Source organism: Panthera onca, chromosome D2 (assembly GCF_046562875.1).
Source record: "Panthera onca isolate mPanOnc1 chromosome D2, mPanOnc1 haplotype 2, whole genome shotgun sequence".
NCBI lineage: Eukaryota > Metazoa > Chordata > Mammalia > Carnivora > Felidae > Panthera > Panthera onca.
The window spans coordinates 4517500-4589398 of NC_138349.1; the positions used below are offsets into that span (position 1 = coordinate 4517500).

General features: G+C 50.2%; 1 long non-coding RNA gene across 1 annotated transcript; it reads left to right on the top strand.

Moving 5' to 3' along the window:
* The first annotated feature begins 4191 nt into the window (after positions 1-4191).
* LOC132684755 (uncharacterized) lies at positions 4192-21316 on the top strand. Its single transcript, XR_009612777.3, has 2 exons — positions 4192-4277; positions 20881-21316. It is a non-coding gene; the product is annotated as an uncharacterized LOC132684755 (long non-coding RNA).
* The last annotated feature ends 50583 nt before the right edge of the window (positions 21317-71899 follow it).

The following is a 71899-nucleotide window of genomic DNA, read 5'->3' on the forward strand; positions in this document are numbered from 1 at the left end:
GTGAAGCTCAGGGTTTCGGCTTTTGGTTTCGGGTCAGGCCATGATCTCATGGTTCGTGGGATCGAGCCTTGCACTGGTCTCTGAGGTGACCTCGCACAGCCTGATTGGGATTCTCTCTCTCCCTCTCTCTGTGCTCCTCCCCTGCTCGCATGCTCGCTCGCTCTCTCTCTCTCTCTCTCAAAATAAATAAATAAACTTGAAATATACAGTCCCTGTTTTCAATTCCTTGGTGCATATACCTAGGAGTGGAATTACCTAAAGCAATTCTATGACTAACTTTTTGAGGAGTCGATGGGAATTTTGAGAAAATGCTGCTCATGGAGCAGGGCCACCGTGGACAGGTGCCACGGGCAGTGAGGAGGGGGAACTTTCCTGCCGCTCATGTGCCATTGAAAGGTCTACAGGTGATTCTCTCGTGCAATGAAGGATGGTTTGCTCCACACTTCTATCCCCACATAAACATGTGGCCTCCAACTGCATAATCCCCTTGTGGCTTTGTTTTAGTAAAGCTGGGGAAAAGAGGAGAGACATTCATGTAATTCCTCTGGCTTAGGATACATGATATTAACAGCTTACAATACACACTGCTCACCTGACATGTAAGAACTTCGCAGTAGGTCTTACTCAGCCCTCAGCTCTCTCCCTTCTAGAACACCGCAAACGTCCCACCCCGCACTAGGCTTGACCTCGCACAGGTCCCTAATCGCCTTTTCTCTGACCTGTGGCCTTTGCACATGTCAGTGCCTCTTCCAAAAATGCTTTTCTCTTCTGTGCTCCAAACTCATACCTTAAAAACTCTTACTCATCCTACAAGACCCAACTCGGGTGTTTCCTTCTCCGTGAAGCCTTCCTTGGCTCTCCGGGCAGTTATCTTCTCCTCTGTGTCCAGAACCTTCACTCCCGTATCTACCGTGCCCCTGGTTCCTGCATGAGAACAGCAGAGAATCACATGGAGTACGTCTTCACTCTGCTTTGTTGTTTCATTTCTGTGGCTGCAAAATGCATAATAATGCAAACCTCAGACCAACTACTCGCTTGGAGAAGACTGTTATGAGCATTTAGTGAAAAAAGAAAATAAAAAATGTGAAGCTTCTGGCATAGCGTTTGGAACATGGGCACGATAAACGGGGACGGAGTTCAATGTAACATTTGCCGCACGGTCTTTTCATTTCTTTCCTAATCGTGGCCGTTTTCCTTAGTTGACCATGAGCGTCCTGAACGAAGACTCTGCCTTTGCCTTGTCTCTGTTTCACAAGTGCACAGCACACGAAAGATGCTCAGGTAAATGTATTTGTGGAACAAATTAACGAGTTAATTAATTTTTAAAAGTGCTTAATGTGAATATACCCATCCCACAGACGACAGTTGTCACTCCCTTGTACTGCTGTGGCTTCTACAGTAAAGTACCAGCCTAGTTCTTACAGACGTGACAGAATAGCATTACTCTCGACATCAGTCCCCGAAGCCACAAACCAGCGTCACTGCTTCCGGTGTCCCCACGTCTGTGCCTCAGAACAAAGCAGGGGAGAAGGCAGGACAACGCCCGCAGGAGGGACCCTTGGAGCCTCTCACTCATGAGAGAGAAGGGGAAATACCAGGATCACTCTAGACAGACGAGTAGAAGAGGGTTGACCTTTCAAGGTACAAATGAGTCAATGAGGTGGAAGGTAGTAGTCTGAGCAGTGACGATGGACAGACAGGAAGAGTCCAGGACCAGGCAGAGGAAGCCAGTTTGGGTAAAACTCAGTTCTCTACTTGCAGCATCGGGGTGAATGTCCTCTCCTCTCCACCATGACAGGACATCTAATGCACCACCCCATCCTCATTTCTGCCTCCGCCCCCTTGGCCATCTGCACTCAAGTACCTTCTCCAAGTTCTCCATCTTCCAAATATCACCTTCTTTAAAAAAAAAAATTGTTTTTAAGTGTATTTATTTTGAGAGAGAGACAGAGAGAGAGAGAGGGAGAGAGAGAATACAAGAAGAGGAGGGGCAGAGGGAGAAACAGAGAAAGAGGGGTGGGAGGTGGGGGGAGAATCCCAAGCAGGCTCCGCACTGTCAGAGCAGAGCTCAATGTGGTGCTCTAACTCGCAAACCGTGAGATCGTGACCTGAGCCGAAATCAAGAGTCGGATGTTTAACCGACCGAGCCACCTAGGTGCCCCCCAAATATCACCTTCTTACAATACCCACCTAAGGTCCAAGGCCATCCATTAAACCTCCGTGACAGGCCCAGACCACTGTCCTTCCCTCTCTGTAGCCTCCCTTAGGTGGCCTGAATCACCAGGAAACGATTGGCATGTCCTGCCTTCCCAAGGAGAGTTTAACCTCTTTGAGGGCAGATGCCATGTTTCAGACGCTGGGTCCTCCCACAGCACAGGAAGTAACATCTCATCTATTGTCAATGCCCCCCAAAATCATCTCCATAGATTATGAAGAAGAGATAATGAACAAACATTATACAACGGAGAGTCATGGAGCGGAAGACCTTGACCAGGACCTCAAAGCCAATGTATTTCCAGCTCCTGACCGTGGGCCCACAGCCTCCCAGCAGGACAGGGGCAGAGCTGGAGGAGTCCAGGGTCCCCCACCCAATGCTCTTTGCATAGATAAAGCTCTGGCAAAGAGCCGCACTAATGAAATCAGTTCAAATGTATTTGACTTGTGCCTCCCAAAGAGATTGCATTATGGCCCAGTCCTCCACGTCCCTGCAAAACGCCCTCTAATATCTTGTAGAAATAACGTTCTGCAAACACAATTAAGGCGATGCTACTTAAACGTTATCTATAATAACATAGAACAAAGTAGAAGAACCAGGAGGTAAAAATTACACAGTTTGACAAGAATGCATTTGGGCCAGATATCAATTCTTCGTTGGTCAACTGAAGTTGATTATAAAACCAGTAGGGAGACTCCAGGCACGGGAGCGCATGAAGTCCTTGAAGGTTAAAAAGTTTTCATTGGATCAGAAACAGGGCTAAGGGAGTCCAGGCCAGGATCCCAATCATCAGACCGAAGCTTTTGTGAATTAAACTGTTCAGAGTGAGGGTCTGGTTCAGAGTAAAGTCACGAACCACAAAACCGGGATGGGGGTGGGGGGGGTGGACATTCAGACCCACACCCACGTAGTGGGAAAGCAGGTGGATGACCCAGGCAGACTCAGAGCAGGTGGCTTTCGGAGCCATGAAGAGCCTGTAGATGATTCCACGTAACCCCTTTGTTTTTGCAGATGAGGCACTGACAGTCAGGGCACAGATCTGTCGCCGGTGCCCCAGGGAGCTAGATTAGAGCTGTAAGGGCACACCCCCCAGTTCTCAGTTCTTTCTATTCCAGTAACCACAGCAGGGGCACGTGCTGGTGATCTCAGACGACTGGCCAGAGTCCGGGGTGCAGGGCGCCAGAGGTCGGAGTGGCCAGATAAGGACACAGGGAGAGGCTCAGCAGCCGGGCCGGGCTGGAGCCCGAGAGGCAGGTCACGGGGAAGGAAGTGCCACCGCGACCCCATGGCTCTGCCCCACCTAGGACTCTGCCTGCCTCCCAGCCTGGACACCGGGTTATGAAGACAACATCTACACCTCTGTCCAAGCCAGTAGCACAGACCTTTGCAAAAGCCGATCGATGAGTGATGACCGGAAGAGTGGGCTGCACCTTCCTGAGCAAGGTGCAATTGAGATTCTGAGCAGAAAGGAGAGCTGACGCGATCAGACCCGGTGTCCATCCACTGCGGTCCTCCTCTGGCCAACCTGTTGGTCTACTCATACCCCCGGAGTCCTCACTGTACACCCTGTCCTTCCAGATCCTTCCATCTGACAGAGCCCGCTCCATACACCCCACCAGAACCCTCCAGCGCGTCTCCAGCCAAGTTAAAATACTCCGGCAAAAGGAAGCTGTGCCCAGGTGGACACGACTTAAAGGGCTCTCACAGCTGCAGCTTACAGGGCGGTCCTGCTCTTGACCACGGCGTTGGTCAGGGCGCGGTTCGCGCAGCAAGAGCCACACAGGCTGGTCCACGAGGGTCCTCCGTTTCCGCTAATTCACCCTACCTGGGTCTTCAAGACACAGCTACCGTGCCAGGGGACGGCGATCCGGAGGCCGGGCCTTCCCGACGGGAGCAGCGTGATTCGACACCGGAGTGATCAGTGAGGCGCCGTTTGTCAAGTCTGAGCACACACCGGAGTCGAAAGAGGGCAGAGTACCAGCCATCCGTCTCCACACGCAGCCTGGCCAGTGACACCCTGCAGGGGCCACGATCAGCCCACCGCCCAGCGAGGCCCAGACAGGTGAGCCAAGATGTGTGCAGGGTCCCCCCGGCTAACGAGTGGCCGAACCAGAGGCACGGGATTGTGAAGGCCAGCTCACTCCCCGGACCTGCGGTCTTCCTGCTGTCTTCCCAGGGCGCGGGGCCGGAGCTTCCGCGTAGGTTCATTTCGGGGCCTGCCTGTCTCCGCACAGACGCGTAGACGTGTGTGCGTGCGCGTGCGCGCACCAGCCTATGCGCGTGGGTACACAGATAAGCTCCAAGGAAAGTACTTCTGGCCACACACTAGGAATTCCGGCACTTCCTCGTCTGTTCTAGTTTACGTTTATTATGCGACCCGCAGTTTGGAGCATGATTGGATCCTCATGCGCCTTTTCCGGATGGTGGAACTGAGGTCCGGAGAGCTCACCTGCTGCATCACCCATTCTCCATAGGCTGGCTGGTGTGGAGTCTCCAGCATGCTGGCCTTTCACGCTCCCCGTGGGGGGGGGGGAGGGGCAGGGGGGGCTTTGCACCCCCAACCCCAGCCCCACCCCCACCCCCACCCCGCCCCGGTGGCCGGGGGAGGCCCTGATTCTCCCCGCCCCTGCTGCACACCCCCAATCCCTTCGCTCTGGTTCTCGGGTCACACAGTTGCCCCAAGGGGCCAATGCGACCTCGTTGTCTGCGCAGTGCACCCAGCGCCCTAATCGTGGCCACCTTCTCCCTGTCCCGAGAGCCGCACGGGGCCACCGAACGGCCTCCCACAGAAGGGGTGAGGGTGTGCTGAGGGTCCCCGCCGCCTGCGGGGGACTCGAGCTTCTCCAGCCGCCCGGAGGCCTCAGTGTGAGGGAATCTGCGGGCTGGGCAAGTGCATCAGACCGCGGCCTGAGGACAGGGCGCGGCCCATTGTCCTGGCGGAGTTTTGTGCGTCGGAGCAGACCCCTCTCCCGGCTTCTGCCGGTTCAGGAGACAAAGCCTGAGCTCCCGGCTGCGGGGGCCCAGCCCGGGAGCACTCGGGCAACTCCCGGCTTGGAAAGCGGCGGCTCGGCGGGGCTCTGGGAGCCCTGACCGCCCAGGGGGACAGCGGGGCCCCCCGCCGTGGGCGCCAGGAAACGTCCAGGAGGCCTGCAGCTCTCCTCCCCTCTTCCTGCCTCCCTGCAAGCCTCTCCGGAGGAGGCGGCTGGCGAAGGGCGGAATGTCACATTTACGCTCCGAGCACCAGAGTCCTTGGAAAGCTTAAGAGTGCCATCTTGTGGCCGAGAGGGGCAGCCGCAGGGCGCCGCTCTCCCCGCGGCGGGGCAGGAGGAGCGGCCCTCCATCCCTCTCCTTTCTTCTTCCTTTCCGGGGCCCAGCCACCTTCCCGGCCTCGGCCGGACCCGCCGCGGCGGCCCGAGGCGGGGGAGGGGGGCACCGCGACGCCCTGGCCACACCTGCACCCCCGCGCACCCCACCTCGGGCCCTCCCGGCGCAAGCCAGCACCCCCTCCCCCACGCACCCCTCCCGTGGGGCTCGGCTTCCTGTCCAGCCCGCCCGCGCCCGGGGCTGTGAACTCTCGGCGGCGGCGGCGAACCACAAATCAGAACGTCAGCTAGAGGCAAAGCTAGCCCGGGAGATGGCAGAGGAAAGAAAGGGAAGGAAAGAAGGAGAGCAAGGGGGGAGGGGGCTGCAAAGGGTCCGGGTGAGAACAAAGCCGGGGGAAAGGGCAGAAGAGTCTGCACTTGGCTTTCGGCTGCTTTCAGCGGTAACTTCTGCTTCCAGAAAGTCTGCTGCGTGTTCAGAGTGTTGGAATTATAGGTTCGGGGGACGTGGTCACTTTCAGGACTGACACAAATAAAGGAACGCCCTGGAAAATGCCCAAGCTCCACGCCTGGCTTGCCTTGGGTCCACGCTTGTCCTGGGGTGGGGGTGGGGGTGGGGGGGAGGCGGTGTTCAGCTTCTCCATCTGTAACACCAGGCGACTCCGAGGCTCTTCGAATTCTAGTTCGGTGACCCCCTGCCACTGCTCTCAACCTCCTGCCCGCCCAGCCCAGGACTCAGCCCACATCCTGGCAGAGATGCCTGCTTTGAATTTCCGCTCTCTCCCTCTCTGAGTTTTAGATTAAAATGTTTCCAAGTAACAGAACAACACAAAATGGCAGGAAGGAAGAAAGTAAAGGAACAGTGAGGGTCCAAACGGTCGCGCCCCCTGGACAGCCAGACTGGGCCCAGCATCGCTGGCTTTGAAATAAGGCTGCTGGGGAAGCGGCCGGTACTCCGCGGGGACTGTCCACGTCCCGCTTGCGCTGACACTTGACCCACAGGGCCGTCCAGCGCCCCAGCCCAGCCGTGGTCCTAGGGGGTGGAACAGAACATCGCGCTCAGTTGTGGCGATGTACGGGGACCGTCACACCGCACCCCAGAGCCTCGATGTCTGGCTAATACTGGCCGCTCGTATTATCCGTGCACACATTCTCTGAAGGGACTCTTCGGTCGTGTTGTTACCACCTTTCCTGCTCTGATGAAAAACAGCCGGGAACACACCAAGACGGGAAGGGCCACACTAAGGAGAGAACAGAGGCTGGAGTCCTGGCTTTGACCTTTGCCCTCCTCTCCTGGCTTTTAAAGCTGCTCCGTGTAAAAGGGAGGAAGAAAGAGCCCCTTTTACCGTGAAATACAATATCCTAACACACCGTGCAGGTAGTTTCAAAGGCGCAGGCCCGGCCCAGGCAGGGATATTTAACAATGCCTTTTGCTACTTCCCTAATTTAAACTAAATTTCTATGGGGGGGGGGGGGGGGTGGAGGGGGAAAGAGTCCTGAGGTCTTACAAAACAGTACACGTGAAGTCGCCCTTTTCCGCAGATTGGTTAAATGGGTGTTTTTAATGCAAATTAGTTCAAATTGCTATCAAGAGTAATTATTGTAAAAGACAGGCGGCATTTCCATCATCCCTCCCTCATTTCGTTCTTCTAGAGTCTCTTTTAAATAACTTAGCCATAAAATTTCAATTGACCACTGGAAAAAAACAGAGCCATCGGCGGTGGGGAGAGAGGCAGGAGGAGGGCGCCAGTGGGCCGATGAGGGTCCCGCGCGCGCCCCCGCGCCCCAGGACGCGCGAGCCGGCGGCCGGGGGAGGGGAAGGGGTGCCTGCCCGCGGGGTAGGGGAGAGGCAAGGGGGCGGGGAAGGGCCGGGCGCCCCCACCTGCGGCCCAGGAGCGCGCCCCACTTCCCGGCGCCACGCGGCCGCCTTTTGAACCAATACATTATAATAATATTAGGTAAAAGCGGGCGAGCATATGAGGTAGAAAATTGCATCTCATTTGTTCTAAATTTGCCAAAGTCTAAATCTTCGGGGAGATATTTTGACTTTACATATTTGTTAATGGGGTCTGTTTCTTATTGCCCCAAAATGCTTAATATACAAAAGGAATCAGATTCTCCTGCTGGCCTTAATTCATCATAACAAACAGAAATAGAAACTTGATTTCGAGTCTCTTGCACTGCCTCGCCTCTCCAATTCATATGCGCGGCATCTCGATCATTAATAGCTGCTGCAGGAGCCCTTTTATTTACCTATTATGGCATCATTTGTAACATAAAACTGTTGTGTTCTCTTTTCATTAACAGATTCAGTTGCAAATGCTGGGGAAAAAAATTACAAAGAGCCCCTTTTTAAAATGTGCACATTTATTGGGATTATTAAATCACAGCGGCTAAGAGTGGTTGTCACCAACTTAATTTAAAAAGCTGATTATTACTCAAGCCCTCTGTACTCCAGGCCTGATACTGTATAATTAGCGGTTGTGATTATTTAGTTAATTTGCAGATTAGGAACAAGTGCCTGTTTTGAAAAATGTGCCCACTCGACCTTCAGCTGCAGAGAGGAGTGAGCCAGGCCCCCGGCCGGAGCACAAAAGGGTCCTGTGAAATGAATGCATTTTGATGCAGGTCACCAGGAGAAAAGGGACGCCTTTCAGACCATCCGCCTGGATCCTTGCAGCCAAAAGTCCGGCGTGAAAGCCACTCCAGGCGTGTTTCAATTAGCTCCTTCCCTGGCGGGGCCAAATCGAATCAAATGGCGCACTTGGAGACTAAACAAGTTAAAAGATGGTCCTTGTGGGTGCCAGCCGCTAAAGCGATGGTAACTAGACAAAAAGGTCCTAGTGACCCAAAGCTCGATAAAGGTCTAGCCGTCAAGACTGGTCTGGGGCGGAGAGCCGTTTGGAGTTGGGAACAGACCCCATCTCATATGCATTATTGCTATGGCTGGGTTTGTCATCAGTCATAGGATGGTAATAAAATTTGTAACTGTTTCCCTTATACTCTGGTGCGATTTACCTCGTCTAATAGACAATGCAAATGCTGAAAGGCACATATACATCTTCATTATATAAGCTGGTGCCTGAGCCATTCTCCTCCAGAGACAGTTTTATTCATTTTTATACAATTTGCCTACTGCACGGTACAGATGGTTTCTATTAAGTAAAATATCTGTTTTCTTCCAAATTTTTAGTTTTCGTGATTAAATTACTTTAAAATGATGGTACATTGTATTATATTCTTTCATGACTTAATTTAGCTCGGATACTCGGAGCGTCAACTATAAGCCGAGTTTCATCCGCTCAGAAAATCGGCCACATACTGTGATTTCTCTTCTTTATCAATTGCTTTCACCCCGAGTCTTAACGACAGGGATTATTTTCCAGAGATAAATTTGAATATGAATATATACGGAAACTTCGGACTCCTATTAAAACCAGATTTCTCTCCCAAAGTGCTTGGAATTTGAGATGTCGCCTGTTAATAGGCAAGGGGTTTTTTTTTGTTTTTTTTTGTTTTGTTTTTGTTGTTGTTGTTGTTTTCTGCCCGTGTCTCTCTGTCTCGGCTACAATGTGGCTTGTAGTTGGAAACGTTCAAAGCTGCTGCCGCCACGTGGCGGGCCCTGGGAGCCGCTCTCCTTCCAGCCTCCGCGGCTGCACTCGCTGGGCTCCGGCTGAGGGCAGGGGCCCCTGCGGGCCCAGGGAGGGCGGGCAGCGGGGGCCGGGAGGCCCACCTCCCTCGGCTGGGAGAGCCCGCCCGCCGGGTCTCGCCTCCTTCAGATGCCGAGACTCATTTCTGATGCTTGGCCATCATCCTGACGTCTCCCCTTATTAGCGTGACACCAGCCAAACGCGGCCCCAGGATCTCTCCTGGCTCACAGTCTGCATGCATATTTCATTTTCGCTTCGTGCCCCCAACTCTTGCCACTGGAGTGCCTGCTGACCAGCCCGGCGTTGTCCCCTTCACCCCTGCTAGCTCAGCAGCCCCGGACCCTGACCCTGACGGCAAAGCCTCCTGAGCAGCCAGAGCAGAAACACCGTGCCCTTTCCAGGAGGGAAGAGAAAGGGGGCGTGGGGGCGCAGGGGGTAGGTGACAGCGAGGAAAGGGACAGGCAGAGGAGGGGACAGAGGCTCCTTCCCCTCACAGCCTGAGCCTCCAGGACCCGCCATGAAGTCCCTGCCACCCACTTTGCAGAAACCTCCCCAGGCAGCCAAGGCTGTGACTTGGGGTGACGCTCCAGAAATGAGGGCCCTCGCCCCGGAGCTCCATGGGAACCCTGGGCTGACTGCGGGGTACGGTCTTCCCAGCTTGCACTAATGCTGCCTCGCTCTTGGTGAGTCCCCAGACTGCATGGCGGTGACCCAGTCCTCCCAGAGCTGAGTCCAGGGGCAGGCAGTGGGGAGACGCTATTCTAGTTCCAGTCCCACTTGTGACCCCAGGGAGGTCAATTAACCTCTCTGGGACTTGATGTCTGGCCGGCGTTATGGAGATCACATAAAATAATAGGCCTAAAAAGGGCTTTGAAACAGTTCAAAGTGCTTGACGGACATAAGGAATGATTTTTACCCCGGCGCTCACTTTGGACATGTCCCGAGAGCAAGACCGAGAATAACGTGGGCAGCCCTACGCCGTGAGCAAGGAGGCCACACCAGACAACTCCTTCTGGAGGGAGGTTCCTGAGCAGGAGCGCACAGTTCCTAAGGATAAAGTGTCAGGTGGAGTCTGGGACGTGTCTCTTGGCACCGGCAACAGCTTCTTTGTAAAGGGGATGACCGCCCGGAGGCCCCCCTTATGCCCCGTGTGGTACTCTCCGTGGGACGTGACCCCACTTTCTGTCCGCACCGAGCTGGGCTAACAGGGCATGAATAGATCGGAGGGAAGGAGGCAGAGGGAAGTGAGAATAAATTTCCTTCTCTCCCGCAGGAAATGGGACTCAGGAGAAATCACTCCCACGGGGCCGCCCTAGAGGCCCGTCCCTGCCTGATGCTCACGGTGGGTCAAGCGGACAGCCTCATTCCAGAAAGGCCCTCAGGACCCACCAGGCACGTCTGTGTCGGTGGGAGAGATGCCAGTGCCCACACAGAGGCAGTTAATTCTACCACCAGGATGTATCAGGCTCTAGACTGGGAAGAAGATTAAGGCGACCCGTCTTAATTCTCCCTGACACGCAGCTGGTGTCCAGCTCATGCTTCCAAAGGCCTCTGATGCTTTCCCACCAGGAGCAGGGGAGCCTCGTCCCACTGAGGGTCACCCAGCCATCCACAGCACTGAGATGTGGCTCGTTCCAAAGGAAGGGAGACCTGAGAACGGTCAAGTCTGGAAAGACCCAAGCTCAGGCTGACCCACCTGAGAGCCCCCATGAGAATAAGAGACCTGGAGGGTACGTTGCCCCTCAGCCAAGCCAATGGCTCTTCCTCCTGCTGCCCCATGCCTCCAGAAATGCCCACGCGAACCCTGGGAAAGTCCTGCCGCCCCACACCACAGGCAGATAGATGTAGACACCCCCCTCTAGGGAAACCCAGATACTCAAAGGCAAGTGCACAGACTCTGCTCTGGGGAGGGGCCACAATCAGGGGGGATTGGTGGGGGGGGGGGGAGCCAACAAGGGTTGTGGTCCATGCCTCCCTACGTCCCTTGGGAAAATGATCAGGAAACTTCCAGGAGCTTAGAGAGTTTCCTCTTTGCTTGTGCAGGATGGAGAGATCTTGGCAACATTGGAACATCATATTATTCTGTTCCAAGGAAAGATTTAATGGTTCCAAAATCAATTTCAGAATGTAAGAATGACAGTAGGTAATACAATAAAGTCACTCAAAGATCAGGGGGCAGTTAAACAATATACTGGAAGACTGCATTATGCAGCCATAATGTGCTTTAGAAGAGTGAATTCTTCCTTGCTGAAGAAAGGGCATGAGACTGATAAAGCTAAAAGTATGTATGGTGTGCTCACTGGGCACTGGGCACAGGTCTGCTCCTGGGAGACAGGTGTACTTCCGACTCTGGGGTCCGAACACGAGTGGGTCCGGCTCTGACTTGCTGACTAGCCACGTGGCCCAGAGCACCCATTTCAGTTCTTGGCTTCCTCCCAGGCAAAACGGGGGAATAGTAGGAGCTCTCTCCAGAGTTGCGGGAGGGTTCATGAGATCCAGGTGGTAGGGGCGACGTCCGATGCCCAGAAGATGCTCCAGAAGTGGTGCCCTTCGTTGGCTACAGTCCATGCACAGAACAGCCATTAGCCCCTGACAGCCTTACAACCCATGAGGCTGGAAGAGGGGATTGGGGGATGGGAGCAAACCAATTTACATCCGGAGGAAAATGGAAACCCCACCAAAGAAGCTCATGAGTCACAAGAAATGAGCAAGTCCGACCTCAGGTCTATGGGGATTTGAAGAGGGAGAGGTGTTATCCAAACAGGTAGTTGAGAAAGCTCACAGAAGGAGGTGGGCTTTAAAGCATCTGGCTCTCCAAAGACATGAGGAAGCTAATCCAACCTGGAGTCAAATACCCAGTGCCTGAAGACTCGATCTACATCTTCGAGAGAATGTAAGTTGAGGGAAGAATTCAAAGCGAGGGGAAACTAACACAGGAGTGTTCCAGTATGGGGGCTGGTGCCGTGTTATCCATAACCATTGGGTGAGATTGGCCCAGTTCCCCGCATCGAGTGCTACCCATCGGGAGGTTTCCTTCAAGATGCTAAAGTAACAATAGATGTGCATGTCTGTAAGACAGCACAGGCAATTTGGTGAGAAAAAGATCTCACAGGTCAGTCATGGTGTCACAAAGACAAAATAATTGCTCATGGACCCTCCTTTTCACTTTGTAATTTTGTCCCACGATTTTAGGAAGCCAAATGTAGACACTGTCAATGTGGATATATAGTATTAAAAGGCAAGGTCGGCCTTCCCCAATTGTACGTGATACACAGCTGGTGCCTATGGACCCAAAAATCAATTCCAAGAGTGAGTCTATCTCAAGATACCATCAAACAGAATTACATTCTGATATCCCTTCCACGTCTTGTACTTAGAAACTTACAAGATCAAGCAATTAATTTCCCAATTGGATTACTTAGACAATCATATATGAAAGTCTATGGATATTAAAAACTATTAAGAGCATTTTAAAGGCAGCATATGCTAATCTTTTCACAGAAAGGATAAAAATCCGAATCCATTTGCTTCATAACCTTTCTGCCCATAAACAAGGAAGAATATGGAAATTTCCAAATTTGCATGCAAAGAGAAAATATTTTAACTCCTGGGGGTTTATACAAACTCCTTTCCACAGTGCTCTCTGGGGAATATTTTTCACCAAATCGTATTTTGAAGCTACATTGATGATCTGGCTCATGGCCCAGGCTGTCTTTAAATTTCATCAAAGTTTTGCTAGCTTCGCAGACACTGTGTAGAAGTTGGGAGCTTTATTAAATAGACAATATCTGAGCTGACTTCTATAGTCAATGACAGGAATGACATTTGGTGGCCATGGGATGAACATGATAGGTGACTGAAAGGTCTGTGCGACAAACAGGGTAGGAAAGGAGAAACTATCTCAAAAATAGAATTAACTGTGACTTAGTGTTAATGCCATGTGGGATCCCGGATTGGATGCTAGAACAGAAAAAGGACATTTGCAGGGAAACAGAGTGGGGAAACCCCAACGAAGTCTGTAGTTCAATTAACAGAACTGTGACACAGTGATCCTCGTAGAGGTAACCAATGTGCCCCGGGTTATACACGATGTTAACACGAAGGCAAGCTGGCTGGAGAAGGGCAGACAGGAACTGCCTGTGCTAACTTGGCAATTTCCCTGTAAATCTGAAACTATTACAAAATAAAAAGTTTATTTAAAAAATGTGACTCAGGAAAAGAAACCCAGTTGCGGAGCTGGGAATTTTCATCAAGAACAAAACCCAGTCATTTGGGGGGAAAATTGTGCCGTGAATTCTGATAAATGTATCACGAGAAAGGCAATGGCTGAAGACCGTCACAAAACACAGTGCGGCTGCCCGGACCCCTGGCTTGTCTTTGACCAGTGCCCTCTGGCATGTCCCCCCAAAGCTGGAGAATCCAGCTTTCAGGCCTGACAAGTTTTGAGCAGAGTAAGGCAAAATCACAATATGGTAAAGCGGGAATAGACTTGCCCCACAGACTCAGGATTTAAATCCAACTCCAAGCGTCTCTCTTATGAGGCCAGCAGGAATCTATCTCAACCGTTGCATGGGAGTTCCTGTCCCTCCTTCAGTCCACTTAGGGGCGTGGAGGGTTCTGGGGTGTCCAGAAGATGGGCAAAGGCCTTGTATCCCCGGCACATCCCCAAAGCATCACAGGCTTCATGGCTCTCCATATCATTTGAACCCAAGGGTTCCCTTGGAGGCAGGCTTGGGGACAGGAAAGTCAGTGTGGTGGGCAGCCCCATCCCCAGGGACCCGTCTTCCTGAGTGCACCATGGACAGCTCCACCTCTGAGGAGTTCCAAGAAGCTTCCTACCTCCCCGGTATAAACTCTTCAGGAGCTCAGGTTTTGGAAAACAAAAGCCAAGATAGGTCAAGTCAGCAGCCAACATTTCCCTTGGGCAGAATGAAACAGCTTCTAGGGCATATGAGAGTAAAAGTAGCTGTGAGTCATTTAGGAGACTTCTGGGGGAAAAAAAAAAGTAATGCAAATGATGAAAGCACTGATTATCTCATCTAACAAGATCCTAGAGGAACTCTGAATGCTCCTTTGGTGACTCAATAGTGTATGAAGTTTCCTTTAATACTTCCTCTGTAGGCATTTGGGTGGCTCAGTTGGTTAAGCATCCGACTTCAGCTCAGGTCATGATCTCATTGTTCGTGTGTTCAAGCCCCATGTCAAGCCCCATGTCAGCCCCATGTCCTGACAGCTCAGTGCCTGGAGCTTGCTTCAGATTCTATGTCTCCCTCTCTCTCTGTCCCTCCCCTGCTCATTCTCTCTCTCTCTCTCTCTCTCTCTCTCTCTCTCTCTCTCTCTCAAATAAATAAACTTAAAAAAATATTTTAAAAAAATACTTCCTCTGTCATCTTCAAGGAGCTGTCCATGTATCCCCTCATGTTGGCGAAATGGCTGCTGTGGTGCCAAATATCACACCTTATACCACAGGGTCCCAAGCAGGAGGACTTTCTCCTGGTTCTTCTGTCTCTTATTAACAAATGAAAACTTTCCCAGAAGTCCCCCGAAGACTCTCCATATGTTTTATTGGCCAGAACTAGATCACATGGTAACTTAAACACCAATCACTAGCAAAGGCAAACAAAATTGCCAGGAATGACTTACACAGATCATGTTCACCCTCTGGAACCGGGCCTCCAAAATTCAGGGTTCTGTTCGCAAGCAAGAAGTCTAGCTGTTAGGTCCCCGACACGGTCTGGGACACCCTGACCGTGGCAGGAGACACAAGCGAGTGTGAGAAACAGAACAAGGGTGTCGGGTAGGGCTGTCGTTACTGTGACAGAACAGTGAGCGAAGAGGAGAAAATCCAGACCTACTCCTTCTTCCTGGACTTCACTCTACAAGACTCTCCTGGGAAGGCTGTCGGGGTGGCGTGCCGGTGACACGGTCTGCAGTCCCCAGAGCCCGCCAAGGACACCTCCACCTGTCTTCCAATGGGTCTGCCTTGCCCAAGGAAACAGCTTGCACGATGGCCCCTGGGGTTCCACAAGGCAGCAACCCTCACTCCTCCCTTGGAGACCCACAAGGTACCTTCTTCAGAGTTTGGTTCATTAGAAAGGAGCCCAGTCCCTCCCACAGCCCACCTCCCCTCACGTGTAGTTGAGGGGGCTGGTGGGAGTGAGCCCGTGCTCTGCCCACCTGTGCCCCGCCCTCCGCCACCCTCCCACGTGAGGTGAGTCTGCTCACCTTCCAGCATTTACTAGATAGTTTCCCCTAAGTTGGCTTTTATCGTCAAAAATCTGTTTTATCCTCATCTGTGAAATCCTGGTTGTGATGAGCTAGTTTTACTTATAAAAAATAAAACAACGTCTTCAAAATTTTTTTTTTAATTTTAATGTTTATTTTTGAGAGAAAGAGAGAGAGAGACAGAGTGCGAGCGGGGAAAGGGCAGAGAGAGAGGGAGACACAGAATCTGAAGGAGGCTCCAGACTCCGAGCTGTCAGCACAGAGCCCGACGCGGGACTCGAATCCAGACTGTGGACTACGAGATCATGACCTGAGCCGAAGTTGGCTGCTTAACCTACTGAGCCACCCAGGCGCCCCATAAAAAATATAACACATTTCTAAATATTAATTTTTAAATGGACGTCTCCATACCGTCAGAAAGCACATTCCAGCCACCGACAGAACGCATGCCGCATTTGGAGAACAGTCCTCTGATGCCGATATTCAGGGACTGGGGTGGGCGACAAATCTGGGTAGATTTTCTGTTTGTAGCTGAGGACGTGGGCCAGCGGTGAGCCCACGAAATAAAAACTTACAGAATATGCATCAAAATAAGGAGAATGGGGATAAAAGTAACAAAGAGGCAGACAAAAGAGATGAGACAGAGGTGGGGGCCGGGGGGTGGGGTGGGTGTAAGGGTGCGGCGGGGAGGTGAGTCCCATGCTCAAGGGGAGCCCTGGAGAAGCCAGAGCCCCCCCTCCCCCGACAGGAAACAGGACGAAAAAAGAAGGTGACCCACCAGGAGGAGGGGCCATCCTGTCAACAAATGGGGAGAGGACCTTGCTTCTGGGGAAGCCACCAGGTGCAAAGCCAGAGGGGTCCCACCCCCACGTCCTGGGGCAGCTGAGATTTGAATCCTCCGAGGGGAAAAGAATCACCTGAAAAGTTTCAGGTTATGAGGTTTGAGAAAGAAGAAAGACGGCTTGAAGCTGTGTTCCCCAAAAGTGCTGCAAACCGGGTGAGGAGAGGGAGCCTGTGAAGCATTGAAAAGCCGAATTATTTTTGCTGAGGTCCCTCTAGCTATGACACTATTTAATAGACCATTTAATAGACAATTACAAATCCGGTTGTTTTCATTATAGTAAACAGACAAATGCCCACACAATGGGTAATTTTGTGGATCAAACGGTGGAGGACGAAAAGGTGAAATCCTGGAAGCCGGGGATATCGTCCTCACTCCCAGTGGAAGGAAGCACACAGCAGGGGCAGAAGCAGGGGCAGAGAGAAAATTCCAGAGGCCAAGTCTCCCATCCCGCACAGGATGTCTCAGAACTTCTTCCGAAGTGGTAAATTCCTCCTAATCCAATTCCAGTTAAGACACCCCACCAGAGGCCTGGATGGATGTCCTGAAATCTGTTCCAGAGCATTCCCACCCAGCCTTCCTGCTCTGCCTGGTGTTCGGTTCACGCCGAATCTAGAGGGTCAGCTGGGCCCCTTCCACAGGCCGCCGGCTCTGCCTTTTTTTGTCACTTACAGGGACGAGCAAATAAGACGGGATGAAGGCAGCCTGGTGGTCACAGACCCCAGCGGCCACATTTATTTATAGCCCCACAGTCCCCTGATCAGAGGTCACGCGCTGACCTTCCCTGGCCACCTTGCCAGCCTTGGCTCCAACCTGTTTGCCTGAATCTCCCAGAATAGAGAAGACTTCAAATGCCTGAGATTCAGGGGTCTTTTGTAAAGCAAAAAGCCCGAAGAGTCATATTATTAACGCCACACACGGGTGCAGGTCACGATCAGGCATCTGACTTGTGAAACTACCCTGGAGTAAAATGTAAAGAAGGATGAGATAAATCTCATCCGGCGATCCCAACCGGGTAGTGGCGGTCCAGAGTGGAGCCCGACGGAACCAGCCTCTGTGACGACCCTTCATCACCGTTCCCGGACCCCCCGAACCCAGCCTCGCCCCTAAAGTGCAGTTTGGGACAGCTTGCTCTGCGCAGCTGCACCCATTCGGGGACTGCGGGGGGAAGAGACTTAGTGAGAGTTGCCTAAGCCCTGGCTTCATCCCCTACGAGCCAGAAGTCTGTGTTCTTGATTAGGAAACAGTTTTCTGGGTGCCTGGGAGGCTCAGTCACCTAAGCACCCAGCTCTTGATATCGGCTCAGGTCATGATGTCCCGGCTCGTGGGACCGAGCCCCACATCAGACTCTGCGATGACAGCATGGAGCCTGCTTGGGATTCTCTCTCTCCCTCTCTTTCTGCCCCTCTGCTGCTCACTCGCGCTCTCTCGCTCTCTATCAAAAAAAAAAAAAAAAATTAAACTTTAAAAAAAAATCTAGAAAGGGGCCGCCTGGGTGGGCTCAGTCAGTTAAGCATCAGACTCTTGGTTTCGGCTCATGTCATGATCTCGTAGTTCGTGATTTTGAGCCCCGAGTCAGGCTCTGCCCTCACAGTGTGGAGCCTGCTGAGCATTCCCTCTCTCTCCCTCTCTCTCTCTGCCCCTCCCCTGCTCGGGCACTGGCTCTCTCTCTGTCTCTCTTTCTCTCTTAAAATAAATAAATAAACTTCAGAAAAATGAAAAAAAAAAAAAAAAAAGGAAACAGTTTTCCTCCACAAAAGGAATTGTCCTGTGATGTTAAATGTGGATAATGGGACCACAGGGACGGGACTGAGGCATGGCAAGGGGTGAAGCCTGTAAACCAGCCCAAACTGTGCTTACTAGAAGCAGCCGTGGGGGCCGAACCCACCCCCAACCTCCGTGACCTGCCGGATCAATAGCCAAGGAACAGATTATTGATCTCATTTTGATCGGGAGTCTAATCGATCATAGTTTTCATTCACAACAGAACCGCAATCCTGTGGATCCGCAGCCAGGAAAAAAATTCAAGTCCCCTGTGGTAATTGCTTATGTTATGAAGATAGCAACCAAGTGGGAGGGACAGAACGGTCTGAGGCGTGACTCCAAAATCACGAGGTTTTGTGGATGCTTTTTTTTTTTTAATTTATTTACTAAAGCTTACACATCTAAATAAGTGTTTTCCCTTTAAAACCTGCCACCTGGCCAGCCTTTGCTCCAAAGGGGCCCCCTCTGCTCAAAGCCAGCTTCAGACTCTTCCTCTGGCGTTGGGTTAGAATCCATTTACGAGTCCCAGGACGTTTGGGTCACGCCTCTTTTTTTTTAATTCATAAACAGTATTATTCAAGTCAGCACCCGACTTCAACTCAGCGGCTCGTTGGCCGTTTAACAAACACAACGGTGCCTCTGGCTCAAAGTTGGTTAGAAGGAAGGATGAGAACACCAACACTTTGAAAAGGTAACGTGACTTACAAGCAGGCCCAGCCCCTTCCACAATGCACCGGAAAATACACTTTTTAGCGACTTTTTTAAATTCACCCGCACCGGCGCATGCAGCCTTAAAGCCTCAGTTCAAACGCTGGCTGTGGAATTTCACAGGTCAAAAGCCATACACCAGCAGTCAAAGCAGATCCCCGACTCCAGAGCCTTCTGATAAAAACGCTTTGAGTGCAGTCCCCTTGGGTTTCAAGGGGAGATTTTTAGCAGGAAACCTCCTGACCTCAAATAATGATCTCGAGTGTCTTAGTTTCTCTGCGGTTCCAATATTCATCCACTCCATTTGGGGGACACGGGGTTGTTTCTCTGTTTGAAATCTTCGTCACATGCCAGAGCAGGGCCTGCCTTCCGGTACAGGACTCGTAGAAGACTCGACGTTACAGAAAAGTGACTTCTCTAATGTGGCCACGAAACAGCTGATGAATGATTACCACCACCTGACGCCCAGTTAGTAGGGAAATGTTTCTTTAGCAATGCCTCCCTTGACTTTTATTCCAAAAGGGAGATCACTTTGAATTTGAAAATGAACCGCCAGACCCACCCCGGGCCACCCAGCCATCCGAGACACGCGCACACACACACACACACACACACACACACACACACACACACTGGTCGCGTGCCTACTTCTCAGCTGCAGAAAATCCCCCCCGACCCCCAAAAGCAATGCAATGTAAAATTTTGCTACTGAAAATGAAGGGAACAGAGAGTTTTTAAAAACCCCCTGAAATTCAACGGGCTGCTGATTTTGATTGCACAAGTAAACAAAACTAAAATAAGACTTTGAAACATCTGTTTTTTCAAGGGTCGAAATCGCCGAGCTTTTTGGTCGTGACTGGAAACAAAAAAATCCCAGAGGAGGTTTTCATGAGCAAATATCCCTCCCGGCCACCCCCACCCCCGAAAATGGAAACATCGGCCGATCACACTTGTGGTTACATCTTTGTGTCTAAGTTCCGCGTTCAGAAAACAGGTGTGAAAGGGGAAGGGCGACAGCCCCAGGAAGGAGGGGTGCAGCGAGCCCTCTCTGCCGAGAGGACAGCCTGTGTTTACTTCCTTCGGAGAAGCGCTTACCTTTAGTTGTTTCCACTGGAAGCGAGGCCATGTTTTAACCTCAATTTTCTTCCAACCCTTCTTTCATTACAAATAAAGGTGCTAATATAGAACTGTGTGTAATAAAGGTCTTCATAAAACCAAGAGAGAAAATTAAAACAATTATGAAAGTAGTTTTTCATAGTGGTCAATGATGTACAACTCCAATTTAACTGGCTGTCCTATTAAGAGGTGGCATTTATGACTTACCCTTTATTTTCATTTTGTTGTATATATATATTTAAAAAAAAAACTTACAGTTTATGTAAGGAGCAAAACACAAAAACCAAAAAGTTCTGCCTTGAAATAGCCTTTCCTCGTGGGCCATCACGAGGGCAACATGGTGAACCGTGGCTGGGGGGCCCCTGCCGTGCACCTGCACGTGAGCTCGACACAGTCATTCTCTGGGTCAGTGCTCAGGTCTCACGGGCAAAGGGACGTCAGACTTGCAGTCGGACAATTCCGGCACAAGAAGATACGGGCCGTGGTGGAGGCTTCTGTGTACTCGAGCGGGGCATGAGATCGGAAAGGAGGTCTTTTGACCACGGTGGGGACATCTACATTGAAGCTGAAGGGCCAGCGAGGGAGGGGGCACATGGGGGGCTCAGTGGGTTAAGCGTCTGACTCTTGATTTCAGCTCAGGTCATGATCTCACGGTTGGTGAGTTCAAGCCCCACATCAGGCTCTGCGCTGATAACACGGAGCCTGCTTGCGATTCTGTGTCTCCCTCTCTCTACCCCTCCCCTGCTTGTTCTCTCTCTCTCTCTCTAAAATAAATAAATAAGCCTTAAACAAAAGAGAAGAACCAGCAAGTAAAGGACAAGCCACCAGAGAGAAAGGTTCCCCCAAAAAGAGCATGTGTGTCAGTAACTAGGAGCCTGGACGGAAGCCTGAGCAGGGATGACCTTGCCCCTCAACCTCACGGGGGAATCTCTGCTCTCCGTCTCTGGACACACGTCTTGCTTCCAGGTGTGGGACCCACCTCAACAACCCAGGTTCAAAGCCATTTCAACCTCACCGTCCTGAATTCTGTTCCTTCCTCAGCCAGCAACAAGGCTCTGGTAACATCTCCTGGCCTCGTGGATCCGCCATGAAAGCTTCTTGGATGAGCCTTAACAAGATGCGTCCAGAAACAGAAAGCACCGATCTGCTCCAGAAATAACTTGCCCTGGGAGCCGACACATAGCCTGCAGTCGAGTTTTTTGGTGAAGCCCTAAGTTCAGGGGCTGAACGAAGAAGGGAGTCCTGATTCTGATCTAAGTGTAACAGGTTCGAGGGCCCTGTACTTCCTCGTCCAGATAAAGGGCCACTTTGGAAAACATATTCCATTTTACCAATAATTGTGGGATCCAACTGTGTGCAAGTTCCAGGCGCCTGGGATACATCAATAAAAAAAAAAGCCCCCAAAAAAGGCCAGAACAAAAACAAATGTTGTCTTCATGAGCCTAGATATACAAAGTGCATCTCTCAAACCTGTGAAGGCTTTGTTTGTTTGTTTGTCGGTTGGTTAGCTGGTTGGATTTTCACTGTGGTGTCTCGTTTCTGTGAACCAAATATCCTCATTCCTGGTGGAGACGCGTATGGCATTCCGTACTAAAAATATCAATAATGTTGATGTTCTCTGACTCAGCAATTCCACTTCTGTTCTCCTCTCCCAAAGAATATCCACCCCGAAATACAGAGAGACGTCTCTACAAACAGATGGCCATCAAAGCGTTCTCTACATCAGGAAAACATTGAAAACAATTTGTGGCCAATGAGGAGTGTGCGGTGGGGGGGGGGGGGGGGGGCGGAGAGTTAAGCACGTTACGGTTATTCCACATCACAAAATACTTGTGAAGAATGAGACAAAATATTTACAACATTAAATAAATAAAATAGTGGGGAACAAAATTGTGTATGCATAGCCTATGATCGTGGGTGTGTAAAGGAAAATAATTTGGAAAAAGATTGGAAAAACAAATAAACACTGAAATATTAATGGGAGTTATTACTTCTTCTCTCCATTTTCCCCCAGTTTTGCATTTTTCTGCCATGAGCACATACTTTTAAATGGGAGAATACAATAAACAAGGAGACAACATATGCGGGTCGGGGGGAAGCAGTCGGAAGGTCAAAGGTGAACTTGTGTGCCACTGGAATGCTTGATGGGGCTCTCGAGTTTATCGGTGAAGACGTAGGTCAGATCAGACTCTCTGGGGACATTGCCCGGGATCTTGCCAATGTGTTTTCTCTCTTCTAGTTGCTTGAATACCACTAGGTAGGAGTGGCAGAAGGTCCCCATTAGGACCAGCCACGACACTTCCCTACAGAGAAAAAGCTTACCATCGAAAGAGAGAGAATCTCCCTCTACATGTCTATATTGCCAGGACTAAAGAGTATGACAATAATGATCACTGAGGGTTTGGTTGTTCTGTTTTATTTTTTAGAGAAAGAGAGAGAGAGAGCAAGGGGAGAGGGGCAGAGGTGGAGAGAGAGAGAGAGAGAGAGAGAGAGAGAGAGAGAGAGGATTTCATGTAGGCTCCAGGCTGAGCATGGAACCAAAACCGGGCTTGGTCTCGTGACCCCAGGATCATGACCTGAGCTGAAATCAAGAGTCAGACACTCAGCCGACAGAGGCATCCAAACGCCCCAATGATCACCGAGGTTTTAAGCAAATGGTTTTCTTTCTTAACTTCCACGCTCAAGGATGACCTCATGCACAGTCTTCCTTCTCATTGCTACCAAGCTGTCTCCCAAACCTGGCTCTGTCTGCACCTTTCCGACACCCCACCCCAGCCCTGCAGGATCCCTCACGCCCAGCCCTGTCCCCTTTGACCTCGTAGGGTCCTCAGTTATTATGCACTTTTGCAAGTAGTTCCTTAGGTATGTGTCACCAACAGCCTGTGAGCATCCACAGGACAGAGAACATGCCTCATTCATCAAAGACAAAAAAAAAAAAAAAAAAATCAATGAATGATGCTCTCTCCTGAGCTGCCAGTCTCGGTTGCTAGCTGCTTCTGGTCCTTCCTGGATGTTTAAATTCACAAATGTTGACCAAACTAATGAGTGAGGCTTATAATTGAACAAAGAAACGATTTTCAAGAGGACACCCGTGTCCTTCTTCCACTTGACAAACTGAGCATCACATGAAACATCCTCTAAGAATTGTAAACAATTGTAAACAAATCTTAGAGGATTCACGGAGAACATCTCTGTAAGAGAGGCTGACTTCAGCCCTATTATTTCTGTAGATTGCGATCTTGAGAGATTTCTTTTTAATAAAACCACGATCTAAACATAGGTATGAGAGCATAGACCGCATCTCCAGGCACCGCGGTCACATGAACTGGATGCCCCTGCCGGGCGGGGGACATAAAAGTCACAGTGCAGGGGGGCCCGGGTGGCTCAGTCGGTTGAGCCTCTGACTTCGGCTCAGGTCATGATCTCGCGGTCCGTGAGTTTGAGCCTGGCATCGGGCTCTGTGCTGACGGCTCAGAGCCTGGAAACGGCTTCGGATTCTGTGCCCCCCTCTCTCTCTGCCTCTCTTCCACTCCTTCTCTGCCTCTCAAAAATAAGTAAATTTAAAAAAAAATTTTTTTAAAAGTCACAATGCAACGTTCATTTTCATGCACAAAATACAAAATGCGCCCCAAGTATCAAGAGCAGTCTCTCTGGGCATCTTGGTTTCCCCGATGTCACAATCGCTGGCCTGGTCCACTTTACCTTAATTAAATCCTGAACGTATCCGTGAGGGAAAACCATGGCCTCTCCTTAGCATTCGTCTTTGTTTTGGAAATGGCTTGAGCAGGTCAACCTTCACGTGACCAACTCGTGAAACATTTCGATGCGCAATGAATCACGTTATTGATAGACAGTGCAGTTACTAAGGTGGTTATCTCGAATAAATTTCTAGTGCAAACGGTTAATTACATTTTGCCAAAACATTTCTTCTTTTCTCAGAGTCCTAAGTGCATATAATTGATCACTATTTTTCCACCACTTTCCTCAAAGCCATTTGTGGCCTGGTGTCACACAAAGGGCAGTTAACGTTTTGTCTTAGGCTCTATTTAAATAAACAGCCTTAGGAAAACAAAAAACAAAAAACAAACAAACAAAAAAAACCCAAAATCCCAGAAAAACAGCACTGGCATTTCCATCTTTTATTGGAAATGCCTGAGCGCGAGCCCAAATCCTGCTCTTAGGTGGGGCTGGGAGAGCCAGGCCCTGGTCACCAAGGGTGACTGAGCCAGCGAGACTGAATGGACACAGCAGCAGAAGCCCCTTCGTGAGCCGGAGCCCGCACTTCACCGCCCGTGACCCTGTCCGTGGTTCTCAGGAGCTCCTGGGATGGGAGGACCTCTTACTCCCTCCTAGAGACAGGAAAACTGAAACTCGCCCAGCCCAAGGTCACTTCCGACTCAGAGCCCACCCGGTACCCCTACTGCATGGCAAGCCCAGCATTTCAGGGGCCAGACATTTCACTGACAGGGTCAGGCTCTAGCGTGACAGTAAATCTTCCCCCTTGGATGACACTGGAATAGTTAGTTTCAACTCCCTTCCTTCAAGAAGTCAGCAATCACCCTGGAGATGCTCTGGAGAGACGCGCATTCCCTTCTCCTCCCTGCCACCCGCCACCCCCCTCAATGTCACCAGCCTCTCCCTCCAGAAGGGAGCCAACCTGCCAAACTTCCGGAATCCCATCGAGGTGCATGCATCCCCGTGTTTATTTGTCCCAAAGGCGGTCCACGGAGCACTGCCATGTTCCTTAACATCTGGGACTCATCTCATCCCTGCGAATGACTCAGTGGCCTGCAGGAAGTGCCAATGTGCCCGTCACTGGGCTTAATGGGATGCAGAGGAGCTGAAGCAAAGGTGTGAGCATCCACGGGGCAGGGAGGAGGGGGGGAAGGGGGTTGCTGAGGGCCCGGAGCAGCAGGTGCCAGGTCAAGGGGGCGGTGATGGGGGCTCCGCTCTGGACTCTGGGCACCAGAGAAAAACCCAGGCTGGTCCCCTAGGTGAGTAGGAGTGAGGACAGCCCAAACCACAGGGACAGGCATCAAAAGCCCCCAGCTCTGGGGCTTGGGGGAAGGGGGGGAGGGGACAAAGGTGAGGGCCCCTTGCTCAGAGAATGCAGCTGAGCTGTGATGTGGTGACGGCCCAATTGAGAGTGGGCAGCAGGGACAGCCCAGCTAGAAGCTTCCAGTTTCCTCGCACCCTTCTCCTCCCAGCCTGGGGGGCCTCTTCCCACCCCAGAGCCAAAACACTCGCGTTTCTCTCCTGTTTCCATCCTCCCCTCCCCCACCCCTGGTGAGTGACTGCAAAGTCAGCTTTTTCCGGCTCCCCAGGCCCCCTCTTTACCCGGGACATAAAATCTTATTATCATCTACAATATTATTTATACTACTTACAAGATTTATTAAATTATTTATACATACGCATTTATTAGTATTATTTCATATTATTTTTCTGTAACACAGATAAACATAGTATTAGCTTTCCCAGACAGTAGAAAGGGGAAAGGGCACTTAAAAAAAAAAAAAAAAGGGCATTTCTGCCCCTAAAAGCGGATTCATTTCTAAGGGAGTGCACGCGGCCCCACAGCTCCAGCCCCGAAAGGCCGCAGTCTGGTGGCTCAACCTCTTCGGGAGAACTCCCATCACCCCGCAGAGACGGCCACCCTCAGCACAAGGCCTGGAGGCCACCTGTATCACCACCTTCTGGGAAGACGGTTCCAGTGCAGGTTCAGGCCCCCACCCAGGCCTCCTAGACCTAGGGGCGTGTCTTGGGGAAGAGGGGCAGGACTCTGCATTTTGACCAAGCCCCCCGGGTGAGCCTGCTACACACAGATATTAACTCCGTCGGCCTGGACAATCACGCAGGACGGGCCCCGTGTGCGGGACCAGTGGGTTCAGGGCCGACTCACTGCCAGGGCAGCACGGATGGGTCGGGGGCCGGATCTCATCATGGCGCCTGGGTACGGTCGGGCACCATCACCACCTTCATGGCCTGGGCACTCGCGTCTCCCCACCTGAGCCTCAGCAGCACTTACTTCTGCTTCCTTCCTCGGCCCCGGACCCCCACCCACCCACCACACCCTTCATGCTGTCGAGACGAGCGACCCGGACCAGCCCAGGCTGCCTGTACACCCCCTTCCCCCGTTGCTTTGAGAGCTCCTTGGAAGTCCAGCCTGGGTGGCTCAGTTGGCTAAGTGCCTGACGTCAGCCCAGGGCATCACCTCGAGGTTTGTGAGTTTGAGCCCCACGTCGTGCTCTCTGCTGGGGGTGCAAAGCCTGCTTGGGATTTTCTCTCTCCCCGTCTCCCTCTGCCCCGTCCCAGCGCCGTGCCTGACCCGTGACGTGGGTGCTCCCCCCACAAGTATGAAGACTTGACACATGGGACTTAGCGTTTCAGAAACAAGCCTTGGGTGTGAGCCCCGAGAGGTATAGGAGGTGACAGAGAATTCTGGTCAAGGCCGTGGCATCCGAGTAGTCCTATCCGGAGGCCAACATCAACTCCACCACTTGCTCCCCGTGGAGATTTGGGAATCTGAGCCTCAGTTTGCTCATCTGCAGCATGGGAACGAAAGCTACCTCCTCTGGGGTTGTGTGGATCCAGAGGAACAAACCACGGTGCCCGGCGGCTGCCCGCAGAGAGTCCTCGGTCAGCTGGTGGTTAGGGGAGGAAGAGGGGCAGAGCGAGGCTGATAATGGGCAAATGACTTCTCTCAGGACGCAGGTACTTCCTTTTACAATATGGGGCTTGCAAATTTAGAGCGTGTTGCCCGGGGCCCTGGAAACACCTTCCTTTGTGGGGTCAGGAACCGCGGTCGGGATTTCCGATCGCAAATGAAGAAAATGAACCAAACTGCACAAGGGGAACTCCTCAACTGTCTGATTTCCCTTTCTTCCGTCCAGCGAAGAATGTTAGTTTTTCCGGTTACTTTCAAAAAGCTTTGGCTTTTTCACAGACCTTTCTTGTCCTTTAAAAAATAAGATCTCCAGGAAAAACGCTGCGGGGACGGCATCTGGCCTGGTAACGTCAGAGGCATTCAGATTGGAATGAATTCTGGCGGGAACTGGATTTATTTGTCCAACAGCCACTGGTGAGCCAGGCCCCGTCAGCACCAGGCCCACAGAGATGGCCACCTGGTTGGGGGGGGGGGGGGTGGGGGACGACCAGAAGGACAGAAGACAAACAGTACCGTGTGGTCAGGACCGATCTGGGGATGGTCAGGGGTCAGGGCGCTCGCGGGAGGCACACCCGGCCCAGCCTAGGAGGACCCCGCAAAGCTTATCTGGGGACACAGAGTTGCTCCTCTCAGACCTTTAGGGTCCCCTCAATGGGCAGGGGTGAGGGAGAAGCAGCGTCTCAGTCTAATCAGTGTCTACAGGCGGGAGAGAGAGGAGGCTGCAGGGGCCAGGAGGAGAGAGCCGGCCGGGCACTCAGGCCACCTGATGCCATCTGGATGTTATCTGAGGACAGCGCACCCGCTGCTGAAACACTGTGGGGACAGACGGGAGCCAGAAGCGGGGGGGCCAGAGGGAGACTCTTAGGGAATGTGGGGAAGAGGGGACCATGACACAGACTGGGGCAGTGGCAGAGGGAAGGAGATATAGGGGAAGTGACAGGCCCTTGACTGGAGAGAAGAAATCAAGAGTCCGGGGCAGACAAGCTCATGGCAGCGTTTCCCAAGAGAGCCGAGAGGGGCGAGAGGCGGGTGCTTCGATGCCCCTGCCGTCACCATCCCAGAGTTCCCTGGGGCTGGGTGCCGTGCACTGAATGTTTGTGTCACCCAGAAGTCACGTGTGGAAGCCCTAAGGCCCAAAGCCATGGTATTAAGAGCGGGTCCTTTGGGATGATTAGATCGTAAGGGTGGAGCCCTTGCGAAAGGGTTAGCGCCCTTAGAGAAGGGACCCAGGGAGTCTGCTCAGGACGCAGCCACGAGAAGACGGCCGTCTGTGAACCAGCAGGCGGTCTCACCAAACCCCAGCTCTGCCAGCACCTCCAGCATCGCGAGGGGAAGATGTCTGCTTTTAAGCCCCCTCCCCCACCGTGGGGTGTGCTTTGTTGCAGCCGCCCGAGCTGACACGGGGAGAGGACGTGAACCTCCCACACGTGGGGTGTGGTGTCCAACAGCCCTCCGGGGGCCTGGACGCTCCCCGGGCTCTTGGCCGTGCAGCCTGGGGCTGGGAAGGGAGGTCACGAGCCCCAGGAGGGAATGGCTTTGCCGGGGAGCGTGTGCCCAGTCAGAGGAGAAGGGACCGAGGACCAACCCCAAGAGCCCAACTCTAATGGAAAGAGAGGAGGGAGGGGCGCCCGGGTGGCTCAGTCGGTTAAGCGTCCGACTTCGGACCTCCCAGTTCATGGGTTCAAGCCCCGCATCTGGCTCTGCACTGATAGCTCAGAGCCTGCTTGGGATTCTCTCTCTCTCTCTCTCTGCACCCCCCTGCTCATCCTCTCTTTTTTTCTCTCTCAAAATAAATAAATAAACTTAAGAAAAATGTTTTTAATAAATATAAAATAAAATAAAATAAAATAAAATAAAATAAGAGAAGAGGGAGGGAGGGGACCCAGGACCTGAGGAGGAGCAGGGGAGGGAGAGGGGAGCACGAGGGCAGGGTGGGTGCTGGGCGGGGGTTCCAAGGAAGAGCGGGTGGCGGCCACAGGCCCCTGAGCCCACTGGAGACCCCAGACGGCTGAGTGAGGAGGTGGGCCTGGAAAGGAAGAGACGTGACGGCAGGAGGGAGGGAGAGCGTGTGTGAGCACACGTGTGTGCTCCTGGGCACAGGAGCGTGTGTGCACCTGTGCGTGTGTCCAGGCAGGTGTGGGTGTGCTGGCTGAGACCGGCTGGTGCCCCGGGAGTCGGAGGGTGGCCTGGGGCAGGAACAGAAGCACCGTCCCCACGCACGCGGGGCCACAGGAGGGGGGATCGAGTCCTTTCCAGGCGGGGAAAAGGAAGAATTCTCCCCAGGACATTTCCAAAGCCCCCCTTCAATCATGGGGACCCCAACGCGAGGCCCGAAACTGCTTGTGTTTCTGGCAAAAGGAGCAGCGGACGCCTCGCTCAGGACCCTGTCCCTGAGGCCTTAACCCCGTGGTCACACATGTGGCTCCCGCACTGCTGTTTTGCCGACGAGCAGACACGAGTCCTCACGGGGAGCACATTTTCAGGGGGCGCGATAAAAGCCCACAGAAGAGAACGCACCGCACTCGGGTTGACATCCCCCAAGTCCAGCCCCGTTCTTCGGGCAGGCCTACCCGTCTACGTGGGACGTGTCCCAGCGACGGTGACAGGGGATTGAGGACGGAGGAGTGGCACCCTTCTCTTTGCGGATGGACAGGCCATTTAGGTGGGAGAGGATCGGAGACCACACTGTCCGCTGCTGACCCGACACACAGACGACTCTGAAAGTCTTGCTCCTGAAACACCAAGAAGCCCCAGGGCCAGGCACCTGCAGACGCCCACCCTTCCCAGCCCTCGGGGCCCAGGCCCTCTACTCTTAGGCCAGAAAGGCCTGGGGGAGAAGGGACCCCCCTCCTCCCGGACTTGCAAGGATCCGCAGCCCTCAGGCTTCCCGGGGCACCCCTTCTGCCCGGCCCAACGGTCACCGTCTCAGTCTAGACATGGGGGCACCAGGTTGCCTCCCCCAGGAGAGGCTCAAACACAGCTCCCAGTGCCCCGGAGGCTCTGTGCTGCCCCAACCATGCTTTTCCAAGCAGCCTTCTCTCCAGGACCGAAATCCCCACGTTTCTTTAACCCATCTGGTCCAAACATCAAAGGCTTTCTGTTACACTACAAATAAAATAACAGAGAAAGCTGCTGTCACAAATAGTTTTGAGTAAGTTTGTCAGCACCGGGTACCAAGCAGAGATGGATGGAAGGGGCCAGGGCCAGGAAGGGGCCCCGGACAGGCCCGGAGCCAGTGGAGTGGGGGGGTCTGGTGCCCCTCACCGGAAGGGACCTGGGGCGGCTCTCGCCCCGCCCCCACCTCCCTCACAGTGAGGAGGGGGGTGCAGTGGACCCCCTCCAACGTGAGCCAGACTTGTCCGCTGTCGGCACGGGGCGAGCTCAGGACAGGTGCTCCCGGACCAGCTCCCTGCGGCCCCACATCCAACGCTGTTTCTCCCGCCTGAGCAGCACAACCAGGCAGTCACTTCCAGAAACATCCCTCAGCCCCTCTTTATGGTGGAAAATGGTGACTCTTTCTTTTTCTTTCTTTCTTTCTCTCCCTCTCTCTCTCTTTTTTTTTTTTTTTTTTTTTTTTCATGAGCTAACCTTTTGGCCTAAGCAGAGAGATTAAAGAATCTAGGCCTAACAATTTGGAGGGTTTTCTGGCTTAAAAAGTGGAAAATACATCTGTAAGCCTGATTTTAAACATCATAATCTTCTTATTGTAGGGTATTGATGGCATATAAAATACACACAGCCGGATAACCAAGCAATTTAGCCTGGGTTAACGTTTTTCCTTTTAGATTGCCAAAAAGATTGAATCCTAAAATGTGGGCATACAGACTTTTTCTTTTTTTTTTTTTTTATATTTTTTAAAGGTTTTATTGATTCTTGAGAGAAAGAGAGACAGAGCATGAGGGAGGGAGGGGCACAGCGAGAGAGGGACACAGAATCGGAAGCAGGCGCCAGGCTCCGAGCTATCAGCACAGAGCCCGACGCGGGGTTCGAACTCACCAACCACAAGATGATGACCTGAGCCAAATAGGACATCTAACCCACTGGGCCACCCAGGTGCCCCTCAAAGCATTGCTTTAAAAGAAAATAATGTTTATTTTTGAGAGAGAGACAGAGAGAGAGAGGGAAAGAAACACACACACACACACACACACACACACACACACACACGGTGTGAGTGGGGGAGGGGCAGAGAGAGCCAGAGACACAGAATCCGAAGCAGGCTCCAGGCTCCGAGCTGTCAGCAGAGAGCCCGACACGGGGCTCGAACCCACAAACTGTGAGATCATGACCTGAGCCGAACTCGGACACCCAACCGACTGAGCCACCCAGGTGCCCCTGGACTTTTTCAGTTAGAATTTAAATTATTCACGCAAAAGGTACCACCCTGTCCGTCAAAAGCTGCCTTTGAATGTGCCGTTTTTGCATAGCATGACAATGAGACGACCAAGCCATTGCCACAGAAACACTACACCCGGCAACGCATAATACACGTACACACATCACATGCAGATGTGCTCTCTCTAGACTAGAGGTAGTTAGATGGAGAGACGTGATACAGACGTGCACACGCAACACAGCCGTGCTGACAAAGTGGCAAGTCAATTGCCGGGTAATTGGGTACGACCTATTCAGAAGCGTAACTGCCGTCCTCTTTCGGCCTCTCCCACCGATTTTAACGCCCACGTCTGCAGAGCCACACGGAGAAGCCCATCGATCTTTTATTGCCCATCGCCGCAAATTCTTAATTCCTAATTCCCTCTTAAACGCCCCTGGTGACTTGGCAGTGACTGCAATTTGTTTAAGGTGAATATTTACTGCCGGGTCCTGTGGCTAGGCCCGCATGTCAGGAGACAGGAAGCAAAGAAGCACACTCCTTTAGCCTGTGTGTGAAGGAGGGCGGGCTGACGTATGATGGATGCGTGTGCGCGAGGTGCCGGCCGTGGCCGAGGCTGACGCTGTTGATGGATGGCATCCCCAGCTGCCCCGCCGACTGGCGTGGGGGGCACGGAACGCCGGTCGTGTGTGGCAGGGGGCACGCACCCCAGCCGGCCGACCCAGAAAGGGTGACTCCAACTTTCTCCTACTAAAGCGTAAAGGGTCATTATTGATTCCAGCGGGCCGGCCAGCGGAGGTAGGGCCTCCTGGGAGGCACAGCCTCGCCCGTTCAATCGCACCGTGTTCCTCGAAAGATCTGATTTAACAATCCCTCCTTGGGAGGCAGGGGAGGGGGGTTTGCCAAAGGGTGTTCAGCTGAAAGGCTGCTTCTGTGATTCCTGAATCCTCCAGAGTAGGCAGGAGAGCAAGGGTTTTAAGTCCTCTGCAAGAAAGGGACAAACTCATTTCACACCCCCGATTCCCTGGGCCACCCCAGGCCCCGCCCAGGCCACGAAAGCCCCAGCCGCCATCCCGGCCGACGGTCCTCAGGTCAGCGGATGGCATCTCACAAAGTAAAGATGCCAAACCGAGCCTTCTTGCGGAAACTCAAAGCTGTTACAGTCCGATGATGCCCTCGTGATTTCATTTCAAACTGGACCCTCCCAGATCAGCTTCCACGGAGGAGGTACCTTTTGAGTACTTTTTAATATTTGTCATTGTTTTAAGTTTATTTATTTCTTTTGAGAGAGAGAGAGAGAGAGCAGGACAGGGGCAGAGAGAGAGAGAGAACCCCAAGCAGGCTCCGCACCGTCAGTGCAGAGCCCGATGGAGGGCTCGAGCTCCCAAACGGCGAGATTATGACCTGAGCCGAACTCAGACGCTTAACCGACTGAGCCACCCAGGCGCCCCTGAATACTTTTTTTAAAGCTAAACAGTGCATTTTATAAGCAGAGCAACGCGAGGCGGAAATCCCTCGGCAAAGGCACGCATTTCAGATTGTTACTCCCTATTACCATAACTTTGCTCGTTCTGCGTAAAACCACATACCATACTCACACACCCAGAAATAAGACGCTAGGAAAGTAGCGTCAATGCCACGGGATTAGGACATTTTTGACGTGTGAGTAAGCGCCCGTACTGATAGAATCCGTGATAAATGAGGCCATGGAGACACGAGAAGCGGATTTTCACGTTTACCTATAACCTTATAGACGGGCGCCCCTCCCCTCCAAGCCTCTGCCTCACAAGCCTCGTGGGCGCTAAATGAAAGGTGGTCAGCTCCGGAAGGCTGTGCTTCCCCGTTTCTCCCCAGGCTCTCCGGCCCCTCCCAGAGGGAACATCACCTGCTTCTATTCTCCTGTCTTCTATTCTCCATTACCCAACAGATGACCTATGCGATAGGCGTCCCTCCTGCAGGTGCCCGCCGCGAGCCTTCAGCGAGAATAAAGCCCGCCACCCTTTTTATCTTCATTCCGCCGCCGTTCCCATCCTCTGGTTTTTTCTAAAGATCGTTTGCCGGCATTGCTTGCTCGGTCGTACCCAGCGGAACGAGCAGTGTCTCCTGAACTGACAATTCTGACTTTTTGCTGCTTGTGATTTTTCTAAAGCATGACAACCACTTGCAAGAAGGCACGGTAAACCTTTTCAGGTAAGGAATCCATAAAAAGAAAAGGCCTTTCAAGAGACAGGAGTAGTTACTGCAGGAGCTGCACAAAACAAGTCTCTTATGTATTAATTTAATTTGGCCATAACTTTCAGGGGGCGAGAGAAATTAGAATCATGTCATCCACGAGTGTGTGTGTGTGTGTGTGTGTGTGTGTGTGTGTGTGTGTAGGTGTTCTAAAAGAGCATTTCACTTGGACAGACATTGAGAAAAGACACCATAGTAGCAACTAAAAACCAGGAGGTTTTATGGATTCCCTATTTATACACAATATTTTTAGCATTCGTTGTTGGAAATTGTCCTAATTCCAAAGCAAATGAGTTTCTTTCTTTCTTTTTTTTTGGGGGGGGGGGGATATGAATTTATTTTATTTTATTTTTTTTTTTTAAAGTTTTTTTTTTTAACGTTTATTTATTTTTGAGACAGAGAGAGACAGAGCATGAACGGGGGAGGGGCAGAGAGAGAGGGAGACACAGAATCTGAAACAGGCTCCAGGCTCCGAGCTGTCAGCACAGAGCCCGACGCGGGGCTCGAACTCACGGACCGCGAGATCGTGACCTGAGCCGAAGTCGGCCGCTTCACCGACTGAGCCACCCAGGCGCCCCGAATTTATTTTTTTTAATGTGCATTTATTTATTTTGAAAGAGAGAGAGAGTGATCGTGCACGCATGTGTGTGCAGGCAGGGGAGGCACAGAGAGAGAAGGAAAGAGAGAATCCCAGGCAGGCTCTGTGCTGCCAGTGCAGAGCCCTCCTCGGGGCTTGATCTCATGAACCATGAGACCATGACCCCAGCCAAAATCAAGAGTCAGACGTTTAACTGACTGAGCCACCCAGGCGCCCCCAAATGAGTTTCTTTTTAACATAGTTCTCAACAAAGTGTATCCTTCTCCAAAATAGGTCAAATCTGAAAGTTGTTCCTTCCACAAAAGTACTGGGAAAAACAAGATCAGCTGTTGAGTCTGGAATGTACCGTGGTGATCATGTAAGTTGAATGAGATTTTCAACGGAGATATATATCTATTAATGAAGTGCAATCTTACTTCAGAGAAATAGCAGAATACACAATTATTTCAGGGTCACATCAGTACAGGACTATTTCAGGGTGATATGGGAACATTCCTGATGTTATTAGACTAATCCATTACTGTAAGAGTCAAACACAGACTCAAAATTTCCCCAAATTTTAAATCAGACTAACGAGTGGACCCCACGTATATGTTTTCTCTACATCCTAGAAAAAATCCCTAAGGTTTACTTGGACTTTACTGAAACGTATTCTGGAAGAGAGTGAAATCACTTAAGTTGTTTTTTTTTTTTTTTTTTATTCCTGATTTCTTAGAGGCTCACATATTTTCTGCTTATTTTACCTCATATTTAGGTATGAATAATTGTTTTACCAAATGCGAATAATAATAGTAACTGTCATTTACTGAGCAGTTAGGACACGTCCGGTGCTGTTTGGTATTTTGGTATTGGTTGTCTTACTGAAATGTCACAACCACCTGGTGAGGTAGGTACAAAATTAGCCACACTTAACAGAGAAGAACTCGGGGCTCAGAGAGTCTGTTAAATTTCCCAACGTCACACAGCCAGGATGTGACAAAGTATAACCTGGCATCCAGTTACATCCGTTTCAAGGTCAGAACCCTTTACTCCTCTGGCTGGCTGGCTCCCACAGTGGAAAATGCAAATGGTTACCAAGCGAGGCAAATGTGACGCCTCTTCCATGAAGGCCTCCAAGTGTTTCCAAAGAATAGATTTGTGGCTAATCGTGTGGAGCTGGACCATGTAATTTTGTGTATCCCTCTTGTCTCCCCGAACTCCTTGAGGACGGGAAGCACATCTGGCCACTACCTACCCCAGTATCTAAGTACAATTGTGTTCAACTGATTTAGCTGGATCAGTCTGCATGTATCTGACAATTTTTCCCTTACTCTTTCTGAATGACCTACGTTCATTAAAAAATAAATCAATATTGAATGATGCTCGAGGTATATTGTGAAGCCAAAAAACAGGTTACAAGATACTATATCTGGTAATATAATCCCATTTTATTTTGTGTATACACACACAAGAGAGAAAGTCTAGAATGATATATGTCTCAACGGTCATAAAGGTTACAGTAGGATTAGAGTCGGTTTTAATTCTTTATCTTTTTTGCATAATCTGTATCTTCATTTTCTACAATGAACATTATTTCTTCTACCATTAAAAACAAGAGTGTGGAGAATTTATACAGTCAGGTGTATTTCTTAGAATCCAAGGACATTCTGGCTGGAAGGGCCTGAGCCAAGTATTTTAATTCTCAGGTAGGAGATGGGGGGGTCCACAGGGACAGAACTGACTCTAAGCCCCACCTCCTCCTGCATAGTCCCGGGAAGGTGACTCGTCACACAGGGACCAGCTGCAAAGGTACACATGACCCTGTACGCTCTACCTGCCCTTCCAGCCAGGGAGGCTCTGGTGGCTAGAGGAGGTGGTGGGACAGGACCAGGACCCTCCCCTCCATCCAAGAAGAAGCATCCCAGAGGGCCCTTATGCCGCCCAGCCTCCCTGGAGCCAGGAAATGTTCCCCTCACTTCCAGAAGCCAGGTCTGGGGGGGCCCAGGGACCAGCCTGAGATCACGGGGAACTGCTGGGAAGACCCTGGCTCTGGAGGGACATGGGGGGCACTAGAGGCCCTCACTGTACCCAGCAGAGAGAGACAGAGGCCAAGTGCAGACAGAGACCACAGAGCACGTTCCTGAATTTGGAGACCCAAGTGCACCTAAATCAGCAAGGAAAGGGGCCACGCTCCTGTCCAGAAATGCCCGGAAGTGATCAGAGAGTCTGGCTCCAGAATGACTTAAATCATGGGTACTTGTTCTGCAGTCAGTGTGGGTCCTAGAGCAGCACTAAGTGTGTCTTCAGAGCGTGTGGGAATTCCTCTCATCTGCTGGACCCCACAACCGAACCGACAATGATTTTAAGTGTCGGGGCGGGGGGCGGGGGGGTCTTTTTGAAGAAAACACCTTGAACTTTATTCTGATTTCCCGGTGCGACGCTCCCCACTGCGTCAATGCGGGAATGCTACCCAACGCCCTGTGCCTCGTTTCCTCATTTGCAAAACGGGGTCAATAATGTCCCCTACCTGGTCAGGGCACGTGACACATCAGTGAGCTCACGCGGGTGGGGTCCTTAGAACAATCCCTGGCAGGTAGGCCCTCGATAGCTGTCAGCTGTTGAAGGCAAAGTTATTCCATGTTGCCTAATTTTAGGGTTAACAGGCCTCCCCTTCGGTTTTAGAAGGATAAATGTGAGTTTCCAAAACACAGAAAATGTCACTCAAATCATAGCAACTTGGTTCTGGAAACACAAGGGATCAAACAGCAAGTTGGTGTTTCTAGCAAATCGACTGGACAGGCCCAGGCTGAGACCACAGTTTACTGGGCAGGAAGGGGCCAGTCGTTCCAGAAAGTCCCAGGGCAGCCGAGCTGGGCAGGCGTGTCCCATCGCGCCCTCCCTGGGAGACTACCTGCTCCCGACAGGCTTTCTTTTGTCCAGTTCAACCTCAGATCTATTTAAGGTCGTTGGAAATGTCTTCACCCCATGTTCGCTCCCCAAGCCTGTCAACCACCCCTCATCGTGGGCAGGCCGGCCTGGCTCGCATCGCACCCATAAGCCCCTCCTGGGCCTCGGCGCTGCTGTTCGAAATAAGCGATAGCTTCGCCAAAAACAATAACAACTCTACACGGCCAATGTGTGAGCTCACTTGGCCGTCAGGGGCGATGGGCAGGCCTTCTGTCGCTTTCCCAAGACCCCTCCAAGCAATTCAAAGAATGAAAGTAATTAGAGCCCCAGCCCCTGACCTCTGCTGATGCAGGCGGCCCTGCCTTCTTAACAGGCAAGAGAACAAAGGGTGAAACCAGAAGCTCCCTAGGGCGCCGGGTCTGAAATCAGAGGCTCCCTACAGTCTCATCAATGAACATGAAGATCAGCCAGAAGGAAGGCTCCAAATCTTCTGTCGGCCCCTCGTCTCCGGCCCTGACCTCCCGGAGGCTCCAGAGGCTGTGCCCCATGTGCCCAGCCATCCCCTGGCCCCAGGGACCTGCCCCCCACCCCTCCAGGCTTCCCCGTCAACGTGAAGAACGGAATTGCTTGCTTCTGTGGCTTCCCCTACCCGGGAGAGGCAGGGACGAGGCTGGTCTCCATCGCCCCAGTGACACCTGATGGGCCCCATCAGGGACCTGGCATGTACTACGCTGGGTGTGTTATTTTTGAAAGGTTTCCATTAGATCTCTTCCAACTTCCAGACCGGTTTCAGAGTTCTTAGTAACCCTTCTCGCCAGGCTCTCATATTTTCCTTATCTACAAATAGTTTTCTCATTTTCAGGATCTGCACTACGTCATACTCATGACGTCTGCCTAAAATATTTATATCTAATGAGCGAAAACCCATTATCAAGGTGCAGGGCCCACCCGGCAAGCAGACTCACTGTCTCCCAAGTCCAGGGCCATGGACACACGTGCTGCAGGCAGTTACTGTCCCCCCTGTGCCCCTGCAGCCCATCAGCTACATGCCCTGCAGATTCCATCCCCCAAATTTTTCCCTGAACTCTCTGCTCCCCTGCCCACAATTCCCATAACTGCCCACCCCGGGCACTTGTCATTTCTCTCCTTGGTCGTTGTTGCCAGATCATCTCGCTGGTCCCCAGAAATCTCCCGAAACCACACGCCTGGGCTGCATGCCTCCACCTGGAGAATTCTGCTGCTTCTGTCCTCAATCTGTAGGATCACATCCAGACTTCTCTGCGTGGGACTAAAAGGCATTTTCGGGGCACCTGGGTGGCTCAGTCGGTTAAGCATCCGACTCTCGATTTCAGCCCAGGTCACGATCTCACGGTTCATGGGATCGACTCCCGCTGACAGCACAGAGCCTGCTTGAGATTCTCTGTCTCCCTCTCTCTCTCTCTGCCCCTCTCCCACTCGCGTGAGCCCTCTCGCTCGCTCGCTCTCTCAAAATAAATAAATGACCATTGGATATTATGTATAAGTGACGAATCACTAAATTCTATTCCTGAAATCATTATTACAGCGTATGTTAACTAACTTGGATGTAAATTTAAAAAATAATCATAAATAAATAAAAATTTAAAAACTTAAAAATAAGATACAACAAATAAAAGGCATTTTCAGAGTGGTTGCAACCACCTCTCCACCCCCATCTGTAGCCACTCCCCATGCCCATTCACCCTCAAGCAGAGCCATGCAGGGCAGCTGTGTGAAGCTATCTCCCCTCACTGCCTGGCAAGCCCTACCTCCCCTGCCTCTGGGGCACTGTCCCACTGGTGGCCCCCAATGAACTACCCATCCTGCCAGTATTTCCGCCATTCTGTAGTCTCCTCTCACACGGACCTGGGCTTGGCCACACAAGTAGCTTTGGCCAATGTGACGTTAGCGAGAGCAACACAACAGAGGTTTGGTGAACACTTGCACAACAGGGTCTTTCTGCAGCCCTCTCGGGACCCTGAGCTGCCGGGTAAAGACGTCCCGCTAGCTGCTTTGCTGCTAGCACAGAAGAGCACAAAGAACGAGCAGAAGAGCCATACGGAAAGAGAACGTCCCCACTTCTGAGAAGAGCAAGGTTGGGGGGGGCGGGGAGTCCAGCCGTGCCAGTGTCCCACTTGGGCCTCCAGAGGATCCCATTCCTAGCTCTGATGTGACTGCAACTGCAGGAGAGATCCAAAGGGAGACCAGCAGAAGAGCCATCCGGAGCGAGAGAGCACGAGAGAAAAGGAGCCAGTTGTCGTAAGCCCCTAAGGTCTGAAGCGGTGTGTGAACGGCACTCACGTCGGTTCAGAATTCAAGGAAACCCTAATATGTGCGTGCAGCCTAGCTGGTACTCTGGCTCACACGTCCTCCCCACAAGCATTTCTCGGAGCACCTAATACGCGTGAGATGCTGTTAAGCTCTCCTACCTCCGTTCCTCTCGGCTTCCCCTTCGCCAGTTGTTTTCCGTTCACACTTCACCTCCAGGGCTGGAGTCAGCTGCTTCTCTCAGCATGAACGCCCCCAAGCTCTCCCAGAAGGCCCAGGGCTGGAAACTCTCGGGGAAGATGGTGGGAGCTTAGGGACCATCAACTGGTTTAGGGGAAATGACTCCATTAGCGGTCGACCTCCTACTGATGGTTGTAGGTGACACATCTGCAAAGCTTCTGGGTCGGAAAGGGACGGCGTTTCTGCCTGACGTTCGGGGAAACATCAATTCCTTCAGGTTTTTGAGATGTGGAGTCAAGAAACCTGATCCCGCCGGAGAGGCCAAGCAGGGATGGCGTTTGCCAGCAGGATGCAGAATGAAATGGACGTTCATACTTTCCAGAAATGCCTTCAGTGTCTACAGGACGCAGCTTACTGATTCCCTTATGTCTGTAAGAAGGATAGGATCTTTCCTAGGCCGCTCTCTACTTCCGGAGAGGATCTGATTTCCCGAAGCCAGCAAACGGAACTAACCCTGACCCAGACTAAGACTCTCGGGCCCATAAGCACAGCCTCCAAAACCACTTCGTCCTTCAAGGCATCCATGTGTTTAGTGACTAAATCAAAGGGTCGTACAAGATCGTCTGCGAGGCTCCCACAGTTCTCACCTTTGGGTGCTATAAATGAGGGACATTCACACCGGCAGTGGCATCGGTGGCACAGCAACCAGGGGCTCAATTCCAGGCACAAATGAGCACTGGCCTGAAATGCAGGGTACATGGGTTCTAGTCCTAGCCCTGCTCCAACCAGCCGCATGAAATCAGACGAGTCTGGAGGTGTCAGTAGCCTCGTCAGTAAAACAGGGTCCACATTTCTCAAAGAAGTTGCGCAGAGCACAGAGCTGGAGAAAGGGAAGGAAGGGAAGGAAGGGTCTTTCCCAAGGAAGGATGCTTGTGGGCTCCAATCTCGCTCCATTCAGTGAACTCTCTGCGGCCTCACCGTGCAAATTGCCCCAAGGCTTCAGAGGAGGAAAAACAAAACCAAAAACGGGCCATGCCTCACAATCTTTCCTTTTACTAATCCACACACAGACCTTATCCCTTTCACCAAAATTAACTCAAAAGAGATTTAATACCTAAATACGACTTCTAGAAAAAGGATTAAAGTATATAACCCCTTTCAGTAGTAATCACACAAGTATCTTTTCATTAATTTCTTCAAGACCTGAGTATCAATGGTTTGCGAGCACAATGCCAAGCAGACACAGAGGCAGTAAAGCCGCTGCCCAAAGGAGCTGGCAGGGGAAGACGCAAAGGGTCAGACACAGTGTCCACAAAATGTGCGATGACTGAGCTACAAAGAGCTACGGAAAGTCAGAGAGGACGGGGCACAGTTGGCGGATGAATCAGGAAGACTGCTTGGAGAAGGCGGTGTGTCAGTGAGGAGGTCTCTTGTTCAACATAACAACTAAGTCAGCCAGCCCTCAACGATAAAGACATCTGCGGGTTCGCAAAACTAGATGCTGAGAGGTATGGTGGGCCTTAGGGTGGCTTGATCCAGGACCTCCAACATTCTGCTCTGCCCTCCTTAGCTGTTGGCAGCCAAGTGGCTCACACCATGGACAAAAGCCAAAGAAAGTACGTCCTTCCGTGGATGGACAGGAACTTCCCCAAACGGATAAAGAACATTTGTGAAAAGCCTCCAGCAAACATCATCCTTAATGATGAAAGACGGGATGTTTTCCCCTTAAATTAGTGAAAAAGACGAGATGGCCCCCTCACCACTTCTATTCACTCTTGTTCTAAACTTCTAGCCAGCACACTCAAGCAAGAAAAAGAAATCGCAAGCGTCCAGATTGAAAAGGAAGAAGTAAAGCTGTCTTCATTCACGGAGACCCTAATCTGTACGTAGAGAATCCCAAAGAATCCGTGGGAAAAGTGGGAGACTAACGAACAAATACAGAAATCCACGGTACCCCTTCATACTGACAATGAGAAATCCGAAAATAAAATTCAGAAAGTGACTTTATTCACAAAAGCTTTAAAAAGAATAAAATATCTAGCAATACATTTAACAAATGTAGTGAAAAACTTTTTATGCTGAAAACTAAAAAAAGAAAAAAGAAAAAAACTTTGCCGAAATGAAAGAATAAACGGAGACGGGGGCGCCTGGGTGGCTCTGTGGGTTGAGCGTCCGACTTCGGCTCAGGTCCTGATCTCGTGGTTTGTGAGTTCGAGCCCCGCATTGGGCTCTGTGCTGACAGCTCAGAGCCTGGAACCTGCTTTGGATTCTGTGTCTTTCTCTCTGCCCCTCCCCGCTTGTGCATGCTTTGCCTCTCTCTTTCTCTCTCAAAAATGGATAAACAGTCAAAAAATGTTTTTTTAATAAACAAATAAACAAATGGAGAGAAATGTCACTGCTCATTGACTGAAAGTCTCCATATGGTTATGAGTGCAACACTCCCCAAATGTACCTGTAGGTTTAATGCAGACCGTACAATGGCCAGAAACTAGACGCTTTCCCCCCAAGATGGGGACCAAGGCAAGGATGTCCCCTCTCAGCTTTCCTTTTTGACATTGTCCTGGAAGTTTTAACTAATGAAATAGGACAAGAAAAGTAAATAAATGATACATAGATTGGGAAGGAAGAAATTAAGCTGTCTTTGTTCAAAAACGACATAAATATCTATGTGGAACACCCCAAAGAACTGGCCAAAAAAGCCCTCCTGGTATTAAGATGTGATCATAGTAAGGTTGTGAGATATAAGGTTGATATATGAAAGTCAATCCCTTTCCTATATACCAGCAATGAGCAGTTAGAATCCGAAATGAAGGGGAGCCTGGGTGGCTCGGTCAGGTAAGCACTAACTTCAGCTCAGGCCACGATCTCGTGTTTCATAGGCTCCAGCCCCACGTCCGACTCTGCGTTGACAGCTCAGATTCTGTATCTCCCTCTCTCTCTGCCCCTCCCCTGTTCACTCTCTGTCTCTCTCTGTCTCTCAAAAGTAAATAAATGCTTAAAAAAAAACCTTAAGAATTTGAAATTAAAAATACAACACCATTTACATAAGCAGCAAAAGAAAGTTACTTAGATATAAATCAAACAAAATATGTACAAGATCGATGTGCTGAAAACCACAATACTGTAGTGAGAGAAATTAAAGAAGAGCTAAATACATGGAGAGGTATTCTGTGTCCCGGATAAGGAGAGACAATATTGTTAGCATGTCAGTTCTTCCCAATTTGACCTACAGATTCAGTACAATTCCTGTCAAAGCTCCAGCAAGTTATTATTTAGATATCAACAAGTAATTCTAGAGTTTATATGAAAAAACAGGAGACCCAGAATAGTCAAGACAATAGTAAAGAATAATAGTCAGAGGACTGATATTACCAAATTCAAGACTTCGTGCAGAGCTACAGGAATCAAAACAGTGTGGCATTCAATGATATGGTCAATTAGTCTTCAGCAAAGCAGGAAAGAATATCCAATGGAATAAAGACAGTCTCTTCAGCAAGTGGTGCTGGGAAAACTGGCCAGCAACATGCGGAAGAATGAACCTGGACCACTTTCTTACACCAGACACAAAAATAAGCTCGAAACGAGTGGAACACCTAAATGTGAGACTTGAAACCATAAAAATCTTTGAAGAGAACACAGGCAGCGACTTCTTCGACATTAGCTGCAGCAACTTTTTTCTAGCTATGTCTCCTGAGGCAAGGGAAACGACAACAAAAACAAACTAGTGGGACCTCATCAAAATAAAAAGCTCCTGCTCACCAAAGGGAACAACCGACAAAACTAAAAGACAACCTACTGAATGGGAGAAGATATTTGCAAATGACATATCCGATAAAGGGCTACTTTCCAAAACATATGAAGAACTTACAAAACTGAACACCAAAAAACAACAACCGCCAACAGCAGGATTAAAAATGAGCAGAGGACCTGAGCAGACCTTTCTCCCAAGACGACATCCAGATGGCCAACAGACACATGAAAAGATGCTCGACGTCACTCATCACCAGGGAAATGCAGATCGGAACAACAATGAAACACCACCTCACACCTGTCAGAATAGCTAAAAAAAAAAAAAGAAAAAGAAAAAGAAAAAGCAAGAAACAACGAATGTTGTGAGGATGTGGAGAAAAAGGAACCCTCTTGCAGTGGTGGTAGGAAGGCAGACTGGTGCAGCCACTGTGGAAAACAGTACGGAGTTGCCTCAAAAAGTTAAAAATAGAACTACCCTACAATCCAGCAATCACACCACGGGGCATTTACCTAAAGAATACAGAAACACTACCTCGAAGGGATACATGCATCCCTGTTGAAAAAAAAATTGTTTTTTACATTTATTTATTTTTGAGAGACAGAGAGAGATAGAGCACAAGTGGGGGAGGGGCAGAGAGCGAGGGAGACACAGAATCCGAAGCAGGCTCCGGGCTCCGAGCTGTCGGCACAGAGCCCGACGTGGGGCTCGAACCCACAGACTGCGAGATCGTGACCCGAGCCGAAGTCGGACGCGCCACCGACTGAGCCACCCGTGCGCCCCAATGCATCCCTGTCTAAAAGCAGCATTATTTACAAGAGCCAAGATACGGGAGCGACCCAGTGTCCATCAACTGATGAATGGATAAAGAAGATGTGGCATAGATATACAATGGAATACTGCTCAGCCCTAAACAAGAATGAAGTCTTGCTATTTGCAATGATGTGGCTCTAGAGACAGATCTAGAGAGTACAAGTGAAACACACCAGTCAAAGAAAGACAAACACCACATGATTCCACTCATACATAGAATTTAGGAAACAAAACAAACAAGCAAAGAAAAAAATGAGACAGAGAGAAACCAAGAAACCCGCTCTTAACTAAAGAACACAAACTGAGGTTAATCTTCGGCAAAGAGGGGTGGGGGCTGGGGGGCTGGGTGACATAGGTGATGGGGATTAAGGGGTGCACTTGTCGTGATGAGCCCGGGTGACGTATAGAATCGTCGAATCAGTATATTATGTACCGAACCCAATATAACCCTGTACGGGAACTAACTGGAATTAGAATAAAAACCTAAAAAAACATAAAATTAAAATTAAAAAACCAGTGTGGTTTACACAGATACATAGATACATACACAGAATAGGTAAACAGATCAATGGAACGGAATACAGAGCCCAGAGACAGATCCACATACAAATATAATCAATCGATCTGTCACAAAGGAGCAAAGGAAATTCGGAGAAAATATAGTCTTTGCAACAAATGGTGCTGGAACTACTGACATCCACATATAATAAAAATACTATTCCAGACACAGACCTCACACCTTTCGCAAAAGTTAATTCAAAAGGGATCATATGCGTAAATGTAAAACACAAAGCTATAAACTTCTGGAAATAACATGGGAGAAAAATCCAGGTGACCTTGAGTTTGTGATGACTTTTAGATACGAGACCAAAAGTATAACCTTTGTAAGGAAAAATGAGTAAGTTAGTATTCACTAAAATTAACATTTCTGCAAAAGACGCTATTAACAGAATAAAGAGCCAAGCCCCTGACTTGGAGAAAGCATTTGCAAAGCACATATATTATCTGTGACGTGAAAAGAACTCTCAAAAGTCCACAACTAAAAAACAAACAGGTGCGCCTGGGTGGCTCGGTCGGTTGGGCGTCCGACTTCGGCTCAGGTCAGGATCTCACGGTTCGTGGGTTCGAGCCCCGCGTCGGGCTCTGTGCTGGCAGCTCGGAGCCTGGACCCTGCTTCGGATTCTGTGTCTCCCTCTCTCTCTGCCCTTCCCCCGTTCTGTCTCTCTCTCTCAAAAATAAATAAGGTATTTTTGAAAGCAATTGTTTAAAGGTCCAAATAAGTGGAGAGGAATGCCACATTCAAGAGGTTGGAAGACAATATCGTTAAGTCTTAGTTACCGTAACTTGTAGTCAACTTACCGGAAGTGGGAGTCCTCAGCTTTGTTCTTTGTCAAGATGGTTTTCGCTTTCTCAACTCCTCGCAGGAGCACATGATCTTTAGGAAGACTTTGCCAATTTCTTTCTCTCTTTCTTTTTTTTTTAAAGGCAGCCGACTTTGGCACATTTTGTGTTGAATCTATAGATCAATTTTGAGAGGATTTGCACCTATATCAAATAGCTGTGTTCTTATCACTACACTGGTAACGGGCCCTCCTTTTTGTCATTCTTTGAAAATAGGATTATTGGATTAGTAAACATCAGAGAACGTGGTTGCAGTCTATTGTCTGTGAACTTAGGAAATGCTCTTTCATGTTCTTTTCCCTGAAGGAGCTCTCTCCCCCCCACCACGCCCGGCCCCTCCTCGGGGAAGGTGCTCGTTGGCCCCTCGCTCCTGCCCACAGGCTGGCCGCAGTGGAAAAGAGGAGACCGCCCTCCCGGATGGTTCCTCCGCCTTTCCCCGAATCACCACCGTCACCACGGCACTTCATTGCTGTCTTTAATAGCTCACAAGTGGCTCCTTCTGGAACCGATGGCAGAGCAGCCCGTGGATCAGCCAGTGAGCTGCCGGGGCAGCAGCATTGGCACGCACTGCTGGAACGCGGGCGGCCGGCTTTGCTTCCGAGACGCGCTAAGTGCCCACTGGCCTGGGATCCGAGATCCGCGCTTGGGCTGCCTGTGATCCGGGCTGCCTGCCTGCTGCCAAGTCTCAATTAGACAGCCTGTAATACAGTTGGTTCTGGCACAAGTGCTGAGGAAAATAAATCAAAGGATTGTCTCCGATAGGAGTGAGTCCCCGACCACGGTATCTGGAGAGGCCACGAGGAACCACGGCCCTCAGCCTGGGGCCGTTAGCGCGGAAGTCCGTGGTAAAGCCGCGCCCTCGAACGACGTCCCCAAAACGTGTGTGGGACCTGGATGCGATGCATTTAGACACTGCCCAGAAAGTGCAAATGGCCCCCAACTAAAAGGAGGTGCAGGGCTTTCCAAGGACGTCATCTGCACAAATACTTAGCACTCACGCCTGTTCTGGGGGGGAAGGGGAGGCTTGGCTGCGGAAGCCGTGGGCAGAGTCCTCTCCGAAGCGCTCGTCCGTGCCAGCTCGTGCTCTCGGCGCTGTTCATTCAGAGAATTTGCGGGATTACATTTATTAGGAATGTGATTCATTTTTAATTCCACGGTCAGACGGAGGCTCGGGGCGAAGCAGGCTGCTTTCTCGCCTGTAGCTCTGGCAATTGATATCCGTGCCAGCTTAACCTCTGGGCACCATTTTCGAGCCTTTCGTTCAAGTGCTTTGTCGCAAAGAGGAAGTGATCTAAGATGCTCCAGGGTAGAGGTAACTGTGCAAACATTCCACTGCTTTTGTTTAAAAAAAAAAAAAAAGAAGAAAGAAGAAAGCGGTTTAAACCTACTTAGCCTGTTTTAAAGGGGGTGAGTCTAGCTACCTACATCTTCTGTGTCCCGGTGGCTGTGTGATACCTGTTTCTCGGGCATTTCTAAGAAACGCAAGGAAAAGGAGGAGGCGGGCACAAGAGGCTGAGGCTGGGATCTGAGGTAACAAGGCATATGAGGAGACCAGCATTGGGGACATTTTGGAATGATCATATCTCTGAGGGAGAATATTGATCCACTCTGAGGTGATGTAATCAATGCCGTGAATGCAACAGAGCCAGGCTAACACAAGCATCTGCTAGAATTCTGCTAGATCTCCTATTCCTAGCTAATTAGCCAAACCTTTATTTTTTTATGTGATTCAACACAGGCCTGTGGTTGGGGAGACCTCTCATAAACTACTAATGAAATTATAAATTGCCATAACTTTCCTGAAAATAAGATAGCAACAAATGTTTGGACCAGGATGTGATACAGCCATTAACATCACATCCAGGTATAAATTTGATTGACAAAGGGAAATTTTCCCAACGTCACGTCAGAGTAATCGAAGATACGCAACATCGTATATATGTAAACATCTGTATCAAAGGTCTGCAAACTACAGGCTGCGGGCCATATCCATTCGGGTGTCTGTCTTTGCAAAGTTTTACTGGAACCAGCCAGGCATATTCGCTTGGTAGTGTCTGTTGACACAACACAGCGGAGCGGTTATCACGAAGCCCTGCGAAGACTGAAGAATGCACTATGTGGCCCACCCTAAAAAACTTCTTCAGACCCCGGATCTACATAAATACAAAGAAAACGTCCTGGAAAATAATCCCAATTGTTGACAATGGTTTGAGTATGTAGGATCCTTACAGCATACACATTTTTTAAGCAGTTTTCATGCCCAGCACAGAGCCCAACGCAGGGTTTGAACTCACGGCCCTAAGATCAAGACCTGAGCTGAGTTCAGGAGTCAGAGGCTTAACTGACCCGAGTGTCCCAATGAGCCACCTGAGTGTCCCAACACACACATTTTTTTTTTAATTGTTGGGGGGGTGGGGTGGTACACGTAGGAAATAGAAGGGGGCTCAGGACCTTTGAATTCTTGAAGGCTGAGGAAAGGACAGGTAGACAGAGGAGGGCAAAAAGGATGTAGAGACCCCGCACGATGAGTGTGATGTCTGGCACAAGGTCTCTGTTGGGGGCTGGTCACTGGGGACTTCCATGAATGTGGTTGATCTACAGCCGTCAGGATGGGAAGCTGGGGAGAAAATGGGAGCCACAAATATGGGCCACCAGATACAGGAAGTTTGTGGAAAATAAAAAAATTGAATCACAAGGAATAGATGTGTCATGTTGATGTTTGTCCCAAGAGACAGGACCCCAGGCAGTGGTTGAAGGTATAACAGTGGAAAGCTGAGGTTGAAAAGCTCTAGGGTGGGGTCATGTTATGCCTGCCAGCCGAAATCCGCAGGAACCGTCATAAGGGGTGAAATCCCTTTTAAAATTAAAAATCGATTTTTCACACAATTCCACTTGCATTCGCTCATAGTCCAGATTTACTCCTGGCAATATCTTCTGTTCCTTTCTTCCCCTTAAAAACGTATTTTTAAAGCCTATCTATCTTAGTAAGTAGAACAAATATCATTTATTTTGGGTGCCCAAACTGAGTCCTTCTCAGATGTTAAGGATGAAACAACCCTAAACAACTTGCCTGCTCAGAAAATAAAACTATTATATAAGGGTATGGGGTGAATTTTTTCAGGATGTGAAAATATACACTTTAATTTCACAAGTTAGTAATTAGTATAGTAGGATAAAGTCATAATCCAAAACAATAATCTTTATTACCAAAGTAGAGATTAAACACAATTAAAATGAACAATATTACCAACCATAATTGCTAATCAATTAGCTGAGAAGCTATATTACTGTAATCTTCCTAGTCCCCAATTTGCCCTTCCTATATTTTTTCACTTTCTATAATATAAGATGGATTCCAAAAAAAGATCCAACTGTAAAGTCCTTTTTTTTCAATCGTAGTTGTGGTATCCAGCCACCTCTTTCTTTGCCCTGAGTGTTTTTCCCCACCCACTAGGTGCATGGGAACTTGTTCCCTAATCGTGAAGATCATTGCCCGTTCTATCTTGCTTTAACCAGCTGCCTTTGGTCAATCATGCTCATTAGCAAACCCACAGGGTAGCATCCATTTCCCCAGCTGCCCTGGCATTTTCCTGCTCAAAACAATCACAATGTGAAAAAAAAAAAAACAACACCACACCCAATAACATATGCTGAGCCCCGCTTTCATAAATACCAGACCACGGGAGGTGACAGGGCTCGAAAATAATGACTTGACCTTCGGCACTGATGGCAAACTGCAGGGAAGGTCGACCCGACGTCCAGTTCACCAAGAATCCAAAATTTATGCGTTGAGCTTGTTTTGAGCATTAATTACATTTCTCTGAATTGTAAAATCACTTCAGCCACTCACAGGAAGAACGCTTTGCCAATCAAACTTCATTGCTTTCCTGAGGTTTTTTTTTGTTTTGTTTTTTTTTTTTGTTTTTTTTAAGTGTGGCTAAAAATTTCTGCAGGCCATACCCCTGTCTTTGCACATGGGAGAGATAGAGCCCTGAGCCTCAGCATCACTGGCCCATGGAGGCCTGACTGGCCATGAAGTCTGGTTGGTGCAAAGGCCCCTTTGGGGAGAAAAGGTTCCTGCTGCAGAAAGAGTCTGGGGGTGGGGGGAGCAGGTGCAGGTGGCTTCTGAGAGCCCTTCCTAATGAATGACCTTCTACAGACCTGTGAAAATCGAGCTTGCAGGGCAAAAGCAGGCACCGAACGCCCTGGTCCTCTGACACTCTTCTGCCCATCCCCCCCCCCCCCCAGCTCTGATGGAAAATGCATTCAGGTGTGGGGTGCTCTGCTACCCTGGGTCAGCCCCTCCAGGTGTGATGCAGGAGTCCTCAATCTCTGGCAGGTGGAAGGAAGCCCCTCCCTGCTTCCGGCACCTGTAGAGGTGGGCAACCCTAAGGGTCAAAGCTGGGGCCTGGCCAGGGCACAGATGTCACACACACTGGCTGCCGAGGGTCAGGCTGGCGAGCGGCCTCTCCACTCAGTCTCTGCTGGCTGGCTCCCCCATCTATTTAGACCAAGTTTCTACCTGAGGGAGCTGCACCATAGGTTTTCATCGCCTCTGCCAACTCCTCCCACCCCAGAAAAGCACAAGGAGGACACACCAGTTGTCCCGGAAGCTCCCAGGGACCTGCAACCATGGCCTCTGCAAATTCCAAGCCACCCAGATGCACTGTGTTCTGAGAAGCCCTGTGACTTACACATAAGAAACAGACTCAGAAAGGGCACTTTCCACACGGCGGGTTTGTGGAAAGACAAGGCCCTCGCTTGCTCCCTCCTGACCCACCCCCTGAGTTCCCTGCCCCCTCCTCTAGCTCCCCCTGCCGTCTCCCCACCCCAACCCCCAGTGAGCATGCTCAGAATCATAGGCTCTACTTCTGAGCTGCTAACCTGACAGGTCTGCCCACACACCTGTGGCCCCTGTGAGCCAGGGCTGGCCTGGGACACTCGCCCTGCCCCACCATGGCAGCCAAGAGCCCCCAGTCAGAGCATTCCAGAAGACCCCGACCCAGACCCACACAGGAAGAAAAGGCAAAGACTGTGTAGGTGGATAAAGGAAAGAGCTGAGCAGGTTGAACCAAACTCATACTAACCAAATCTTGACTGCTGCTAATTCCTTTCCCTGGAGGAAAAGAAAAGCCCAGCTAGTATTCTGACCTCTATCAGACGGAAAATTCACCCTCGACATCCCAGTCTTCCTTGCTCAAAGGCTGAGGGAGCACTATACCAACGGAGCCCCTAGGATGCCGATCAGGAATGCAGGGAATCAGACATAAGATCAATGCTATGTTCTCATCAACTGAGTGCAGGTGGCTGTGGGAAAGCAGCTAATTTGAGGCTATGACCTTTGTTTTCGTTGGGGACATCATACCATATCCATATGCTGTCCAGACTTTGGGTGCTCAACACCGGGTCCTTAACACTTCCCTTAAAGAGAAGGAAGCAGAATCATTCTTTTAAGGACAACTAAATTCCTGAGGATGCTGAAGGTCCAGGAAGGTGGGCAGGACTGCGGAGGACCGAGCGCAGAAAGGCTGAACGGTACCTTTTGAATTCGACCTTCCACCAAATCCCCCCGGGGCTCCCAATATTGGAGAGCAAGGTCTCTTCTGCTGGACTTTGGGGAGGAAAGCAAATTCGAGCCGAGCGGGGCCCTCAGAAGGAAGGGCATGACCTTGACCTTCGAAAGTCCTAACTCGACCTCAGTGACCTCCAGACAACGACCTCGCTTTCCCGGGCTCCTTAAATCAGAGACGCCCGCCGTATTGTCTTCTGCGCCCCCATCACGTCGGCCTTGCAGAACCGGTGCAAGGAGAGGAGACAGAAAGCGGATTTCAAACTTTGCTCATAGATATTCTTCCAGGGCTGTTTAATACGACTCCCTTTGTTTGTTTCGACAATGGATCTTATCTCACGGTGAGGGCTGTGTTCAGGTCTATTATTACCCTATATAAAAGGCTCCCAGGCTTTCTTCCCGCTTGTTTGCCAGCACTGGAGGGGTATAGCGAATTTAATCGAAGAGCCAGCTCCGGGGAGAGTCTTGGGAGACTCTCTCCTTTCTCCTAATGCTGTTATCTCCCCTTCCTTGTGTTGGGGAGGCATAAAAATCACAAAAAAAGTCATTCTGAGTATATTCTTCCTGATAATTATTGTCAGACGTGGAGATAAGCGCTGTACGTGATGTAATGTGTATTTTACGTTGCGGGCCCCCTGCATGCAAATCTTGCCGCCGTCCAGGCCAGACAATGGTCGCCCACATCGCTGGGGCCTCCGCATTTTGCCACAGACAAGAGAGTCCTTTGATTTTTTTGTGTTTCGATAAGGCACAATCTGGGGGCCTTTATCTCGACTGTTATATTTAAAGATGACATTCTAGCCCTGCTGGCTCGCCTATTGTTTTCACCCTGATTATCACCAAATGTTGTTGTTCAGTCAAACTCAGCAGCTTAATGAAAGGCCTGCTCCCAATTTAAGGAAAATTATTTAAATGCAGAGTATCCTATACACTGCGGCTTCAAAAAGAACTAGGTGGTTAATCAAAAGTTAATTGTATAATTCTCATGCAGATTAGGGCCTCTTGCAAATGAATCCCAGGTTGTGATTATTTAAAAAAGGAGAGTAGGAGCGATGCACAGGGGCCCCCAGTCGGGTAAACAATCAGGCCCGGTTTAATTTGTGGTAAACAAAGTGATGATACACCAGGGGTCTCCAAAGGAGAAAAAAAGGTGAAAATAAATTAAAGCACAACATACAGATATGATCTTTTTGTTTGAGGCCATCTTTCAAAAACATAAGCTAAATGAATAAAAAGCAACCCATTAATATTTACCGGAAACGGAGAACTATACAAAGCCAAGCAAGTCCATAATTACGCTGCCATTTTAGGAGGGGCGGGGGGGGGGGGACAGCAGATGGCCACCGTCCTCTGCCACGGTGACTTCCATCGCACTCCCTCCTCGCCGCAAGTGACACAATGCTGCCCCCCTCGCTGAGGTCCGGAAGCAGCGCACCTGACTACCTGGCTTTGTCTTCCTAAAGAATGTCAACCTCCAGCCCTGCCTGGGCGGCGGGGAGTTGATTGTGAACAATCTTCCTCTCATCAGAAATTAGCACCAGGGACCCAGGACAGGCTCCCGGGAGAGGCGCGGAGGTTTGAAAGCAGGCTCGAATCCCAGCAGAATGTGGTTTCTGATGGAGAAGAAGAAACAGAAGGGATGTGGTCCCCTTCCCTTTATCTCCAGCAGCCAGAGGCTCCCCTGGTCAGGCCCGGCCTCGCTGGGATGACCACCGGCTTGGTCTCACCTCCTCCACGGGAGAACAAGGTCCGGGGAGAAGCCGGGGGCTCCCACGCCTCTTCTCTGGGTTTTCAGCAGGTCACTGTCTCCAAGACGGCCACCTCTGGGCAGGGCCAGGCCCCAGCCATCTTCTTTCTAGGAAGCCAGGCTGCGGTCCTGCTGCCGGGGTCGGGCGGGAGCACCCCCCTCGGGCGGCGATGCCGAGCGCTCAGGAGGCCCCCTCTTTCTCCTCCCAAGCTCTAATACAGCAGGATCTGATGACAGAACCCCGGAGCAGGTTGAGGCATTATTTGCTAAGATCAGTTGCAGAAATCAACTGTGCTCCAGTACAATCCGGCCACTCTCACGCTGCATTAATTCAGAACTTTCCCTGCTCCAAGTTCCAGGCAGAATTTTAAAAGACTACAGGAAGTCTTTCCGCACTCGCACCCCTCACCTCCACCCCTGCTTGGAGGGGCCGCCTCCGGCCACCACGAAGAGGGAGCAGGCCCAGCGGGAAGGGGGCCACGCCGGCCAGCTCCCGCTTCCGCCTCCAGGTGGCCCCGTGCACACCCCGGGCCCCTTGCAGTAACAAAGACCACACACGGGGTGCTCCTAGCGGCGGCCACTGAGTCTCCCGAGGTTCCGGAGGCCACCATCCCGAAACCAGGGGTCTGCAGGGCCGCTCCCTGCCCGCAGGCTCTAGGGGAGGGTCCCTCCGCACCTCTTCCGGCTTCTGGTGGCTCCAGGCTTGTGCCACATCCCTACAGTCCCTGCCACCCTCCCCTGCAGCTGTGTCTACTCGGCTCCCTGCTCATAAAGTCACCAGTCACCGGATTAGGGAGGAACCCACCTTCCTCCAGTATCACCTCATTGTAACTAATTAAATTTGCAAGGGTCCTATTTCCAAATAAGGTCACATTCTGAGGTTACTGAGGGTTAAGACTTCAACATAGATTTCGGGAGGCACAGTTCAACCCATAGCCAAGCTGTAGCCGGAATGCACACTCTTTCACTCCTACCTGGGTTACTGTCTCACACCCTCCCCGGTTAGGTGCATGCAGAGGACAACCCAAGGAGGTCCTTCCGGGCGCCAGCCAGAACTTGGCCCAGGTATGAAAACGATGCCTCCAAGAATACCTCTTCTGAGAGGCACCTTGTCTGAAATGACTTCCAGACCGACCCGGGCCAAGACACCTGCCGGATGAAGCCCTGTCCACCCTGAGGGGCTGCGCGCCCCTCTTCTAAGGCACCTCTGGGCTCCCGGCAGCCTCCAGTGCGCCATCTAGTGGCCCTTTCCAGAACCGCACCTCATTATTTACTGCCGTAGCTGAATTAACGCCCGCTCACCGGGGGCCGGTGACGATGTGGCCACCTCTGAAACAATGGAAAAATGTAACCTGCAAGCTGACTTTCCCAACTAGCCACCCTGCTCCTCTCAGGCGATATTACACAGCGGTTAATTCATGCGGAGCAAATCACTGCATCTTAATAACAAACAGCGAAGAGCCTCGCCTCATAAATGGGATTGTAAACGGCGAAATCACTGGGCAGTACCCCAATTTTATTCTTCAGGACTCTCACATACACTCGATCACACCACAGCAGCTGCCTCATAAATCTTAATAAATCTTACATTAGAGAGAAACCTTTGAAACTAAATTGTCCAGTAATACACAATTTCCAATCAAAACACATGGGAGTTTTGAAATATTTACCACACATAAATAAAATATGTTACCTATCTGATGCTTTTTATCACATATCTATGGACGCCGAATGTCGATATTGATGTGTAAGTAATAATATTAAGCGCAGAAATACAAAGCTTCTAGCAAGGTCTAGTCGTGCTGGCTTGTTCCTCGGACAGAAACGTTTCTCAGGACCGTTTTTGAAGACGGGGTATTTGTTTCTAGTTATCTTCCTCCTCCCCAGGCCACGAGTCCCTCTGCCTCCCTGATCATGAGGGACCGGGGGTGGAGAAGACCCCAGAGCCGGAGCAGGGAGCACTGCGCACCCAGAGGGGCCCCTGCCATCACAGCCTTGGGAGACGGGGAGGCCGAGGCGGTTGGGGTGGGGAGGTTCCTGGTCCGGGCTCCCTCTCGAGCCTGCCTTGCCCGCATCAAGCCAGCCAGTGGCCACCTGGGGTGAGCAAACCCAGGGGAAGGAAGGTGAACGTGAGTCTGTGTTTCCCTAAGGTCGCTTGCCCTGTTGGGCTGGGAGCTGGTTCCTTGTCTCGGGCTCACATTGCTTCCTCCGCAGGACTCACGCCTCCAGAGCCATTCGGAGTGGAAGGCAAGGCTTGTGTGGTGCAGCTGGGGGGTACCTGTCTCACCAGACGGAGGCTTGCGGAGTGGGGGGGCTCCCCGTCAGACCAGAGAGGCCAGCCGAGGACAGGCCACAGGTAACAGGGGCGGGGTTAGTTCAGCCACAGCAGTAAATAATGGATGGTTTCCCTCCTTTCTTAAAACAGAACCAGGGACCCAGGCGCACGAGGACAAATGTTCCACGTGGGGAAATCTCAGGACACAAGGCCACCGAAAATGTGGCAAGCATTACTCCTCTGGTGTGGAAATCATCTCTGCAAACGCCTTGTGGGAAGGACAGGCCAGAGCAGTGCCCTTACCCCCTCGGTGACAGCCCGGCAAAGACAGAAGGCGCTGAATCCAAGCAGGGAGGGAGGTTTCATTAAAAGAGGGCAGTCAGGGGGTCACCCACAGCCACAGGAGGAAACTCGGGGACAGATGGGAAACGAGGCCAGGGCAGGAGAGGGACCAGGCAAACACTGCCTCTTTCTGGCCATTTTGCCAACATAAAAGTGGCAGAGCGGCCCCCCTTTAGCAAGGAGGAAATGGAGGCACCGCTGGTTCCCAGAATTGCTTGCTCCTATCCCCGGGGGGGGGGGGGGGGGAGCAGGAGCCGGGCTCACCCCCAGGGCCCCGCCATGCGGGCGCTGCCTCTAGAATGGCCCAGGGGCGCGGGAGGGGCCGGCCTCCCTGAGGGCGTGGGAAACGAATGCGAGGCAGCGGTTTGCTCCCGAAGAGGAAGCGCAAAGACAGAGGTGGGGGGTGGTCTGTGCCGTCCAAACCCCAGCGGCCCTGCGCCCCATCCCTCCCCCGCGCTGACCCCCGGGGTCCCGCGCACCTGCCCGGCACGTCCCATCCCGCGAGCGCGCCAGGCCGCAGCGCGCCCTCTGGTGGCCAGCCCTGGAGCCGCACGGCCGCGTCGCCTGGCCCGGGCCGCATCCATCAATCTCAAGAGCAACAAGGTCAGACGGAATATATTTTTAAAGGCCTCTTCTCGGTTACTATGGCAACGGGACAAATTGTTAAACTCAAAGTAGGCTGGAGCTGCACGTTGTTCCCTATTAAATTGGGAAGGGAAACAACTTCATTTCCGCTGTCGCACAACTGCAGCTTCCGGGGGTGTCGATTTTCAGGGTTTCGGAGAGCAGTTCGGTTTCCTCCAACCGGGGAGCCCCGGCAGGTGTCCGTGGGAGCACCGGGGACCAGAGCAGCGCGTTCCCAGGCGGCTCTGGATGTGATAAACTGTCGTGAAGAAATGAGCCTGCCTCCTCACTGCCCATTCCCCCGAATATTTATGGAGCAATTATTCTTGAGGGAAGTTTCTGAAACCTTGCTGCCCTGCTTCGGTCCTGCCTGGCCATCTACTCGCCTTGGGACCTCAAGGCGCTCTCTCTGTTCAATCCCTCCACCTGCAGAAGGGGGACACCACCCCCTCCCCCCCCCCGAGGACTCTGGGGAGAGTCAAGAGAGAGAATGCATAGAGGACGCTTTTTACGACAAATTTCATTTTAGAATTTTAATTTAGAATCGTGTCAGTTTCACCGAGAAGCTGCGCGGATAGTTACATTTCCCCTGCCGTGAACACCTACGAGAGCGCCTGCGTTTGACCCAGCTGATGAGCCGATATTGATACTATGTTATTAACTGGAACCCCTACTGTATCCAATTCATACTGTATCCCCTTGGGTTTTCCCTAATGTCCTCTTTGTATCCGAGGATCCCATCCAGGACACCACATTACATTTTGTCGTCCTATTTCCTTGGGCTCCGCTAGACTGTGCCAGTATCTCAAGACTGTCCTTGTTTTGGTGACAGTTTTGAGGAGTACTAGTCAGGCATTTTGCAAAATGTCTCTCAGTTTGGGTTTCTCTGATGTCTTTCTGATTCTTAGATTGGGGCTATGGGTTTGGGGGGAAAGGGCAGAGGTCACGTATTCTCATCACATCACGTCAAGGGTGCATGCTGTTAAAACAGGACTCGCAACTGTGGATGTTGACCTTGACCAGCCGGCGAAGGTCATGTTTGGCAGGTGTCTCTGCTGAAAAGTTACTGTCCCCCTTCCATCCTGTACTGGGAGAAAGAAATTGCTGTCTGCAGCCCACGCCTATAAACTGGGGTGTTCCACGCCCCCTCCTGGACAGCAGAATATCTACATAAATTTCTTGGAATTGTTCTTCAGGAGAGATTGGTCTCTTCTCCTTGCTTATTTATTTGGTCATTTCTTTATGCCAGCACAGACTTAGGCACATTTATTTTATATTTGAGTTATACTCCAATACATTATTTTTTGCTCAAACGGGGAGCTTTTCCCATTGATTCCTGTGGCCCTTCAGCTTCCTGATGGTGCTGCCTTCTGAGCACCCCTTCCTCTGCGTTCCCAGATGCGCCCCTGCGCCCCGCCCATCTTGCGTGTTTCCCACCCATCCGGAGACCTGCCATTGTTCCCAGCCCTGGTTCCCCTTACTGGCGAATGACATTAGGAAACCAAGGCTGGCTAATGTACAGCATGGGGGACTATAATTAGCAAAACCACATTATATACATGAAAGCTGTTAGGGGAGTAGATCTTAAATGTTAATACCACACAAACACACAAAACAATGGTAATTACGTGAGGGGGTGGACGTGTTAACTAGCCTACTGTGGTAGTCATTTTGCAACATATATGTGCATGAAATCATCAGGTTGTACTCCTTAAATTTTCATATGTTATATGTCAATACTATCTCAATAAGGCTGGGAAAAAAATAATAAAGTCTTATATTTATTTATTTATTTATTTATTTTTATTTTTATTTTTATTTTTGAGAGAGAGAGAGACAATACAAGTGGGCGTGGGGCAGAGAGAGAGGGAGACACAGAATCTGAAGCAGCTCCAGGCTCTGAGCTGTCAGCACAGAGCCCGACATGGGGCTCAAAGTCATGGACCATGAAATCATGACCTGAGCTGGAGTCGGACGTTTAACTGACTGAGCCACCCAGGCCCCTGGTTTCTGCGTCTCCCTCTCTCTCTGCCCCACCCCTGCTTGCACTCTGTCTCTCAAAACTGAATAAACGTTAAAAAAAATTTTTTTAAAAAGAAGCACTGTTAGAAATCTGGTATACAGTAAGTGCTCAACAATTATTCGTTGTTAATGTCATTATTGCCTGGTAGACATCGTGCTAAGAGCCAGGGATAAACGAACGCATGATGGACTCACAGCCCGGGGCAAAGATGCGTTTCTGGCAAATTGTGCTGCACTCCGAGAAGAGCTTTGACGGATGCCCAGGGTGTCAAGGAGTACAATAAAGTAGCGTTAGAAAGAATACCACAGAGGACTATGTAATGTCAGTTGTATGTGCTCTATTGTTAAGTGCAAAAAGCAAGCTGAACAACAGTGTGAATTGTGTGATCGCGCCTTTGTTACAGGAGTGTGTGCACATATATATACGCATTACAGCAGAGGATTTGTCTGTAGCGTAGATTCTGTGGAATTAACTTGTAGCCCGGGAATGACACGTGCCATGATACTCACTGTTGGTGTCTCTGGGTGCTAGTCTTATGCGTATTTATATTCTTTTCTTTTCTCTCTCTCTCTGTTTTTTTTTTTTTTTTTTGAGAGGGAGAGCGTGAGTGGTGGAGGGGCAGAGGAGAGAGAGAACCCCAGACTCCACACTCAGCATGGAGCCCAACCCAGGACTCGATCCCACGACCATGAGATCATGACCTGAGCCGAAATCAAGAGTGAAACACTTAACCAACTGAGCCACCCAGGCACCCCTCTTTTTTATAATATTTATTTATTTATTTTCGAGAAAGAGAAAGAATGAGCAGGGGAAGGGCAGAGAGACAGAGAGCCAGAGAGAGAGAGAGAGAAAGAGAGAGAGAATCCCAAGCAGGCTTCGTGCTGTCAGCACAGAGCCTGACACAGGGCTCGAACCCACGAACCGCGAGATCAGGACCTGAGCCTAAACCAAGAGTCAGATGTTCAAACCATGTAGCCACCCAGGCGCCCCCCCCCATTTATATTCTTAATTGTGCTTATGTACATTTTCTAAAATGCATTCATTACTATGTATAACAATCTTAAAAGAATATTCGGGGAGCTAAGAGAAACAATGAGCTGATTGGTCTCAGGATGTGTGGGGGTCCCACGGGGACCTTCTGAGATGGCAGGGGGGTTGTGGCTCTGTGACAGGTGGGCCACAGTTGGGCACCAGCAGGCTGGCCTCCGCCCCCCCGCCCCCCCCACCCCCCCCACCCCGCCCCAGGCCACTACCCGTGGCTGCCGCGGTGAGTGGCGGGGCCAGCAGTCTCGGGGCTGAAGGACACAGCAAGCCGACACCGGCATTCCCTGAGGGATTGCTGCTGCTCGGTTCACGGCCACGTGCAGGACACAGGTAGGTGCACAACACATCTCTTCTTGTGGATTTGTTCGAGGACTGCCGCAGGACTGGCACTTACAAAGTCACAATCAGAGGCGTACGTCTTGCTTTGTGCCCAAGAGGCACCATCATCTTTCATGTGTCCTCAACCGAATGGACCTCTCAGGCTCCCTCTGTTTCCTGAAACTCTACCCCCCCCCCACTGCCAGTTCCGGTCTGGAATTCTAGGAGTCCACGCCTTGTCTAAACTCCGAGCCAATGTCCTGTGACACCGAGAGGCGGGCCGCCTGTGCTCGCTTCCTCCCCTTCCACATCTTCCTCCTGCGCTGGGTGGTCAGCCCAACCCAAGCACACACTCAGGAGGGAAGGTGGGGAACCCCAGCTGCCGGCCCTGGGTGACAGTTGAAAGACCAGGGGCGCTCCGGTAATATCGGTGGGAATACAGACAAGTATCGTGTATCAGAGGGGTGTGCAATAGCTACTAATGTTTTCAATGCACATATCCTTTGACCCAGCAATCACACACCTAGAAATTTACGCTTGTAGAAATACTTGCAGATTGCACAAAAATATTTAACAAGAGGCCCAACGCAACACCCCCTGTGATTGAAAAACACAGAAAAAATCTAAGTATGCGTTGCTGGAGGTGGGGGTGTAAATAATCTGTAATGTTATATAATATTCTATATAAATACTCTATAATCCTAATAATACTATATAAATAATCTCTAATACCACATGCTATAGACTATTTCACCATTAATAAAAGAAGAAAGATTTCTTATGTCCTAAATGGAAAGGTATTCATGATGAGTTGTAACGTGCAGGGGAAAATAAATCATAGAAGAGCGTATACGATTGTGTTAGTCTTTTTAAAAAAAATACCTTCTATTTGTGCCTTATTCTTTCTTGTTAGTTAATAAAAGTTGTAAGGGTGTGAATTTTCCTCTGCTTTCTACTCTGAAAGAAACCAAGATTTGTTTCCAGCTTCACTGAAACCTATTTGTCACTTACATTGTGTAAGTTTAGGATGCGGGGCACGCTGATTTGATACACTTACACGCCGCAAAGCTAGTGTTAGCTAACGCCTCCATCGTGTCTCACGTGATTACCATTTCCTCTTGGTGGGGAGGACATTTAAGATCTACCTTCTTAGGAACGTTCAAGCATATAACCCCTTATTGTTAACTGTAATCACCAAGCTGGACATTAACGAGGTCCCCAAAACTCACTCGTCACTGAAATCTGTACCTTTTGACCGGCGGTAACCAACATAAGATTCTCCTTTGAATCATTTTCTGTGTTTTCTACCGGTCTCTGTATTTTACTTTCTCTTTGCCAATTTTCGTATGAGACAGTGTTATGCCGTGTTTGGATTAGCAGGTAGGTTGGAGCATTTTTTGGTTTGGTATGCAACCAGCATTTTTTGGTTTGGTTGGTAGCAACATATCCACAGTTGCAACTTTCACTGAATCCGAAATAGAGAATGCGGACCGGTCGGTTTCTACCGCTGGGAACTCGGAGAGTTTCTCTGAGTACTGTGAGTGTTCCTTGCACGATATGCAAATATTGTGCACATTTCATGAATGTTTGAAAACGTGATTTATCTCAATAAACTCCACCAACACCGGCATCATCACATCCCCATTAATTCCATTATTTAAATCCTTCTACACCTTGATTTGTTTCTCGCCTACTCGTTCTGCCAGGGCTCAGCGAAGCCATGTTCAATTCCCCCATAAATGCTGTGCTCTCTCCACTTCTCCCTTGCTACTATTCTCACTTAGCACGTCCCAAGAGGCACCGGGGGGGGCTCAGCCGGTTCAGTGTCTGACTCTTGGTTTCGGCTCAGGCCATGATCTCACGGTTTGGTGAGTTCAAGCCCCACATCAGGCTCTGCACTGTTAGCGTGGAGCTTGCTTGGGACTCTCTCTCTCTCTCTCTCTCTCTCTCTCTCTCTCTCTCTCCCCCACTTGCACTGTCTCTGTCTCTCTAAAAATAAATAAATAAACTTTAAAAAATAAAAAAAAAAATGAGCCTGCTTCCCAGGAACCACACTGCTTCACAATCTTCTGAGGATAAGCACTGGATTTCTAATGTTCCATTTGGTTAAGAGACGTACTTGTGGAAGGAAGCCTCTTCCTTCAAGATTTCTGGATGTGTCCACATGGCCTATGCATTTGCTTTTGTTTCCTCCTTCTTGGGGGGGGCCGGGGGGCGGGAAGGGGGACCGCCCACCCCTGGCACACAAGCCCACCCCACCGGGCCCCACCTCTTAGCCGTCAGTCCCCCTGACTCCAGCGCTGTGGGCCCATGTCTAAGAGTAAGGCTAGGTAGTTGAGCGTAAACCAGCTCGGTTCCCAAGGCCCCACTGACCAGCAGGCTTGAGGGCCACTCCACTGAGCTCCCAATGGAAGTGCATGGACTCTGCGGGACGTTCAAACAGGACTGAGCTGTGTGCACCTTGCCTTCCTGCTCAGACTACACAGGACCCGAGACAACTCTGCCCATCTCTGACGCTGCGAAGGTTTTCCGTGGGCAACGGAGCCACCCGGAACGCAATGGGTCTGCCCCTGCCTCCCGCCACCTGCCCGTGTCCGGAAGTTAGGGACCCAGCAGGAGCAGAGAGGCTTCCAGGTCAGAAGCTCCCCGGGCACTTCTGGGGAGGGGTTTCTGCACCCTGAAGGTAGGGGCCGACAGCACAAGGTGAGTGAGGTCCAGGAACAGGCTTCTCCGCCCACCCCCACCCTTGCTGGACCATGCAGCTGGAGACATACTCATCTATCAGACAGTATGACGGAACATCCTGTTGGAAAAATGGTGGGAGATCAGGTGCTGTTGCCCACTGCTGTGGGGGGCAAGCTGGTAAACCCTGTGGCGGGTAGAGCAGTGGCAGAAAGTACGTATGGCCGATCCTCCTTCCCTAGCCTTCTGGCATCTGAAATCTCCCCTTCAAGATACACCTCCCCTCAAGATACAATCTGAGCAGCAAACCAAATAATGACAACCCGAAAAGAGGTCTACGCAAAGCTTTTTACGGCAGCGCTGCGTTGCAAAATATTGGAAGCAACCCAATGGCCGCACGCAACACAGCAAGTCCACACACAAGAGTAACACGCGGTGTGAGAAGGAGGAGAGCCTCGTGAGCTGTTAGTGTTACTCAGCACACGGTCAAGTGGACACAGGAAAACGCAAACAAGTACATATATTTGTGCATAAGGAAAAGGGAGGAGATAAAGTATACGTGATCTCATTTGTCCAGACAGAAAGCACAGGAAGGATAAACTGAAAATTAATGAGATGGGCACCCACAGTGGCTAGAAGGAAAAGGTAGAAAGAAAAGGGGATGGGGGCCAAGGTGGAGGGTAAGGGGCAAGGGACACTCCTCTGAGGGAGATGTTTGTACAGTTCTGATTTCTAGAGCCTTGTCGATTCACATACTCAAAAGAGTTTTGGCAAAATCCCAAAATGAAGAAAGAAACAAAAAGTAATTCCAGTAACTTTTGAACACACTACTATGTTCATACTTTAGTCCTTCAGGCTGAAAACAAAGAAATAAACAAACACAAAAGGGTTTTGAAAAGACGGAAACTCGGTGAGTCAATTTGGTTTTCACAGTGGCATACGTTAGGGGTTCTAAAACCCTTCTATGTGTATTGCAGGACTGAACAAACAGTAAACAAATTGAACAATGGGAGCCAGGTTTTCCATCGTTGGAAAAGGGAGTTAGAAACGTGGACAGGAGGAAATGCAGAATGAATCCCATGGTGTTGGATTGGCATTGGAAGTGTCAGTGTGGATGGATGGATGGATGGATGGGGAGAGAGAGAAAGAGAGAAAAGATAGATGATAGATAGATAGATAGATAGATAGATGGTAGATAGACACATAGATACATAGATATATAGGAAGATAGGCAGATGATATGCATGTGTGTGTGCACACGCGTGCACACACACACACACACATTCCTACCTCTGTCTGCTCACGACAGAGTCTGCAAGAAGACAGTTGCCATGGGCACCCCCAGAGCTCAGATCTTGGTTTCTAAATCCTATTCCCCAATAAAAGGAAACAGGGCTTCTTGGAGGAATGACTGGCTTCCAGGCTGGTGCAGGAAAAGGATAAGATGAATCTGGAACACCACACCGGACAGAAGTTAGGGGAGTATTTGAAGAAAAGAGTGGGGCGTGTCAAAGGGACACAGGAGCCGCCCCCCAATGGCAAGATCTAGGACAATCTGAGCATCACACTAAATAATCACAGTACTGGGTCATAGCCCATAGAATAAAATAAGAATCCAGGAGTTCATACGGATATAAATTGTACAAGAAAGAGGGAGAAAGCTCATCTCTACAGGAGAAATCTCATGGAGAGGAGAAGTCAGGATGGATTTTCCAGCAAAACAATCATAATAATAATAGTTTCAAGGGAGAAGCATCCATGGATGTAAAACTAGTGAAATTTTCATAACAAAAGATAAAGAGAACTAGGGAGTTTCAAAGAGCCTCCCTGAAGACATTTAGTAATGGCAAAGGTGCAGGTAATAGCCTTAAAGATACCTGGGGAAATTTCACTTTGGTGGTGAGGGGACAGGTAGCCGCCATTTTCCCCCGACATGATCCGAGAGGCTGAACCACTCCCCTTTCCCAGGATCCTGGTTAAAAATGCATAACCTTATGTCCTCATGGGGGACACGTCAGAAAAACCCAGACTGAGGGACGTTCTATAAAATAATGTTCTGTGCTCCTCAAAATTGTCGAGGTCATAGAGGACAAGAAAACCCAAGGAACTGTTTTCAGCTAAAGGAGTCTAAGGAGACGGGTTCACTGGGACAATGGGGAAAATGGAACGTGCTAGAAAGAACATGAAGATAACAGTTGGTAAGAAACAAGAGGTATAGATTAGATGATATTGTTGTATCAGCACTAATTTCCTTATTTTGACCACTGTGCTGTGGTTACCTAAGAGAATGTTCTTGCTTTTATAAAACACGCACTCAGGTGTGTAGGGATAAAGGGGCATCGTGTCCACAGGATACTCTCGATGGTAAAAATACTGCTACGTCTATACGCACTGAGGGAGAATAATAAGACAAGTGTGGTAAAAATGTAAACTTGGTAACTCCGGGCAAAGGGAACTTTTGTATTATTTTTTTCAACTTTCCTATGAGTCTGAAGTTATTCCAAAAGAAATTTTTTTTTTTTTAAATTCAAGTACCTCTTTTAAAATTTTTTTTAAATTCAAGTACTGAGCCTGGGTGGCTCAGTCAGTTGAGCATCCAACTTTGGCTCAGGTCATGATCTCACAGTCTGTGGGTTCGAGCCCCGCATCAGGCTCTGTGCTGACAGCTGGGAGCCTGGAGCCTGTTTCAGATTCTGTGTCTCCTTCTCCCTCTCTGCCCCTCCCCCGCTCATGCTCTGTCTCTCCGTGTCTCTCAAAAATAAATAAATGTTAAATGCAAGTACCTCTGCAGACGGTAAGAAGTCCCTTGGAACCTGCATCCCAGGTCCCAGGCAAAACCCCTAAAAAATAAGCTGACCCTTCTGGCAGGCTCTGTCAACGTTAGAGGAGTCAGAAGACCTTCAACTCGCCAGAAAGGTTCTTTGCCCAAATTCCTCGGTAGAATCTTCTGGAGCATCCAAAGCATGCCCAGCTTCCTCCTGTTCTATAACACCCATAGACAGAGCTCGCGATGAGGCTGATTGGATGTTAATTTCATCAGTAAGTGAGCTTCCTATAACAGCATCTGAAGACAAAGAAAGCACGATATAAGCCAAGCTAAATATTTAAGAAAGGTAATATCATCTGCCTGTCTTGCTTCCCTTCACCCCCCCCAGAGCTGTCTCTTCACCCGGCACTGTTGACCTCTGGGGTCAGACGATTCTGTGTTGCGGGGGCCGTTCTGGGCGTCATGAGGTGTCGAGCAGCCTCTGTTTGGTGGTCTGCTTGGGCCGCCCGCTTCGTGGTGAAATCTGCACCTTCAAACTCTGATACCCAGCCTGGCAACGTGTCAATAAGTAACTGAATAAGGTCATTGCAGCCAGTGTCACAGGGCAGAGTCATCCTTGAATGGAACAGAATACCCATAGGGTGACGAACATCCCAGTTTGTGTGGGACCTTCCCAGTAGAGCCTTGTGCCCGGCAAACTGAAGAGCTGGTCACTCCACAAACCTGTGACCCAGTAAATGACACAACCTCCACCCCCATGAAGGCAGCCAGGACTGAAAGCCTGGGACTGGTGGGTGCTCCCACAGCGACAAGCCAACACACCCGCCGTCACTGTCCTTTTTAAAGGGCAGGGTCATTCAAGACAGCGTCAACCTCCCAGGGCCAAGCTCATATCCAATCTCTGTCATCCGGAGAACGAAGGGCTATTACAGCTTACAGTCCTGTCATGGCTGGTGTTCCAGATGGGAGAGGATGACGGGGTGGTCATCTGGGGACGGGAGCACCATGCGAGGCCCCCAGGTGTGGCCAGACTCAGAGCAAGCAGGGTACAGAAGAGACTCAGGTTGGCTTCACTTTTTCCTCTGGATACAAGTAGTGGCAGTTCTCGAGCCGAGCCAGGCTGTGTGCCTCCTGCACCTACAACCCCTACCGCCCTCCCTGCGTTGTAGACACGCCCACCTACGGATGGACAAGATGACTGGTTGGAGTCTTCAAACCCCATAGGCAGCTCCCTGGTTTCCGTGAGGCGGTCTCCCATCTCGGGCTGGCTTGACAGCAGATGGCCCACCAACTCTGTTCCCCTCCCAGAGGCTCTGCAGGCCCGCCCTAGCCTTGCCAGAAAACCAACAAATGCAAGGTTGCCAGAAACTTCTCTAGTGACCCACAGCTCCCTGCAAACGAGCAGACCTGGGCAACATGCCTGGAGGCCTGGCCGGACCTGAAGGTCATGGGCAACCCTGGGACCTGCTGTAGTGAAGCCTACAGTATGGAGTCCAAGAACATCCCCAGGTCAGATCTGCCAAGAAGACGACCAGAAAGCTGAGGTCGTGTGCGTGGCTGCGAAGCGGAACAATTACAGGCACATTGACCCAGTTCCTGGTGTAGACGCGGTGGTGGGGGATAGAGCAAGCTGGTCCACGGAGGACCTCACCCCCCACACTCCCACGTGGTCACACTCCAGTTTTGAACTCCTTTCAGAAGACAAAAGCAGAAAGCCACATAGCTACTGTCATTGACAAAGACGTGTGGTTACTTTAAAGCCCTGGTGGGCAAGCTCTCAGTAACGAGACTGGGTTCTGCCGAGTCTCCATTCCAACAATTCCACTCTGCGTGAAGGAAGCCATGGGTGATGCGTGGACGGATGTCACTCAAGTGGGTATCGTGGTGCAAAAAATATTTTCCGCTTGACTTTTTTTTGTCCAACAATTTACAAACTAGTCCTGGATCACAGGTCCCATAGAAACAAGAGTCAGGCTGGACTCTTGGCCTAGGGGCCATGGGTTGCTGAGCCAAGGCTTAAAGAGAGAGATCTTGATCCTGACAGAGCTGGGAGCGTCTTGGGCGTGGGCTCCCATTAAGGATGAAGCAGCAGAGGTTGGGAGTCTAGAGAGACAGGAGCAAATGCATCTCTTCCCATCACAACCCAGGCTCAGCAATGAAATGCTTCATGTATTTGGAGCATGCAGACGGGAAACCATGGTGGCCATCATACCTCACGGCTGCCCCGTAGCTACTGTCCACACAAATGACTTTCCTCTTAGCTCAGGTTGATGTGAACAAGCCACACTCCCTACCTCTGAGCGTGCTCATCACTTGGCTGCTCTCTGAGCACGTGAGATGGTTTTACCAGCAAAAGCATGTGAGCATATTTCCGCACAAGTGCTGGACTGGATCGTCTAGAATTAATCTCATGTCCAGTCGCCGCCTCCCCAGGGTGAGGGGGTTACAGCTCACAGCAGGTGGGGCTCAGGGAGGCCCCACACACAGCGATGAAATGCAAATGCCAGGCCACTGCCAGATTGTCGCACCTGATGAGACTCTGTACACGGCAGAGGAGGCAGGTGCTCGGCTCCAGGGACCCCCTCCCGCTTAAGCGAGTAGTGGTCAGAATCTTCTGCCAGCACCAAGAAGGGAAAGGGGTGGGGGACATCGAATCTAAACCTCCTCTGACAGTCGAAGCTGCCTCTGAAAGCAACGGCAGGTGTATACAACAGGGAGTTCCGAGGTGCAATTCAAATTGCTCTTTGTCCAGAATTGAAACAACTAGAAATGGGAGTGATCATGTTTTCCTGCTCTATCCGTGGTGCTGTATGAGGCAGTCCCACTGGTGACAAGCACTCTGATGGAACAAATATATTAGTAATTATAATTCACATTAATAAACTCTAACATGCATTAAGCTCTGCCAAGCCCTTAACGGACCATGTGACCTGCCTTCCCTCCCTGTGCCCTCATTGCCCTAAGAGGTCAATCCTCCTATGAGCTCGCCTCTGGTAGAGACCCACTGACCTGCTGGAGATCACACAGCAGGTGTGGAGGAATAGCCAGGATTCCCAAGTGGGCTGCCAGTCTCACAGCCCCGTGCTCAGTCTCTGTTCATCCCAGCCAAGTGCAACACACTCCTGAAACCCATCTGATCTGTCAGAGATTGGATTGGAAGTCAGGATATTGTTGTTGGTAGATCCAGTTAATCATCCTTCAATATATGGAAAACGGTAGTACCTATTTATGATGACTCTCCATTAACCGGGATATTCCACTGACCAAACTGCCCACGTATGAACCCTTTGTTCACTCGTGGGGCAACATTAACTCAACCCCATTTCCAGGGGTTGGGAAATAGAAAGGTGGACACTGATCCATGAGGATGTCCCCCCTGGAAGAAGAGCATATGGGACAATTCTAACCCAGGATGCTCCCGGGAAAAGTAAAGAAAAGGTATAACAAAGAAAAACTCATCCCGCCCAAGTAGGTGTTACGAAAAGCAAAGAAGTGACACTACAGTGATTATTGAAGAACATATACTAGCTTTGTCAGAAAGAGAAGATGAGGACATCCCAGGCAGAAGGGCGCCATCTGTGACTAGAACACAGGTGTCTACAGTGGCATCAGGCATCATCCGAGATGAGGAGGAGGAGGGACATGGTGCCATGTTGACTTTGGACTTTGTCCAGAAGGTTATGAGGAACCACTGGAAGATTTAAATCAGGGAAGGGTCCTAGGATGGTTTGCATTTTGGGGAGACCCTTGCTGGCAGGGGGGAGACACAATGGTGGGCAGGGCTGTAACTAGAGGCATGGAGGCCAGGGGGCAATGATCAGGACAGAAGGAATGAAGAACCAGAGGAAGGCCATTTCATCAGGGGAGGGAGAGACGTGAACACATTCCAGAAATAATGTTGAGAAATTAACCGCCAGGAAACATACATACCCAGGCGGAAAATATGCCTATCCCATCTGACAAGCAAAAGTCTGATGTTTGTATCATTTGTGCTTCACTGCCTGCCCTTCTCATGGTCCCATCTATAAAACTGGCCCCACCTGTGGACCTACAAGGGGCTGATGGAAACAAGGGTGGATGTGTGACATCACGACAGTCAAGCCATGGCCGGCCCCTCTTGTGGCCTGGTTCAAGGGAGGGCTTCACTCATCCGTCTGTCTTTAGAGACACCAAACATTGGGGGTGCAGAGCTGAAAGGTGCTAGAGGAAGGACCGGGCTGCTCACCATGTTGGGTCACCTGTAAGACGAGCAGTGAGAAAATGCCATTCATGGCAGGAAGATGGGGTAGCATCAGGAGAACAGCAAGGAGGTGACACCAAGTGGCCTTTAGGAGTGAAGAGAATGGCAAGTCGCTGGGTTCTGGAGGCTTTACTTGCCGGCTCCTGTTCAGATGAAGCCAAGTGTCCTCTCCTTGTTCTCTTTCTGTCAACAATCTCCCATCCTTACCTGTCCTGTCTCAAGCCTGTTTCTATCTCTCCCATCCCCAAAGTCTTAATTAAAACAAATCCTTTAAAAAAAAAAAAAAAAGTCAAAAAAGGAAAACACCCCTGTAGAAAGACATGAGAAAGACATGAACAGGCAATTCATGAAAGAACATAACTAACCAATTAACATATGAACAAATGTTCACCCTCACTTGTAGTCCAGGAAATGAAATTTGGAAAAGATTTGGAAATTTATAATAACTGGGAAAATGTCGTTCATTTGTGGTAGAAATGCGATTGAGTGACCCTCTCTCTCTACACAGCAAGTCGGCAACAGCTAGCAACCAATGCCCCAAATATTCCCCTGCCTATTGACTCACCAAATCCACTTGTGATAATTCATCTTGAAATAAAAAACCACTTCTGAATTGATGATATTTATGAGCCAAACTTGAGCCCAGAAAATACAAAGATCTAAATACTGAATAAGGAGGTTCATTGCAGAGTTCCTGATGGGAGCAGAAATTCAGACACAACATAAATGTTTAGCAATAAAGAATTGATCAAATTAATTATGGGATGGTTACACAGAGAGAAAGAGAAAGTACCACTATACATCCATTAAAATAACAGGCAACAAAAATATTAAACAAACTGGACATTGATTGTGGCTTTTTAAGCTAAAGACATGTATGTATGTATACATGTACGCATATTTGTGTAAACTATGACCCGTTTTTTTTTACATTTACCTATTTATTTTGAGAGAGAGAGAGAGAGAGAGCAGTGGAGGGACAAAGAGAGAGGGAGAATCCCAAGCAGGCTCCACACTGTCAGCACAGAGCCCGATTCAGGGCTTGAACTCACTCATGAGATCATGACCTGAGCCGAATCCAGGAGTCAGACACTTAACCAACTGAGCCGCCCAGGCACCCTGACCCTTGTCTTTGTAAAATAAAACTCAACTATATATATGTACTTTATATATGTACGTATGTCACGTGCACACCACATATAACATACGCATGTATGTACAACTCAGGAGGTCGGTCAATCTTCAAAAAAAAAGGTCTAGGATATGTACATAGTAAATATGATATGTGTATATATATAAACATATACCAAATATTAATATATATTAATATATTTTATGTTTGGTGTGTACAAAAATGTCAATAATGATTTTCACTGAATGGTGGAATGTAACATATTTTTTTTTCCTATACTCTAAAGTCTATAATAGACATGTAGGAATTTGATCATTGGGACGAAGTTGAAAGATGCATGACCCAGAAGAGCTGCAAACAACTGGGCACAGGAGAAGATGAGAAGCCCCGGCTTACTCCCCATTCCTCGCGTCCCCCTCCCCTGCTCTGCACCCAGGCTTGGCTGTGCTCACACGGCTCTTGACCGCACCCCTTCCTGCCTGTCCTCATTTGCCCCTGCGCTATTTCAAGCTCTCTGCAGCTCTTGGCCAATGCTGTTGCAATGTTATTGGCTTCCTTCCTGCCTGCCCGTCCTGCCACCTTCCTGTTCCAATCCTTCACCCACCCGCAGCCAGAATGAAAACCACATGATGCTTCCCTGTGTCCCCCATTTAGAATCCTGTGATGGTTGCCCTTCGCTGAGGAATAAAGTGCAATTTCGTTAGCATGGCCTGAACGCTCCTCCACGATCTGACCCCCGTGAACCTCTGGGGCTTCATCTCAGGAGCAGAAAGGTGCACACCTCCGTCTCAGCCTGCTCCACGTCCCAGCTTCCCTGCTGACTCTCCTTCTCGTGCCTCTGTCTCTCCATCGGTACCGACCTCGTGGAAAGCTCTTCGTGCCTGGCACCAGGGAAACACTCAACAAACGTTTGCTGCCATTACTAGTTTGTTAATACCTTGCACACTGATTCTTGTGGGTCAAGGGAAAGAACAACCTGGAATAATTTCCAGGTTTCTGACCTTGCCATTAGCTGGGGAACAGAGCCATTCGCCAAACACAAACTCCGGGGGGAAAGAGTCTCGCCCAGTTCAGTTGCAGATGGGCTGAGGCAGCTAGTGGATAGGACTGGAAGGAGGAAGGACATACAGCTCAGAAGGCAAACCTCAATATGCCCTCATGGGGGTGGAGGGGGAACGTGCCCCTACCACCCGTCACCAAGATGCAGCCATACTGAGGAGTGGAGTCCCTCCAGCTCACTGTCCCCGAAATGGGGCCGCGGAAGAGACAGACCATCCCCGTCACCCTCCAGTGAACCCCCATTATCTCTCAAGATTGGAAACAGTTCTCTGATTTTTTTTTTCTATGGGACACCAAAACTGTTCTTTATCAAGATATAACAGGACAGCCATGTGCTTTTCATAAAACTGATTACAGAGATCAGATGAAAGAAGCTGATGAGGTCAAAATGCATTTCAAATTCCCTCCTTTTTCTCAGCTGGAGAAATGTTTTCTATTACCTTCGTTAAAAGTTCACCACCACCTGATAGAAATCTTGAGAAAGGGTGTGCGTGTTGCTAAATTAGCTCTAAGAGAAGGTAACGGGGAGTAGAATAAATCTGCATTCACCATGAGCTCAGGTTACCCAGACTTCCAGAAAGGGGTGGAAGCAAGGAAACGTTTGAAAGGGGCTCCTTGAGCGAGCCGGAGTGGTGCCCGAGGACTCGAACCAGAAGGGGCCTGGAGATCTTTCCATGGACATAATAGTTATAGCATGTTGGTTCTTTTTCTTTTTTTTAACTTTTTTAAATGTTTATTTTTTGAGAGTGAGAGAGAGAGACAGAGGACAAGTCGGGAAGGGGCAGAGAGAGAGGGAGACCCAGAATCTGAAGCAGGCTCCAGGCTCTGAGCTGTCAGCCCAGAGCCTGACATGGGGCTCTAACTCATCAACAGAGTTCCATGTGGGGCTTGAACCCATGAAACGTGAGATCATGACCTGAGCTGAAGTTGGATGCTCAACCAACTTCACCGCTCCCAGGCGCCCCGCATGTTGGTTCTTATATATCATTTCACAAACTGTAGAGGCCTATGCCTTGTCTTATTCATTGTAAACCCCCTCAGAGATTTTTAAACCAGATTTTAAGGAGACTAGATTTTTTTCACCGTAACTATAT